Genomic DNA, 72,089 nt, shown 5'->3' with positions numbered 1-72,089 from the left:
ACGCTGAGGCTACTTGCGGAGAAGGAAAGTCTAGAATCGAAGGGAAAGGTGACATTCGGCTACAAATTGGGGGTAGAAATGGAGGATATCATCTATTGCGGAATGTATTCTACACCCCAGGATTACGGAGAAATCTCATTTCTGGACGCCTAATAGACAACGCTGGTTACAGATCGATAAGGGAAAGGTGACATTCGGCTACAAATTGGGGGTAGAAATGGAGGATATCATCTATTGCGGAATGTATTCTACACCCCAGGATTACGGAGAAATCTCATTTCTGGACGCCTAATAGACAACGCTGGTTACAGATCGATCATATTCAATTCAACTTACACTGTCACCAGTCAACAAGGCAAGTTCTTATTTCAAGGGTTTTTGACAAACGACAACTTCTACACTCTACGGAATGCTCATGCTGTGAATCAAGATGGTATTCGCATCGGAGCGTATGCAAACTCAGTCGAAGGTCTAGCTGGATCCAAAGAGCTGGAGCAATGGCATTGGAGATTGGGCCACGTAAATGAGAGGGACCTCAAGTACATGTCGAAACATAGCATGCTGAAAGGTCTGACGCCGTTAACTGGTGAATTGGCAACTTGCGTTCCTTGCCAACTTGGAAAGAGTACGAAGGCGGTGCACCGGAGCATTGACCAGATCCAGAGTAAACGTATCCTTGGTCTCATCCATTCTGATGTTTGGGGCCCAGCACCGGTAAGATCAATTGGAGGTGCACGATACTATGTTTCCTTTGTAGATGACTATAGCCGGCGTGTCTGGGTCTATCCGATGGCGAATAAAAACGACGTATTTGAGAAATTCACATTCTTCCGAAGGCTGATGGAAAATCAGACGGGACAAATGGTCCAGGCACTCCGAACTGACAATGGCCTTGAATATTGTAATTGCGAGATGACGACTTTCTGTAACGAATCGGGGATTCAACATCAACGTACCAATGCCTACTCTCCAGAGATGAGCGGTGTAGCGGAACGAGTTAACCGTACACTCCTCAATACTGTCCGAACCTTCATTGAGGATGCGAAGCTGCCACTTAGTCTATGGCCCGAACTCATTACAACAGCAGCGTATCTCAAAAACCGAGTGAAGCACTCACAGATCGAGGATAAAGTCCCGCAGAGCTTTTGGGTCGAAAACATGCCTAGCGCCAACCATCTCAAACGTATCGGCAGTCTAGCCTTTGTCCATGTATCCAAGCAACAACGTGGCCATAAATTCAATAGCAGAGCCAGACCTGGAGTTCTAATTGGTTATGCCCTGAGAACTAAGGGCTATAGAATCTATTTCCCTACTGACCGCAGCGTCACAGAATCCCAGCATGTGCGATTTGATGAATCAATCATGGGAATGGAGTATCTGACAAGATCAAAACGCGACGAAGGGTTGGTATTTTTTTGGCCACAGGAAGAGGACGAATCTCAGCAAGAATCAGAGTTGCTCATACCCGTTGTCCAACCACAGTCAGCACAACCTGCTATGCCTGCGAGCCCAGTACCTCAAGCAACTGAATGCCAACCAGCAAGGGAGATCCCGTCAGGGGCTACAGGTCCTCTACCTGTCTGTACGCAGGCACCACAGTTACCAACTGGGTGGAGAAGAGAAATTAAAATACGCCAAAGCGGCTTAACAAAAGGCATGGCTGATGTTTATTATTATAGCCCTGATGGAGACAAGCTGAGGTCCAAACCCAAGGTCCAGAGATACTTACACAATCATGGATTGGCGCATGACATCAACACTTGGAATTTTTCACGAAGTACCGAGACCGCATCCCACATAAATTCCGTAGATGAAGAAGACATCTCTGAAACCTGCGAAGTATATTGCACTGAGATCACCGCACCAAAAACATAAGAGCAAGCCGTCAACTCCCCGCAAGCAAAACAATGGCGTTTGGCTATGGATGAAGAGATGGAAACACTAACAGCAAGAGAGGTAACAGAAGTTACATCGAAACCTTATAATCGTAAAGTTATTGGCTGTAGATGGATATACACCATCAAGAGAGATCATGCAGGAAAAATCATCCGGTACAAGGCCCGTATTGTCGCAAAAGGATACAGTCAAATGGAGGGCATTGACTATGACGAAACCTTTTCACCAGTAGTAAACTTCAACCTTGTACGTTTTTTTATAGCACTGTTTGTCATGACGTTTAGATGGGCCCACTGTCATATGGACGTAAAGAACGCTTACCTCTATGGGAAATTAGACCGTGACATCTATATGGAGCAAATACCTGGCTACGAAACAAGAGACCGTAGTACTCATTGCCTCAAGCTCATTAAAGCGCTTTATGGATTGCAACAGAGTGGGCGTCATTGGTTCATGGAGCTCGACGAAGCATTCAAAAGTTTGGGTTTTAAGAAATTTCTCAGCACTAATTGTATTTATTACATACCATACCAAGCCATAGTACTTATTTACGTGGATGACTTGATCGTTTTAACGAAGACGGAAGATGTCATTATGGAGGTCTATAGACTACTCTCGCAGAGGTACGAACTTTAAATCCTGGTGCCCATCAGGTTTCTACTTGGCGTTCAGTTTGAAGAAACTAAAGGAGCTCTGAAACTTCATCAGTCCTCGTATATCAAGGAAATTGGCAAGAAGTTTAACATTTCTCTGGAAGAACCTGTCTCTCTACCTATTTGCGCCGGAGTCGTGATCTCACGAGACGATTGCCCATCAACAAAAGCGGAGATGCAGCAAATTAAGAAGAAACCATATAGATCATTGGTGGGCTGTCTGATGTCCGTCGCCCAGCGCACACGACCTGATATCTTGTTCTCGGTCACATTACTGTCTCAGTTCAACAGCAATCCTGGCATTAGCCATTGGCAACGCCTCTGTCAGCTTACGAGATATCTACTAAGCACATCATCGACCGGCCTAATCTATGAGCAACAACAAAAAACCGCAGAATTGAATGTCTACAGTGATAGTGATTGGGCATCTGATCGGGATACCAGGAAGTCTAACTTCGGCTACGTGGCTTACATCGGGACCGCACCTTTTTCCTGGAGTGCAGCCAAACAGAAATCCGTCTTGACATCCACGTTTGAAGCCTAATATATCGCCATGTCCGAAGCGGTGAGAGAACTTTTATGGCTTAAGCCATTACTTAAAGAACTAGAGAGCTTTTATGTACTTATGCCTATACCGATAATATTTTGCGATAATGAATCAGCCATTGCTTTTTCCGAAAACTCCATCCAAAATAAGAGAAACAGGCATATAGACATACGATATCATCTTATACGCGACGAACTAAAGAAAGGAGTGTTTAGGATAAGATTTGTTACATCTAAGAACAATGTAGCGGATGTGTTTACGAAAATACTAAATAAGCACAATTTTAGTAATATGGTTAGAATGTTAAAGTTATCAGATTAAATTTAAGTAAATATTTTAGCCAATATTCAAAAATAGGGGAGTGTTAAGAATAAAACATAAGTTTGCTTAATATCTTTAAATATTGTTGTTAGTCACTAAAAAACGTTTTGGTCTAATAATGTTTGTACTAATCTTATCTTATCTGTTATCTAAAGAGTAGTGACCTTTAGCATGGTGGCTTTGTTATCACATGACCTTATCTTACTATATATATGAGAGTCAACTAATGAAAAAGCAGCAGTCTCTCTCATGCCTTGATGGAGTTAACTTATATACTATTACTTGCAATTATGTAAATAATCATTAGTTTTAACCAGTTTTAATAAATAGATATTATCATAAGATGTGGTCTTCTTTGTCATGTGTCTACGCTAACAAATTTAATGAATGACGAAAAATGGTCCGCAAAAGGTAGACTGAAATCAGTCATAATAATCATTCCTAGATGTCACATTATGTACACTATCAAAAATCCATAAAAATAATAAGTTTTGTTAAACCTATTTTAACCACATATGAAATATTTTGTACAATAAATTCCAGCCAGAACACTATAAACGCCTCACAACTCTCAAATAATACAAATTTATCCTGGGATGAAGCCAGGATTTTGTTTTGGAGGAATGGCAAACAATTAATTTACGTCCGAAACAAATGCGGTGCAGAGCACAAGATTAACATAGAAAATTGTCACAGCGACAATTAACGAGAAATGTGCTTGTGTACGCAGGTATTTTAACAAACGAACCACAGATATTATTTGAGGAACAATAATTCAGCAGTTCATGAGCGTTGGTCACTACATGGCTCTACGTAAACTAGCTAATTAGGTTATAAAACCAGATTTTTTGGTTCAGTAGACACTAATTCAGAAAAACAGAGCATTACCATCAACATTTTCAACAAGGTTCACATTACTGGTTACTTCAATTGACTGGCAGATATCATTATCCGTTATTTTAAAGAGAGGTTCTTCATTTTGCTCCTTAAAATTAATTATGATATTGGAGGACATTGATACAGACTCAACCTAGAAATATATAAAATAGAAAAGATAATTAAATGGGTCATTCCACGTCAAATCAACGGATCAAGGAACCATGTAACATCCCATTGTAATGAAATTTAAATACATAAATAGGGAACAAAATAAATGTAAAATCTTAAATTTTAGTGGAAATTACAGAGCAATTGTTAAGAATGTTTGATAAGTTGGAGGGGGCAAAGTTAATCACACTGAAATTGTTGTAGTTTTGGACCCAAGCGAAGGTACCAGAGCTACAGTTGTTTGTAGAATAATTTAGAAATTTTGCACATTTGAAACACCAGAAAACTATCTGTACACCATACATTAATTTTTACACAAAATACCAAAAAGCTGTAGTCAATGGATGCAGCCTGCCAATAATTTGACTAAAACAATTTCAATTTAAATATACAAGGAAATATTTTAACACATTGCAACTTTTCCAAAATACCTTACTTTAACTGTCGGTTAACAAGTTTCTGAAACAAATTTATAGTAGAACAGGTAATTTTTTAAGTAATTAAAAGTAAATTTCTTTCCTATTTTAAATGCAAAATCCCAGAAAGTTTTCATGAGATGAGTCAATGACAAATTCTTATCTCCCACTTGGCTTAAATGATTTAGAACCAGCCGATCCTAGCCCCAGACGTTAAAATGGCTAATGTATAAAAATAGCAAATTGCTTTAGTTTGCTCACCTAAATCAACTACAACTATCATACTATAGTATGATGGGACAATTCCCATAAAGAAGGGGGGGGGAAATAACAGGGAACCATTGTCGACTAGGGATTATCACTTTTAAATCAAAATTACGGTTCTCCGGAAATGAGTAGTTTTCAGAGATATTAAAATTAGAAATTTTACCAATTATTGTTTAGATTAGGCTAGGAAAGGGGTTGGGTTATCGTACGTTAGATAACTTTATTTAATCATATTACCATGATATACTTAAATTTTTAATTTTAATTTTGAAATATCTTTAACTACCAAAGTGATAGCCTCTACTTGACAATCATATTGAAATCAGTGCATTGCCTCCACTAGACTGTTAGTACAAGAGTGGATAATGTTCTTAAAAAACTTACAGTTGTGCTACTTTCTTTAGACAACTTTCGTTTATCTCGTTTTTCCTTATGGTACTCATGAAAACGGATATGAATATCCAAGGCAGGCTTTGAAGAAAATCGTACATTGCAAAAATGACATTTAAATATGAAATCATCATTGCTGTTTTCAATATCAATGACTCTGTTGACTGAAAATAATTTATAATATTACATTCAATTTCTCTAGTCGTAAGCCAATAACCTCAACACCACACAACTGCTAAGTAAACTCTCTAAAATAATCTAGTTAGAAAAGAGCATTAGGTGGTGGGGTTCTATTGTTACTATTATACAAGGCGGTATGGCTAAAATATCTGATTTATAGCACTTTTCTACAATATAATAAATAAATTTTAGTGTGAGGCACAACTAACTTTTTGATTAGTTTAAACTTAAAATTTATTAATTAAAACCAAAAAAGTAATAAACTATGGTACTCTTTTATACATTAAAAAATACTCTTAAATGTTCCACCCATCCTTACCAAAAAATAAGTTGGCTAAAAACCACTTAAAACAACTATTATTGGTTTTAAATTTGTACTATTTAAACTAGGTTTTAAGTTTGTATTATTTAAACTGGGTTTTAAGTTTGTATTATTTAAACTGGGTTTTAAGTTTGTATTATTTAAACTGGGTTTTAAGTTTGTATTATTGAAACTGGGTTTTAATTTTGTATTATTTAAACTTGATTTTAAGTTTGTATTATATAAACTGGGTTTTAAGTTTGTATTATTTAAACTTGGTTTTCAAGTTTGTATTATTTAACCTGGGTTTTAAGTTTGTATTATTTAAACTTGGTTTTCAAGTTTATATTATTTAAATTTAATTGGTTTTCAAGTTTGTATTATTTAACCTGGGTTTTAAGTTTGTATTAGGACTGGAACAAATGCATACTTAAAAATAATTTAAATAATCTTTAATAACCAACTTATTTCCAACTAGACCAGAATCGCAACCCCTTACATTTAACTACTTAGAACCAACTGAAAAATATGTAATTTTCTGACTACTAAAAACCAACTAATTTCAAACTTAAAAAAAGAAGTATTTTCCTACCAACTGAATAACAACTTATTACCATTTTAACTAGTAACTTGAAATATGCTGACATCTTGAGCCTACTTAACACCAAGTTAATATTAACTAATAATGTGTATACAAACTAAAATCCAACTTATTTTTTGGTATGGGCCCATTCTAGTACAAAATGTAACTAAACATAAATTTCCAAAAATATAAAAGGAAAAATTTGTGATTTAACCTAGAGGTATATGGCAAGCATTCAGACTACAGATCTTTTATCTTAGGCATAAAGTTACCTCAAACAAAAATACAAAAATATATTTTTAAATATTATTTAAGCTTGGTCAAAAATAATGTACCTCGATTTTTGGATGGAATACTCAGGCCCACGTTTGTATCAGATAATACCAAAATCTCCTCATCAGGTTTAATTTTTGAAGGTGGCTCTACATTGAATTCAGATGAAATATCTTCAAATGTATGGTTAGTTTCATCCTTTGAAGAAGTTCCAGGTCTTACCTGTATTGCCAAAATAATACCATATCAAAATATATTTATTTATACTAAGAGAGAATGACCCCTTACCAAAAAATAAGTTGGATTTCAGTTTGTATACACATTATTAGTTGATATGAACTTGGTATTAAGTAGGCTCAAGTTGTCAGCATATTTCAAGTAATTAGTTGGTTTTTAGTAGTCAGGAAGTTACTCATTATTTTTAAGTTGGTTTTAAGTAGTTAAATGTAAATGTTGATTCTGGTTTAGTTGGAAATAAGTTGATTAATAAAGATGATTTAAGTTATTTTTTAGTAGGCATTTGTCCCAAATACAAACTGAAAACCAAGTTGATATACAAGTTGTCCTAAGTGGTTTTTAGCCAACTTATTTTTTGGTAAGGGTTGAAATAGAGAACTGAAAAAAAAAACGAAATTGAGATTTGAGAAAAACTACGATAGAGGTCAAAGGAAGTTACTTTTTAATAATAATAATCAGCTATCCCTTACCAAAAAATAAGTTGGTTTTTAGTTGGTATTTAGTTGGTATTCACATTTAAGTTGATATTAAGTTGGTTTTAAGTGGTCAGCATATTTCAGTAAACTAGTTAAGTTGGTAATAAGTTGGTTTTAAGTTGGTGGGAAAATGCCTTTTTCTTTAAGTTGGTATTTAGTTGGTTTTTAATGGTCAGAAAATTACATTATTTTTTAAGTTGGTTTTAAGTTGGCTTTAAGTGGTCTTTATTAAGTAACATTTTAAGTAAGTTTTAAGTTGGCTTTATGTGGTCTTTATTAAGTAACATTTTAAGTAAGTTTTTAGTTGGTTTTAAGTTGGTGTTAAATTATTTTTAAGTAGGTTTATAGTTGGTATTTGTCTCAAATACAAACTTAAAACCAACTTAAATAGTTCTTAGACCACTTATTTTTTGGTAAGGGTAGGCTAATACCCAAGGCACCACTTTAGGCCTAAGTCATAAAGCGACTTTTAAAGCCAATAATTCCGGTGGCCGGGTTACAATGCGCTCCATGTTGTAATCCATAATCAGTATGTACAGGTACAATCTGTGCCCCCTCTCCCTGAACAGTTATAAAGCCGCGTTCACCAAGACATTTTGTTGAGGAGAATTCTAAAGTAAAAAGGGGAAGAGCACCCCGCTTTCAGCGGGGTGATCCGACTTCAGCCTTTCTCTTTCTCCTTCTGCACAAGGTCAGCAGTTCACAAAGACTTCCTTTACTCGCGCTAACAGTTACACAGTTTTATTTGTGGCACTGGCAGCCATAGCGCACCGAAACCACGAGGTGAACAAAGTCTTTCGTTCCCTCGGGCCTCGGACTCCACTATCTCTCAAGAAAACCGGTGTTTGTGTATCACATGACCGACACGACGTCATAACTGCTTCTCTATTGGCCAAAACTGGCACGTGATTTTCAGCCGAAGGTCGAAATATCAAACTGGAGTAGATACGGGTTGACCGCCGAATTCCCTCTCGTTTTGAGAAGTTTTCTCTCCCCTTTCGACTTTCAGCGGCTTTGTGAACCGCCGATTTCTAACTTCGTCTTCTACCTTTCGCTTTCAACTTAAGCTATTTACCATTTTTAACGTCTTTGTGAACGCGGCTTAAGGGTTTGATTCGGGTCTAGTTGGAAATAAGTTGCTTATTAAAGATGATTTAAGCTATTTTTATGTATGCATTTGTCCCAAATACAAACTTAAAACCAAGTTGAAATAGTTGTTTTAAGTTGTTTTTAGCCGACTTATTTTTTGGTAAGGGCACCAGGCTGATTTGGTTTTTTTTTTGGGCGAGGGAGCCTACTCTTCAAGTGTGAGGGGAATTGGGTGAAACGCTAAAAATCATCACAACATCATCATTCTCTATAAGAATAATTAATACATTCTGGACCATTTTTAGAAATAACAACCAAATGGATGCAATATAGTTACCTCATGGGTGGTTTCTTTTCGTGATACAGCAATCCTACAACCTGAATGTTTGGGTTTAGTGATGGTGTTCTTACACTTTTTTACGGAAGACATTTGGGAATTATTGTGCAACTTTAAGTGTTTAACAATATTCAACCACTTGTGTGATTTAAATTCACAAATACCACATTTAAATGGCATTTCATCCTGGTGTCTGTCACGACGATGTAAAATAAATTCATTTTCCTTGAGAAACAAGTTGCAATCGGAGCATCGAAAAGATTCCATCTTTGCTGGTAAAGAAATAGTAGTTAAAAAATCAGAATGGTTTCTAACTTTTGAACACAGCGCCAGGATTTTCTTAGTTGCAGGGTAATAATTTTTCTCATTTGAAAGCCCCTTGATAGAGGTAAAGCAGAGCAATCTAGAAGTTGGAACAACAACTTTTGGTGTCACATGACCATTTTAGACATTTTACTTTTCCCATTTGTACTTCGGAGTCAAATATCTAACAACTTTAAGACGACGCCATATTCTTGTCGAGCTTACTGAATACGATGTAATATATTTGTAGCGTTTGAATAAAAATACTGATGACTACAATTTTCCATTTTGTGGGGCTAATGCAGGAACACCATTGCTAGTGGTGTCCTTAATATGGCCTACACCTGTTTATTCCCCTTCCTGTAGTTACCCCTGTAGCACAACCGGTCGTATTAGAGTCGGGTTGTAGTCGAAAAGTCGGTTTTAAGTCAAAGACCAAAAGCCGACTTAAAAAGTCATTAATGTTTTAGCGACGAAAATAGGTAGCAATGCATTTAAGATTTTTTGGAGTCTGTATGCCGATGCAAAGCTGACTGGAAATTATAGTTCAATTGCCGACTTTAAAACTACTAAATTTTGAAATCTACTATCGGAGCGCCATCTTTGGTCCCGTTTCGTAACTATTAGAGATAAATTGTTCTCCCGCTTTGGGTTGATTTACACGTGCCATAACGGTTTCTAAATATTTAACAATTTTATGTAAAACATTGAAATTATTTGCATACAGTATCAAGATAATCTTCTAATGTAAGCTTTTTCATTGACATTTCATTTTAATCTAAGATAATCTTCTTATAAGTGGAGGATTGGAATAGAATAGAAATTAGGCCTAGGTTTTCTTTTGTTTACAATGACATATTGACTAGCTTTCAAGCTTTTGTTTACAATGTATAGTGACTAGCTAAATTAAATTGATGTGTGAATTTGGATAAATGTCTAACTGAAAGATTTTTCTATTAAATGCAGAAGCTGTTCACCAATTGCCATAATATCATAAAGCTATTTGACATTGAAGAAGTTATGAAATCTTAGGTAAAACACACATTATATAGACAGGAAGGGTTTCGGGAAGTGAAGAGTTTGGACAAGTATTGTGATCAAAAACAAAACGACGAAGACGAGGGGTAATAACTCTGGTTTTAACTACATGTAAAACTTTAAGAGAATGATAGCTCTGATTTGAATAATGGAACTACATATTTTATTATCATATTGCATTTTTTAACTGTCACTTAACACTACACCTGTAAAGTTCCTTTATTAAAATTATACATATTTGGATATACATGTTCGTGCTTCATATACACATTAAATACACGAATTATTTAATAAATCTTATATTTTCTATTTGAATAAAAAATATAAGTTGAAAGATATGCATTGCGTTTTGTTTACTACTTAATTTCATTTAAACTTTAATGTGATTTTTATCAAAAAAATTTGATATAAATAGGACTGCATGGACTAGCAGGTATAACGGTGTTTTTTCTATTTTATGTTGATAGAATGCCAATTTTTTTTTAAATGGTCTATCTCAAGCAAAATATCATTGTTCAAATTGGTAGAGTTTCTGGCAAAACGGCCCCATGTGGTTTTAGAGTCGGTAACATATTAATTTATAGTCGATTTGCTTGTAATTGGATCAGCAACTCAGGCTTATATAAAAACGGGCCAAAGTCGTTTCCTAGTCGGTCATTCATCTATTTACAGTCGATGTGCTTGGTAATGGGTCGGTAATTCGGGCGTATGTTAAGTCGAGCCAAAGTTGTTTGAGAGTCAGTCATTCATCTATTTAGAGTCAGTTTGCTTGTTAAACGGTTGGCAATTTGGGCGTATGTAAAGTTGGGCGTATGTAAAGTCGGGCAAATGTTTCAGAGTCGGTTACGTATCCTGTTACAGTCGGATTACAGTTGTATACTGTAGAACGTTTAGGGTCGGCTGACAGTCAGCCGACTCGTTTACCCCTAGGATATTTGGTCCTTAAAAAGCCTATCAAGCAGACGGTCAGCCGACTTCGTTATTTACGTAAAAATCTGACGTCGGCCCGACTCTGATTTGCTACAGGGGTAAATCTTTCACACTTCAAGGAGACATCCCTAGGTGTTTCCCTCCGATTTTTTTCAAACTCGGGGGTTAATGTACCTTGAAAGCTCCTAAAGTTTCAATGGCCATTCGTCTTGTCATGGCAACAAAAAATGTTTTTCACAACTCAAGCTTACACTTTCTCTACGTAAAAAAGCATGATAAAATTACAGTTTGTAAACCCTTACGATTTTACAAAAGTTTTATTGATTTTGTCCAATTCTTTATCAATTTAACACATTTGTTTGGCTAAAACTTTAATTTTTTGAAAATGGCCGTGGGGGAACCCTTACAAACAGTGATTTTCCCATGCTATTTTACGTAGACTTTTCAAGTCTCAACGTTTGGGAAACCACATTAGCCCCCCCCCCCCCCCCACATATATACATGCTTCCATGATAAACTATATAAAATAATCTATAAATTAGTATTACAAACGTTATATATGTATTAAAAGATAATTCTCTTAACTAGTATTAAAATAATAACTTCACCCTTACCAAAAAATAAGTTGGTTTTTAGTTGGTATTCACAATTAAGTTGATATTAAGTTGGTTTTAAGTGGTCAGCATATTTCAGTAAACTAGTTAAGTTGGTAATAAGTTGGTTTTAAGTTGGTGGGAAAATGCCTTTTTCTTTAAGTTGGTATTTAGTTGGTTTTTGGTGGTCAGAAAATTACATATTTTTTATGTTGGCTTTAAGTGGTCTTTATTAAGTAACATTTTAAGTAAGTTTTAAGTTGGCTTTAAGTGGTCTTTATTAAGTAACATTTTAAGTAAGTTTTTAGTTGGTTTTAAGTTGTTTTTAAGTAGGTTTTTAGTTGGTATTTGTCTCAAATACAAACTTAAAACCAACTTAAATAGTTCTTAGACAACTTATTTTTTGGTAAGGGCAACTAAATGAACTTTCAGTGTTCAATTCATTCATTAACTCAAACAGTAAATTCAAGTTGAAGCCTAAATCAATCCAATGTGTTAGATATAAGGTAGTTAAATTACCCATTCCTTTTTCAGATAGTTTACTTTTCAAGAGTCCATTGTTTTTCACATTCCCAGAAGGCGTGATAATGAGTCTTTTTAGCTTTACACTGCATTTGGTATTAAGGTACGTTTTCTTGCCATCGACAGAAAAAAATGGCATTTCTCGTTTGCTGCATTTACCATCTCCTCCTATACATTCCAAAACAAAAAATATACATTTTTTTCTCATAAACAAAGTTTTAGCGTTGTTTTTAAAATGAATAGTAAGTACCAGTACCATTGGTTTCTTTAAGATCTTTATATTTTATCTGTATTATACTCAGCAGTAATTGCAGCTGCCTCTACCATATTGGTCACATATATCATGTGATATTATTGAACAAAATGTATGCCGCGTTTCAAGGTAAGCTTTGATACACAACAACTTATGAAAATTATGAAAAACAATATTGTAAAGTCATAAATTATTATTGTTCTAAAAAGTTACAAGGGTAGAGATTTTAATTTCTATTGCCAAAGGTCTTAAAGAACCACTTCTAATTGTTAATCACAGGTGAGAGATATGTGTTTGATACACAAAAATGTAAAATTTAATATACTTGATGTGGTGATTATTTTAACTAACTTTCCCTAATGTCTATTGTTATTATGTATTTTGTCCCCCCCCCCCCTCTTATGAAGACTTACTTCAACTAAAACATCGTTTTCACTTGCACTCTCCCACGCCTAAGATAAGGTGACGTTATGATGTAGGGGAAGTGACGTTATGATGTAGGGGAAGTGAGTCTTCACAAGATGGGAATAAAAAGTTAAAACATACCTCTAGAATTGGGTCCAGGTTCTTGCTTAATTTCAACTTCACAAATTAACTTTGCACTCTGTTCATCCTCTTGTGAAGCTAGTGAATAATTCCACGATCTAATTATGTCATTGTTGCAATTAAAAAGGTGAACAATTAAACCTACCATCAACTGAACCATTTGGTTCTCGATTAGGAAGAATGTCATAATAGCGTATAGTTTCAGATGACTCAACCTTAATACCTTTAACAAAAAATAAATTTAGTTATTAAAAGAAAAATGGTAGATGAAATCAATCAATTAAAATACTTTTGTCTGTATTGTTTCGAATATCATCACAATTCAACCTTTCAACTTGGACCACGCATTTACAATTAGAAGACAGCTTCCAATCTCTGATATTTTCAGATAATCTTTTGAAGTTGCCTTTTTTAAGACCCCTACCTATATTAATATTTAACAAGCGGGAGCATTTTTGATACTTATAACTTGGTGTTTCATTAATCATTTTGGGACAGTTTTTATCCAAAGCTATAGCTTGTTTTTCCCTTTCTCTAAATCCAGGGTCTAAGCGCTTTGCCTCCAAAACCAGATAAGACAATTCGCGCTCTCTTTCGAAAAACCTTGCACTTTTCCGTCTATTTTCTACAGCAACTCGTTCCCATGCTCTGAATTCCAGTTGTAGTCGCTTCTCAGCCTTAGCCTGTTGTTCCCTTTCTCTGAATGCAAGGTCAAGTCGCTTTTGAGTCTTAGTGTCTCTATCTTTTTCCATAAATTCAATATCTCGATTTAGACTTTTCACTTTCTGCAAAGTTCCTAGGACAGGCGTAAGGGCCAAAACTACTGTGTCATGGACTCTCATATTCTCAGAGCTAGGGCGAAATTCTTGGTGTGATGTACCATGTCTTGTACTTGGCCCGGCCAACGCCAGCTGAACAGTTTTAGAAGGAAGTCTGTGCTGTTTCTTGGAATTTCCTATTTCCCTGTATACTGGATCTCTCCTTTTCAATGCAGGCACTTAAATTGAAAAAAAAACCACCATAATAGTTAGAAACAAAAAAAAACTCAAATAAAAATTCTTTAAAAACGTAATTTATTAAACTTAAAGTGTTGGTTGCACGAAATTTTAGCTATGGCTAATTAATGATTCATTAGAAAGAGCAAACATTTTATAGCAAGTACAGAAAATTTCATTAAAATCGGTTAAGTGGTCTTTGAATTATTACAAAAAGAAGTCGAAATGGTGGAAATCGAGTTTTTCGGCGAATTTCCAGACTTTCTCGGCACCCATGACGTCAGAAAATGCGAAGCGTATCATTGGCTAATTATCTGTAATACATTTCTTTACATCTGGGATTAAAAGCAGGTTGATTTAACACCCAGGAAAAAGTCCTACGCAGTAGTAATTGAAATAGGCATACACAAGCCTACGAAGTAGAAAAACGATATAAAACCGAAGGCTCCTCGTAAAGTTTTTGTTAAACGTCGGGTCGCGCGTGCCGCTTAGCGCGCGTAAAAAAAAAATTATTTCGATAATAAGCCTAATAATATGATTAAAAACCTCTGGTTTGAAAACTTCTACAAGTAAACAGAATTCCTCCACTTCAGTTCCTTCTATTTTAGGAATAAAACTACAGCTTTGATTTGCCCCAAAATGCTCGTGCTACGGAGGAGAGAAATTTGACGAAAATTTCAGGATTTTGGGGAGCGAAAATGGTCAGTTTCGGACTCAAAATTAGTACACTTAGGCTTGGAAACTTGTTTCAACAATGACATTTTTGGAAAGAGAACGTCCTGGGCTTCAAAACAAGCCCGCATTCATTCGTTTTTATTTCTATCGATTTTTCGTGCAACCAACACTTTAAAAACCAAATTATAATCTCGGAAAGTAAAAAGCCAAGCACTAATTAATTTCAACGAGAGCAGAAAAACCCCAGCCAAATCAACTGAAACACAAGGAATTTTGAGCCACAACAGACCAAAAAAAATTTCAGCCAGTAAAGAAATTCCTCGGAGAAATCACCTAAATGGCATTGAGCAATTCTAATCCTCAAGACTAACTCCCCTCCATGGTGAAAAAAATGGACCACCAAATATGTGATAAAGAAGCAGCGTCGCGCAAATAGGAAGCAAAAGAAGAGCCAGGGAAAATCACCCAAACCTCTATATGGCGCCACTGTTTATTAAAATACTTTAAATATTAAAATTATATTCATTTAAATTTATATGTGCTTTGCAAAAATGCTTACCCTTGCCCAACTTTCGGCATTAAAACTATTTTCTACCAGTTAAAAAACTTTCTGTACTCATAAAATTTTTATTTCAGATTTGCCCCAACCAACATACCATATTAACAAGGAGAGTACCCGAGGTGTTTATTGCCGATTTTGTTCAAAGTCGAGCGTAATGTAGACCTATATGAGATATGAAGTTTCCCAAAGGAGACGTTGCACTACCCATTCGATTTGCCATGGCAACCGAAAATGTTTTTTATCACTTAACACAAAAATAATATTTTTTTCCTTATTTTACCCAAAAATGTTCCAATTAACCCAAACTTGATGAAATTTACTTAAATGCGGTCTAAATTACCCATTTCGTGAATTTTCAAATTTTCTCAAACATTTTCGTGAAACCGAGAAAATCCCATGCTTTTTTTTAAATGGAGATTTATTTGTTTTAAGTGGTCAAAAACATTTTCGGTTGCCATGGCAAATCGAATGGCTAGTGAAACGTCTCCTTTTGAAAAATTTAATACCTCATACAGGTCTTCATTACGTCGGACTTTGAACAAAATCGGCAATAAACACCTCAGGTACATCACACACGCTTTTTTCCTATTCATAAAAAAATTCGCGCCTGCAATGGCGGCCATGGCCAAAGCTACGGAGTGCTACTACTCTATAAGGAAATTATAATATAATTTTAAAAAGCTTACCTTTAAATTCATCAACTTCAATAACATTGGTAAGTTTTTTATTTCCAGAAAATTTCGGTTTCTTTTTAGCTTTGTTTATACGATGTGTTCGAGGCATCTAGAGAATATGGTACAGAAATGCTTTAAAATTGTATTATTTTCAATGTCATTATGAAGATTTAAAACCGGCAACAAACCCACTTATTTGTAATAGATACAGTTAAAACCCTATAACTCGAACCATTCATAAGCTTAGGCTAACACTTTTCCAAAATAATGCCCCCCCCCCATACCCATGCATTACTCCTCCCTGTTGTAAAAGGGATTTTTATTTAAATATTCATTCATTACCTAAAATAATAAAACAATTATACCAAAGAAATAACAAATCTTGTATCCAACATTCATTTACCAAACATGCTGATATTTAAATGTATTTAAGATATCAAATAAAGATTCATTTAAAAAACGAAATTTGCCTATTACTAGCTTTGTCAAATGAGTCAACAATATCAAATTACACTTTTATTAATAATAAAAACAGGTAGTAAATTGCTACTGCTGTTTAAATAGTTTTTGACAGATAAGTTTCAGTTATTATGATTTGTTACCTAACATTGTTGTAAAATATTGATGTACAAACCATCTTCACCCTTTCCTAGCCAATAAATTAGGGAACTGACCACCTCCAAATGAATTGTATTATCAGGAATGCAATATTGTATATGAGCCATAATGAGATCAGTGAGAGCAATGAAGGGGAGGTAAGATGTCCAAAACTTTCAAAGAACAATAGCTTGTGATAATTAACAGAATGAATTATAGTGAGTAGAGGTATTTTATTTCAATCTTATACAAAAAAAAGAGTAAAACATACAGAAAGGAGCAAGAGATGTGTCAAAATAAACTGAATTCTAGACAGAAGAAACTACTAGCAAAGGGCAAAATAATAATAATAATAACACAGATTTAATTGAAAAAGAATGGAAATCTTAAAATTTGTATCACCTGAAATATTAACACAAAAAGCTGAAAATTTCACCAATTTTAAACCTCATGTACACATTGCAAAAGTAGATCGACATAAATTTTTTCCATAATAAAATTTAATGTTTCATTTCTTTATGCAAGGGTCAGCCACTGCGGCTATTTTGAAGAATAGGTCCCTCTCCTATATATGTGTGTTTTGATTGTGCTATAATATTGTATTTTTCGCAAGGAATCTATTGCCGTTAAAATTATTTGTCGGAAATAAATACTTAAGGAGATATAGTTAATTCAAAATTATATATAATTGGCCTATTCTTCAAAAGAGCCAACCTTAGCATCTTAACCTTTTTTTTTTTTAAATAAAATAAAAAAAATGGGCTCAAGGACCTATAATTAAAAAATCCCAAAACTGCTTGACTTTTAGTAGTATTTATCTAAATGGAAAGCTTCCGTCGCGAGTTCTGAGTACTCAAGCCTTTACTTCTTAACATAATAACAAAAGCTAAGCCTTGGTAAGAGACTAAGAATCGATTGTCAACTCATAAAACTTACCTTGAATTGTTTAGGCAAAAGAAAATTGTGTGATTAAATCCTAAATAAATGTAATTTGATATCTACAAATATAGAAGGGAAATTAAAGAAACAAAACTATTTAAAACCCCTTCTGGGGACCAAAACCATTAAAACGAAGATATGAAACAGGGTTACCAGTGAATGTTGGAACGATCATAGACATAGGACCTATACTTATACCTAGACAAACTGCTGGATCTACGAAATTGAGGCCGGTTTTGAGTAATGGCGCTTTCTTATGCGTGATATGGACAAAATTACGTGGCGCCGCCTACGGCGTCTACGCACGGCTAACTATACCTAGGCTATAGCCTTGACTATACTAAAAAAAGTAAGTCAGCTGTAAGATGTAAACAAAGGAAGTATGGAGGAATGTACCAATAAATTTCCAAATTATATAATGAAATGTGAGTAAATATTAATGATATTTATCTGTTAATGTAATACTTATGAATATATTAGTTTCAATATTAATATAAATAATAGCAGAAATACATGATAATAGGAATAAAAATAAACAGTGTCTGAGTATTTGGCTATTGACATTGCAATCAAAGGATGTAAAAGGGAGGTATAATTGTGGAAGGGATTCTACACACACTAATAAAGGATTAAAGAACTCTTATTGCCCTTGAAAAAGTATTAGCTTGGTGAGTCTTTTTCGAATAGCTTCTTTCTTCATTTGATTGTTTATGTCTCTGCTTATTTTCCTCAGCCTTATGTTAACGTATATTTCGATAATCTTTTTCATCAAAACATTAACGTGGTGTTGTGATCCAAGTTCGTCATCAAACATGTGTTCAGTAAGAGTTGGAAAAATATTGTCCGTTACTAACTGGCGCAGAACCAAACATTCTATTTTTGAGTCAATGTTTTTAGCCACAGTTTGAATTGATCCAAAGTATCTCACTGCCTTCTCGGTCAAGCTACAAATCTTGAGAACACTAGCTTTAAAAGGAGAAGAAGTTTGGTTGGATCCCCCTTTACATAGCTATGACTTGATAGTGAGGAATGCCTTTCGTCTAAAGCGTGTAAACATGTTTCGGATTTTAATTCTTTTTGTAATTTCTTTACAACAAAACCAGCCATATAACGGATTATGTTTTCTCGTAAGATGTTGGATGTTGATGTTTCATCAGTAAGAAACATAATAAAGTCATCCATTTCTTCCTCTAGAGATTCTTCTTTAATAACTCGTAAGTTCGTTGGTTGGAACTGGCACCATGTACAAATTTGGAACGTGTTGTCCAAAGCAATTAAGTGGCCACTTTTTTTATTTTCAATTTTAGTAACCAACGTGTTTTTGTATGCAGCAGTGAAGTTTCTACAAGTAGGATTGTTGTTCCAACCTCCTCGCTGACGAATTGTGTTAAAAACTTAAAATATAACTCTAAATGGTCCTAAAGTTTTTAAGTTAAAAGGTACCTTAAAAAATAAACAATTGTTTGCAAAATCTGGTATTTTAAAAAATATACTTCAGTGGTCCATCAGGAGGAACAATGTACTTCTCTCCAATGTCCAAAACACTGTGAATACACCAATTCGCATATTACATACAGGGAAACAAACCTTTAGAAACCGCCATCGAGTATAAAATTTTAATTTCGTATTTCTACACTAGATGACACCAGCGTGGATATTTTGGCGCAAAATTTGGGAAAAAAAATAATTTAAGTGCTATTTCAAGCTGAAAGTTTATATAAAATATTTTAGAAAATATAGTTATACAAAATTTCAGCTTTTAAATAACCACAATTTAAATTAGACTTTCGCGGGTATTATAATTTTTGTTATTTCGATTGTAAACTGATGGCGCCTTCTAGTAACAAGTAGATTATTAAAAATGTACACACAATGTCGGTACCCCTGTAAAAGGGTCTTCTCCCTTCTTATATGCGTATAAGTGTATTGTGACACCAAAACCAATAATGGCTGTCTTTCTTTGGCTTTAAAAAATCAAGTTGCCTTCCAGGTCTGTTAAATTGAATAGAAGTTCTTTAGTCTTCATTATGTAACATTTGGTTATTTCAAGGTTGGAAAGCCGAATTGGTGCCTTGTAACCTTTAGCCCATGGATTTCGAGAGTTCAATACCTCAAACAAACTGCAAGGGACAGTGAGGTAAGATACGGTGTCAAAATTGTGGAGAAAAGTTGCTTAAAAATTGTTTTTTTGTAGATACCGATCAATTTTTGATATAAATTTAGATGTTGGCCCGCTTCCTTGAAACATGGATCACCAGCCTCTTTCAAAAATTCTATGCTTTTTGCCACAGAACTGCTAACTGTTTGTGCGGCCAAGTTGACTTTCATTTTTTGAATTTTAAGCTGTATATGAAATTTTGATAATTTGTTAGCCAACGTTAATCCTTCATATTCTTGATACCTCTGAAGGATGGCATTATATGCCCATTCGAATTTCTAAATATTTACATTAAATGTTGTTCAATTTCCTTGATAACTTTTTAAGGTGAATGTTAGATCACTTTTTCCCCTCGCAAAAACCGAAGGAATTGAGTCTTCCTTAAGAATTTTCCGCGTGAGATCTTTCGCGTTTTTGCCAATATGATAATCTGATTCTTTAAAGTGTTTTCCACAAACAAAGTGATACTTTCCGGGTATTAAGTTCAATCGATTTATTGCCTTAAGATATTTTGAGCACAAGTTTAAGTTAGATTGAGGTAATCTTTATTGTGGAAAATGGACAATACAAGGTTTTAAACAAAGACCTGAAATTGTTATGATAAAAACAAGAAATACTTGTGAAATGGTATTTTTTCCTTTGGTGACCGACTTTGACGATTGGAAGCCACACCAGTTTGTACCATTTTCAATTGTTTGAAGTTTAAATTTACGTAAAATATTTTATTTCGCGTTGTATTTTACCAAAAACTAACTTCGAAAATTAAACAATTTTTACAAGTCTCGGTAAGCAAATACGTTTTTGCGTCCAGCATTAGAATTTTCCGCTTTTTATAGTTTCTCCATTCTCCACCAAACGATTTGGTGGCGCCACGGAATTTTGTCCATATCACACATGAGACGCGCGTGGGACTGAAAACCGGGCACAAAAAGCTAGTGCCTTCAGAATCTGCAATACTCCGTCTAGGTATAAGTATAGTTCCTATGTCTATGGGAACGATTTCCGTCCTCGGAGCCGAGACTTGCTTTGATGTTCTTAGAAATCTGAATACATCGTAGTGACCCAACTTACTACACCCAAGGTCGTTTGGCGCATGTAAAGTGGCGGAAAACTAGTTTTCGGCAACCGCACGGGAGGGTGCGTTTCCCCTAGTCTGGGGACGTCGTTGGTTAGATTAAAACTGAACAAGACTCCGCGGTAAATGATATTGGTTATAGCAAAACTGGAACCACTTACAAATCTTATCGAATTATCTAAGAAGGATTTTAAACCAAATAGTACACAAAATTCTAATTTAAGATAAAAACCAATTAGGGAGCGTCCATAAATTACGTGAGGCGTTTAGGGGAGGGAGGGGGTCGAGCTAGGCCCGTAGCCACGGGGGACATTCGGGGCAATGCCCCCTCAAAAATAATTGTTGCCCCTTCAAATGAAATTTTTATTTGCCCCCACCTGCCCCCTCAATTTAATCCATACCCCCTCAAAGAATATTCTCTTCATCTTTATTAGTTTTTTTTTCGACCCCTTGTCTTTGTCTAAGGTTTAGATCGTTATTTATAGGTAACTAACTAACTATTTCTTAATAAGATAAAAGTTGTAGAACGGTCAGCTTCATAAAGCAAGGGTTTTTTTGTTGAACACCATAAACATTTCACGGCGCCACTTATGTTGATTTTCGAAATTAGGTAACGGAAAAAATGTGTCCCGTCACAAAAAGCTACTGCCCCCTTAACGAAATTTTTCTTGCTACGGGCCTGGGTCGAGCTGAATCTCATTCAAGCTCACAGCAAATATAACATAATTTTTTCCCGCCCGAAACAGTGAAAATTTACGATAAAACTGGGTTAAATTAAGTAAAACATGTTTCTCCACTAAAATACGGCAAAATCCTACAATATAAAACCTTTGCGGATCGTCTAGTCTTAGATATAAAAAAATTAAGCAAATTATGTTTTTTAAATAAATGCAACGCAATCAAACACAGATTAACGTATTTACACTAAAAATAAGTATTTAGAAAAATCTCACGTGATATTGGGGGGGGGGAGTCGAGTCAAATCTCACCAAGGGGAGGGGGGGTCGAAAAATCGCCTCACGTAATTAACGGACACTCCCTTATATGATTTTGTTTGCAACGGAAACGAGCTTAAAGCTTGGTTTTCACTGGCGAGAAACGCACAGAAAAACGGGTTTCTCCACGATTTTCCATGCGGAAAATCAGCGGATTTTCTTCGTTTTTTTCCGCATGTGCATAAAACCGCATTCCTATATTTCCGCAGATTTTCCGCACCGTTACGTTGGTCAATTTGCGTTGACCAATCGCAAGCTTCGTCTTGGTGACGTCAAAGCGATGTTGAAAATGTTTAAATGTTTTCATCAGCAGATGAAAATGTTTGAGAAAAACAAAAATGTGTTTTAAGATTTCAAATTGAGACATTCTTTTTTGAAAATGAACATAATTAATTTCAATATGAAGTTTTTAAGAACAGAAATAAATTTTTTATTTCAATGAACATTTATTTGTACTTATATACAAACCTTTCGTACGCAATATAATAAAGGCATGGTGAAAATACAAAATGCCATACTTATATTTGTAATATTACTTATGATAGCTGCCCTCAATCTGGTTTGAAGTAAAACTTGTTGACATTTATGCGAACCTACAATTTAGTCTTCTCAAATAAATTGCTGCATTTTCATCTGCTAAAACAACAGCAGTTTATGAATTTCTTAATGTAATAAATTTAATAAATCATTGTAATTTAAAAACTTTATAATTAAGCAGCGTTAGATCCAAAATGAAAAAAGAAGACGGTTCTCGAAATTGCAAGCTTTTAATATAAACCCGCTATTGAATGATGCTAAAACTAAAATTCACTGTTGATAAAATTTTAACCAACTGCTGCTTCATGGTGACCTAATTTATGTAAAATTTCTCAGTAACTTTCTGACACAATGCCATTATAATTTTTTTTAAATAAGTTGGTTAACCATTAAATAGCAGTTCTTTTAAAACCATTTTATTAATATACCTTAGCCATGGTTTCTAAACAAAAATATTTATAATTAAAATTCACTTATTAGAAATTTTACATATTTTAATGAATTAAAGCAACTATACTAAAATCGTATTAATTAAATTCAAATACGCCGAAATAATATTATATCGCACAGCCATTTCCTATTTAAAAATTCTAGACCATCTATACATGACAAGATCAGCCTAAGATCAGCAACGACTGTTTTTAGTGACGTCTACTGGTCAGCTCAGGATGCAGTGAAAACGTCACAGCGAAACCTTGCGTTATTTTTGCGGAAATTTTGCGTTCTCGAAATTCGGTTTCCGCAAAATTTCGGCTAGTGAAAACTAAGCTTACGCTACGATAGGAATTTTCCCCATGTGAGATGCTTAGCAGAATATTAGAACGAATATTAGAACGTATCATCTCCCATGAAGCTATGAGGATGGTCCTTGGGAAAGGCGCACGTGTCTAAATTTTGCATTATATGTAAAATAATTACTCATAAGTAAGTAGTGCCTTGGATTATTATTTTTACAGTCCCCAATGAATAAATCACCGTGTCTGTCTGTGGGTCTGTCTGTCAGGCCTGCGAACGCAATTTCGGGGCAGAGGTTAATCATTGCGTAAGCAGTTTCTCGAGACTTCTGCGTTCGCAGTTTCCCGAAGGGTTGGCATTACCACCGTGTGACGGTAAGCGTTAACGGATTGATTTGCGGTTGGGTTTGCGGTTGGGTTTGGTTTGGTTGGCCTTTTTTTCGTCGCGACAGTTTTAATTCAGTTTGTTTGGATATTTCGTTACTGTGATTTTCATAATAATAATAATAATAATAATAATAATAATAAAAGGCTTTATTGGATGTCTCTTTCAGAAAAAAATCTGATTTACAAAGAGGTCCCGAGTATTAATTTAAAAAATAAAATAAAAATAAAATAAGGAATTTAAACTCTGAAATATAGTCTCAATACAATTATATGTCCATGCTAATAATATATTTTGTCACATCTTCTCTGAATTGTTTAAAATGGTCTATTTGTTTTAATTCGCTTTTCATATTGTTCCACAAACTTATACCACGATGTTTAGAACTCTTATTACGTAAGGATTTTTTTAGATGTTCAGAATAAAAGTCTAGTTTAGAACCGCGGGTTTGGTGTTTATGAACTTCAGCAGGTTTTCTAAAAAAGTCAAAAAGATATTCTGGACAGCGATTTTTTGACACTTTATACATAAGTATCAAGATATTTTTAACATAAAGCTGTTTCAGTGTGAGCCAGTTTAATTGGTCTCGTGTATATTCTTTCTGGCCACAAAACGTGCACCGTTATTATGAGCAATTTGTATTTTCTTTAAATTGGATTGACTGGCCGAGTTATAAAAAATATCACCATAGGTGAAAATTGGCTGTATAAGGGCTTTGTATAATATATTTAGGGTGTCTGTGCCAAGAGATGCTTGTAGCGGTCTTAGTATACCTAACCGACTGTTAGTCTTTTTAATGACGTAATCGATGTAATGTTTCCATGTTAGTGTATCGTCTATTATGACCCCAAGATATTTGTAGGACGATACCCTCTTGATTTCAGTACCTACGATCGTGTTATGGTCATCTGGTTGTAATGATTTTCCATTGGGGCAAAAAATCATAAATTCAGTTTTCCCCTCGTTTAGTACTAAGCGCCTAGATTTCAAAGTGGATTTAAAATTTTGTGTTTCTTTCTCCAATTCCCTCATTAACTCATCAATTGTTGCTGCCGAATTTATAAGAGCATTATCATCCGCGTACTCCTTAGAGAGACTTGTAGCCAGAGATTGATTTATATCACTGGTATATACATTAAATAATGTCGGTCCGAGAATGCTTCCCTGGGGAACACCTTGCTGGACATTCTGATAATCTGAGATTTCCCCACTGACTACCACAGCCTGTTTTCTATTAGTGAAGTAGGACTTGAACCATTTCAGTGCCTCCGTAGATAAATTCTTGTTCTTAAGTATAGTTAAAAGAATGTCGTGATCCACAGTATCAAAGGCCTTACTCAGGTCATAGTGACCATTACTCAATCTGTCCACTATGGATTCCAACAAGTAGAATATACTTGTCGTCGTGGAATAGCCTGGTCGAAAGCCGGATTGTAGTCGGTATAAGTAATTATTTTGTTCAAGAAAGTCGTGTAGTTGTTTGAGAGAAAAGTACTCAATAGACTTCGAAAAGCATGGTAAGATAGAAACACGTCTATAATTTTCCATTTTAGTCCGGTCTCCTTTTTTATATATGGGTGCTACTTTGGCTATTTTCCAGTCAGTAGGAAATTCTGAAGTCTCATAAGAGATATTTATAATTTTGGTAAGAAACGGGGTTACTATTCCTGCAAGGCATCGTATAAACTTTGGTGGTATGTTATCCAAACCAGTAGCTTTCTTTATCGGCGTATTCTTTAAGTAGCGAAAAACTGTATCCTCACTTACCAAGTGAAATTTAAATTTTTCTTTACTTTCCTGCTGAACCAATGGGGGAAAGGGATCTATTATCCCTGCTATATTCTGTTCCCCTGGCGCAAAGTAGTTACTGAATTCCGTGGCAATGTCTTTAGGTGTGGTAATTATCTTACCATTACGATCAATTATATCGATATTAGACTTTTTAGCTTTCAAAAATGGTTTTAAAGTTCTCCAAACATCACATCTGTTACTGCTCTAAAGGCCCGTTTTCATGACGGCGATTTTTCTCGCGATTTTCGGAAGCGAGAGCGCGGAAAAAATTCAGCGATATCGCGGGCGATTTTTTCGTGCTTGCGAATCGCTACAAGTTAGGAAATCGCGATAGCGTTCCGTTTTCATTACGGCGATATTTTGTTGCGAGAACATACGAAAAGCGTTTTTTTGCCTTTTTTAAAATGGCGGCCTTTAACTGGAGGAGAAGTTTGCTCAAATTGCTCTTGAAGAAAAACTTTTATTTCTTCGAATAAGTTATTATCTAACTTTTATTAAGAAAATAAACTATGCACCTAAAAGCTGGTTGAAAAATCTTATTTGGGAAGGGGATTATGAAACATTGGTAAGTTAAACAAATTTAATACAAAGACAATTTGCCATGCTAAAATTTTAATGCTTTTTAAAACATGATGCTTCCATGTTCAAAACATACACCATAAACAATTCAACCATTTGTTATCAATTGTTGGTCCAAAAATAAACAAAAAGTTATTAGTGATCCAATTCCACCAGGTTTAATGTTGGCTCTGACTTTAAGGTAAATATTAATCAAGTTCATTTAAGACGAGTAAACAGTTCGTTAAAAAGCTAAAATAAGTATCTTACCACTGGGATCTGTTTGTCGACCCTAGTTCATCATCTATGCAATTATTAATTATGTTGACAATGTCATTTTGACATTTTCTTTTCTCGGCTGATGGGACATTATCCATAAGCTCAGTGACATACATTAAGAAACCAAAGGTTTGTGGCTCGTTTTTACATGCATTTATTTCTCTAAAAATATAAATTAATATTATATTATTACTTGTCAAGAAGACAGCCTGTATCTCAGCTTTGTTTTTATTATTTTTTTTGAGGTTTATATTTATACAGGTTTGTTTTTTAAATTGGAACTTGGAGAACTATTCACTTCTTTATTTTGGCTGACATCAAGTTCAGTAATCATAAATTCTTGGTTACCAATAGGAATAACCTTAAACAGAAAAATTAATTAAGAACAACCCTACAGAAAATTTAATAATTTTAAGGTTTTAACAAAAACATCCCATATCAAAATATACAAGAAAAATAAACCCCTAAAGTAAAATTAAAATAGATATAATAAATATATCCTCAAAACCAATTATGTAGCCACACTGAATGTAGGGTCGGGGTAACAAGGCCCAAGAGGCTTAAAATGTGACTACACTATGTTAAAAACCCAGGTCAGAGCTTCACTACAAGCATTAGACTATAATGTATAGGTAAAAATAAGGAACGAACTCACAGCTGGAATGATTAACATGGCATCCCTTGATACTGGGTGGAAAACTGTAAATAATACAATCTTTGATATTACATGAATAATAAATGCACAATATAAATCATTATTATTTATTACTTCTGGCTCCATTATTGTAGAAACTGATTCATCAATATTTTCATTCCCATCGCAGGTATCTTCGCGAATATAATTGGAAGATGTTATGAACATTAACAGCATATTAATTTTAAAATCAAATCTTTACGTAATAAATTTAATACTCACTCTCGTCATGACACTACAGCCTTTAAAAATAGAAGCATTTGGAAAAAATGCCACTTAACTAGAGTTGAAAGGTTCTTTATCAAACTCTTGTCTCCTTTTTGTTATTGTGACATTTTCGAAATGGCCTCTTAACTTCCATATTTTCTTTAATTCGTCCACTAATAATTTTCATAATTTTAATTATAACTTATTTATTACCCCCAACGACCAACATATTTTTAGGCTTATTTAATTACCTGTTTCTTTCATTTTCGATGATACATTATCCCATGGATGCGCATTGTTCCAAGTCTCTGTTTCTATATTCTTCAGTCCGTGTATCTCAAATTGAAGGATGATTTTTAATTAGCTCGATCAACGTTAATATTTCCACTTCAATCTGTTTCGCTTCCGCTCTCTTTTCTTTTAATACATATTTTTTTAATAAGGCTTTTGTGGGTTTTTTATTACACTTCCCATTTTGCTAAAGGCCCAAGCCCCAAACAAACAATGACCATATGATGCCAAACGATCTCAAGGCTCGCCTGTCAAGCCGGTTGTGTTGCGCAATATTTTGAAATGCAAGTACAGTCTCATTGGCTGAAACCAACCACGTTACTAGTGACGTGCCGAAGGTCCCGTAAAAATCGCCAAGCGAGACGCGAAAAAGTCTACTCTGGTTAGAAGAGGGCGATTTTCATCGCTCTCGCACGGAGGTTTCTCTCTACTCGCTTCAAAATATCGCGATCATGAAAACACCAAGGCATTTTCTCGCGCGACTTTTAAACATATCTCTCGCAAATCGCTGGACTTTTTCTCGCAAATCGCTCTCATGAAAACGGGCCTTAGAATGAATGTTTGTTTTGAAATAGTTAAGTTTCTCGCTTCGTATTTTCTCAGTTACCTGATTTCGATATTTTTTATATTGTTCTTCCAGAAATCGTGAGCCTGGTATCCTGCTCTTCTTGTAGTAAACGTCACGTAGATGCATGGTGGATCTGATACACTAGTTCTCTTAGATATGAAAGGGGCATGTATATCTAGGGCTTGTAGTATAGTGCAGTTTAGAGTTTTTACTCCAGTATCAACATCAATGATGTTTGGCATTTCTACATTAAGTTCTTGAAGAATATCTTTTATAATAACATCTGCAGTGGATTTACGATAGTTTCGGACTTTTCTGACTTTCTTTATAGTTTTAGGGCAGCTTTTTTTATTGATACACAAAATAAGGTCATGGTCCTAAATTCCCATTGGTATAACTGCTACCTGCTTAATTCTTATAGGCATGTTAGTATATATATGGTCAATAAGCGTTGTCGTTGTCAAAGTAGTTCTAGTCGGTTGCTTAATTAACTGTTGAAATCCATATGTGCTATGTTACAGATGGCGTACATTTGTTGATACAGATCCCATTAGGTCTGTATTAAAATCCCCAAGAAAGATAATTTCGTCATTCTGTGGGTTATCAGTTAATACTTGCAGTTGGGTTTTTAGGTCCAAGTTACAATTTTTATAATTGCCATTCGGGGGGAGGTAGCATATTCCGATAACAGTACGTTTACAGTTTTCCTATGGATACAGAGCCACATAGTTTCTAATTCTGAGCTAACAATGTCAACCTCAACTGATAGTAAAGATATTTGCAGTGAACTTTTGTAGAAGACGCATAAACCCCCGCCACGTTTCCTTACTCGATCTTTTCTAATAAGAGTATAGTTATTAATATCAATTGATATATCATGTATACTGTCTTACAGCCAGGTTTTGGATAGCCCCAGAAAGTCCACATTATAAATGATTGATTTCGATTGTATGTCGTAGTAAATTTCTGAGCTATTATTATCCCTTTTTGTAGTGGTATCAAGTGTGGGTCTTGATCAGTGAGTCAGACCGGGTCATCATTACGAAGCAATGTCGAGTTCGTGTTGTGACGGTTGTGGATATTAAATTTGTGTGGGCGTTTTCTCTCCAACTTCTTCTTAATGACTTTGGGGTGGACCGAGTGCTGAGTGTTATACAACCTCTCAACGTCCAATGGCAGGGTTTCCACCAATTGTACACGGTATTCGTCTTAGTAGCAAATTGCGATTTTTTTGCGCCGGCCGGGAATCGAACCCGGGTCTGCCTCGTGCAAGAGATGTACTCTAACCACTCAGCCACTAACGCTTGTTAGTTTACGGTGTTTTTCTAAAAAACAGCTTTGGCGAATGTCCTTTACAAAGTTATAACGTTAGGTACTATAATTTATTCTACATCATTTTAAATATTTATAAATTATATTAATCTTATATTTAATTAAATATTTATAAATTATATTAATCTTATATTTAATAAAATATTTATAAATTATATTAATCTTATATTTAATTAAATATTTATAAATTATATTAATCTTATATTTAATTAAATATTTATAAATTATATTAATCTTTTATTTAATAAAATATTTATAAATTATATTAATCTTATATTTAATAAAATATTTATAAATTATCTTAATCTTATATGTAATTAAATATTTATAAATTATATTAATCTTATATTTAATTAAATATTTATAAATTATATAAATCTTATATTTAATTAAATATTTATAAATTATATTAATCTTATATTTAATTAAATATTTATAAATTATATTAATCTTATATTTAATAAAATATTTATAAATTATATTAATCTTATATTTAATAAATATTTATAAATTATCTTAATCTTATATTTAATTAAATATTTATAAATTATATTAATCTTATATTTAATTAAATATTTATAAATTATATTAATCTTATATTTAATTAAATATTTATAAATTATATTAATCTTATATTTAATTAATTATTTATAAATTATATTAATCTTATATTTAATTAATTATTTATAAATTATCTTAATCTTATATTTAATTAAATATTTATAAATTATCTTAATCTTATATTTCATAAAATATTTATAAATTATATTAATCTTATATTTAATAAAATATTTATAAATTATATTAATCTTATATTTAATAAAATATTTATAAATTATATTAATCTTATATTTAATAAAATATTTATAAACTATATTAATCTTATATTTAATAAAATATTTATAAATTATATTAATCTTATATTTAATAAAATATTTATAAATTATATTAATCTTATATTTAATAAAATATTTATAAATTATATTAATCCTATATTTAATTAAATATTTATAAATTATATTAATCTTATATTTAATTAAATATTTATAAATTATATTAATCTTATATTTAATTAAATATTTATAAATTATATTAATCTTATATTTAATTAAATATTTATAAATTATATTAATCTTATATTTAATTAAATATTTATAAATTATCTTAATCTTATATTTAATGAAATATTTATAAATTATCTTAATCTTATATTTAATTAAATATTTATAAATTATATTAATCTTATAATTAATTAAATATTTATAAATTATCTTAATCTTATATTTAATTAAATATTTATAAATTATATTAATCTTATATTTAATTAAATATTTATAAATTATCTTAATCTTATATTTAATTAAATATTTATAAATTATATTAATCTTATATTTAATTAAATATTTATAAATTATCTTAATCTTATATTTAATTAAATATTTATAAATTATATTAATCTTATATTTAATTAAATATTTATAAATTATATTAATCTTATATTTAATTAATTATTTATAAATTATATTAATCTTATATTTAATTAATTATTTATAAATTATATTAATCTTATATTTAATTAATTATTTATAAATTATATTAATCTTATATTTAATTAATTATTTATAAATTATATTAATCTTATATTTAATTAATTATTTATAAATTATATTAATCTTATATTTAATTAATTATTTATAAATTATATTAATCTTATATTTAATTAATTATTTATAAATTATATTAATCTTATATTTAATTAATTATTTATAAATTATATTAATCTTATATTTAATTAATTATTTATAAATTATATTAATCTTATATTTAATTAATTATTTATAAATTATATTAATCTTATATTTAATTAATTATTTATAAATTATATTAATCTTATATTTAATTAATTATTTATAAATTATATTAATCTTATATTTAATTAATTATTTATAAATTATATTAATCTTATATTTAATTAATTGACTTCCTTATGGAAAATATTAAAGTAAAGGAACCATTATGATAAGGCGGGTTTTTTTACTAAACGGATCAATACAATATCTGTATATATTGTTTATTGAACTTTGTTTGTTTATTCTTCGGTACGGTTTTTTGTTTTGTTTTAAATGTTTGTTAAATTCTTAACCAAATTTCGTTAAAACACAAAAAGTAGTTCATTGTTACCTTTTAATAACGCTTAGAAAAAGGATAATTATTCAAAACTCCCGCGGTAACTATATCAAAGTAATAATATAGGGCCACCGTGTTGAGAACTATCAATCAAACTGGGTAAAAAATATAATCTCTCTAATTTTTCGAACTTTTGTCAAATCTCGTGGGGTCAAAAAAAACACACAATAAAGTATATAAGGCCGTTGCCGTCAATATAGAAGATATAGTCTTTCTTAGTTCTTGGCTGTCAGACGAACTACTACAGGACGGGGTCCTGGTGTCGGTCAAAGGTTATGAGGTAACTTTGCGGTTTTAATTACTATGTTCGGTCTTCAGTCAAGAAAAGAGTTAAATTGTGGTTCGCGTTTGGAACGTGAGTGAATGGACTTAAGTGTATGAACAGTGCGTGTTTAAGACTGAAAGTGTTAAAGTAATTGTGAACTAACTCAAGTCAGCTGTAAGATAAAATTGATTGTTATTATTTTTTGAATTGGAATAACCTAAAAATACCCTTGAAATTATCAACTCAACCTGTGAGGCTAATTAAGTAGATTGGAAGTAATTAGTAGCGAACAGATCTCAGCTGTTAATTAAGACAGTTTATAGTTAGGTAGTTTGAATTTAGTTAAAATTACTCAGTATAATTTATGATATTTACTTAAGTGGAAGTGTGTTTTGGTTTATTTTTCAATCACGATGAACTAAGACAAATCTTGTCTTATACACTTGAGTACCAGTTCTGTACAATTAGGTAGAAGGGATATACATTGTTGGGTTATTGATGAAAGTTAAATCTAGAACGTTCCATAGATTGTTCTGAATAAAAATAAAAATTTATAATTTTGCATAATTCTGGTTGCCATTTTATTTTCTAATCACTCGCCCACAGCATTACAGTTCTGGCAATCCCGAATCAAATAAATTTTCGATATAACGGCGACGGGAAATTATTCTCGTAAATTTATCGCGCGGCCTTAGGGAATATTCTTTTAACCAAATTTCGATAACTATCGTTTAATTAAAATCGGCCCGATTCCGTTAAAATTATAAACCAACAAGTTAGCAAGCCAAAATATACCTCTCCTCGGAAGAATGGTCCCTAGTGGTATTAATTTCTCGACACGACCCCCAAAGATATCTCCGCAATTCAGAGTTATTTACGAAAAACGTATTCTCGGTTCAAACCCTGCCCGGTATAAAATTTTAATTTTAATTTAAATAATTGAGACGAAACAATCGAGTTTAATTTATTCAGAATATTATAAATTAAGTAGTTACAACAGCGAGTTAGACTTACTAAAACAATGCACAATTGAATTTAACCCTTTTTACAGTACATGTTTATCAGTTGAATATAATACTAAGCAAATTTTAATGAAAGAAATATCTACAGATGGTATTTGTATTTTTCTCGCTTACGAAATACTTGCCGCATCTTTAACACTCATTTTATTTCAACGCTCGTAGACTTCCAGTTGACGTTGTGACACATACCGCATGAAAAAGACCAATGCCGTCCAATTTCCAATATCATATAATGACTCGCACACCCAGGAAATCATTGACTGCGTTAGAAATCGTAGATATCCAAATATCCACACCAAATATATTTACAAGAAGCAAAAACCTTACCATCAACAAAGCACAGAGAGCCACTTGACTAACCGCCAGCTCTTAAAGCAATTAACGTTAAATTATCTCCTTTGAATTAACACAACTATATATAGGTCGTTAATAATACCCGTAAATAAATAACAAAAAAACTAACAAAGTGGACCACCCACAGGGTCTACCCTTTAACCCTCTTATCTCGGCTGACTGCGCTAAAACAAGATTTAACCTTTAAAAAAACCAGATTAGGCCTTCATAAATTCATTAATAAAAAAACACTTTATTACCTATTATGCTTACGATGCGTGTCTTAATTTCAGTGAATCTAAGCAGCTATCGGTGGTTATGTGGTAGAGCGCTCGACTGGCAAGCCGAATGGTCTGGGTTCGAAACCTGGGTGGCGCATTTGTTTTTAATCAATAGAGAAACGCTAAATTAGAATTTCTTCGATGCAATAATTTCAATTTCAATTCTATTTCAATTAAACCAAAATTTCGTACTCTATTAAATACGCTTCCCATAAAGCTGAAGGTCTAATTTTTAACAAGGCGTAACAAGTGTCGGTGGTTCTGTGGTAGAACGTCCGCCTGTCAAGCAGGAGGTCTCGGGTTTAAATCCCGCCCGATGCGATCGCAAATTGATACTAAGACGAATAAAATATAAATATTTTGTTAAATATAAGATTAATATAATTTATAAATATTTTATTAAATATAAGATTAATATAATTTATAAATATTTTATTAAATATAAGATTAATATAATTTATAAATATTTTATTAAATATAAGATTAATATAATTTATAAATATTTTATTAAATATAAGATTAATATAATTTAATAATATTTTATTAAATATAAGATTAATATAATTTATAAATATTTAATTAAATATAAGATTAATATAATTTATAAATATTTTATTAAATATAAGATTAATATAATTTATAAATATTTAATTAAATATAAGATACATATAATTTATAAATATTTAATTAAATATAAGATACATATAATTTATAAATATTTAATTAAATATAAGATACATATAATTTATAAATATTTAAAATGATGTAGAATAAATCATAGTACCTAACGTTATAACTTTGTAAAGGACATTCGCCAAAGCTGTTTTTTAGAAAAACACCGTAAACTAACAAGCGTTAGTGGCTGAGTGCACGAGGCAGACCCGGGTTCGATTCCCGGCCGGCGCAAAAAAATCGCAATTTGTTACTAAGACGAATACCGTGTACAATTGGTGGAAACCCTGCCATAGGACGTTGAGAGGTAGCATTACACTCAGCACTCGGTCCGTCCCAAAGTCATTAAGAAGAAGTTGGAGAGAAAACGCCCATATAAACACAACAGACTCAACATGTACAACCATCAGAACACAAACACAACAAATTCAACGCATAAACTTTACAAAAACGTAAAACACCAAACCGTCACGACGGTGAGCGAAAAACACCATCCAAACCTAACCGCAAATGAATCCGTTAACGCTCACCGTCACACGGTGTTTTTGCCAACCCTTCGAGAAACTGCGAACGCAGAGATCTCGAGAAACTGCGTACGCAGTGATTACACTTTGCACCGAAAATGCGAACGCGTTCGCAGGCCTGACAGACAGACCCACAGACCCACAGACAGACACGGTGGTGGTATAACCCCTCCTAGGGGACTTTGTCCCTTCGGAGAGGTAAAAAGCGAACGGTCGTTATAATACCCTCTGTAGATATTTCTTTTTATTAAAATTTGCTTCGTATTATATTCAACTGATAAACTTGTTCTGTAAAAAGGGTTTAATTCATTTGTGCATTGTTATAGTACGTCTAACTCACTGTTGTAACTACTTAACTTATGATATTCTGAATAAATTAAAATTGGTCGTTTCGTCGCAATTATTTTAATTATAATTAAAATTTTATACCGGGTGGGATAGAACTGGGATAATATTTTTAACAAATAACTCTAAATTGCGGAGATATAACTTTAAGGGTTATCTCAAGAAATTAATACCACTAGAGACAATTCTTCCGAGGAGAGGTATATTTTGGCTTGACAACTTGTTTTTTATACCTTTATTCCATTCAAAAATCTTCACTAACGGATTGTTTCATTACGAACCATTAAAAATTGGACTACGTTAGATTTTAACCTTTTTAATCATCCTAATAATTTTGGGAGTCACATTAGTCTATAGGCGCTTAAATAAAAAATCTTCCCAGAAATTGCCAAGAAGTAATATTTCCGACAGCCAGGACTCATAAGTTATTATTTATATAGTGCTTGGTGAAATATTAGAAAGCTGGAAACTTTCTCGAACGTAACATCAGATTTTTGCTAAGCCTTAACATGCCAAAAAAGTTACCTGGTTAAAAGGAAACACTTGTTGCATTCCGTACTGCAAACGAAATATGTTTAGTTCTAAAGGAATGAGTTATCATCTTTTTCCAAAAGATAATTTTATACGAAATGAATTAACTCTGCCTCCATGAGAAGCTTTAAAATTGCCCGGTATTATAAAAATATTACATATAGTTTTAATTATTTTATACCATAAGAGGATGATAATAATAATAATATTATCTTCTTATACTTAGTTTTAAAAACATTATATATGTTACCTTAAAATATATTATCGAAAATTAACATTAGTATGTTCCTTATACACTCTTTTTAGAAACGTTTACTGGGCGCCGCCATTATCGTACAGGCAACCAACGAGCAAGCCCTCTACCGCAGAAATTTCATCCCCCCAAAACCGGTTTTTTCATCACCCTCCCCGTAGACTGTAAAGTAATGGAGGTCGATCGGGAAGGCGCGTTTAAGAAATTCTCATGAGGGCAAAAACGTGTCTCCTATTGGATTATAAATGACTTTGTGGCTAGCCATTCTAACCGTTTAACCGACCGACCAGATATAGCTCCTTCCCAGAAGAATTTGGAGAGGGGAGTAGAAACCGAGTATCTTTTATTGAAGCGTCCAACTAAAAAATTGGGGTAGCATTGTGAAATTTAAAAAAACGCGACTTTTTGCAAGGATTCTATTTGCGCCTGTTTATCTAGAGTTATATAGCTCAAATTGTTAAGCACTCTTCGGTTTGGTATTCACGAGGTCTTGTTCTAAAATTCCTACGAACCGAATATTGATATCGCTAACGGTTATTAAGATAATTGTACTTAAATATGGCTGAAATTCCCATACAAGCTCACACATAAAACCGTTTATCTCGCAAATGGATAAAATGTAGTTGATGCGGTTTTTTATATCTTTGTCAGCACAGTTAAAACTATAAATTGTGCGAATAAAATTGTATTTCATCGTTTAGTTAATTTTTATTTGACCTTTAAAAAGTACCTAAAATTATAAGTATTTGGGTAAACTATTTATATACTTTGCAAGTCGATACCACTCTCAAATTTATGGTACATTTTGAGAAACATGTTTTCTCTCAAATGTAAAATAATTAATCAGTTATCTTAAATATACATTAAAGTAATGAGCATTAAACTTCAATAATAATGGTGATGCGCCTGTTATTCTAGAAAACCGTTCACCCTAGGGCTTTGTGAAAGGTTTTTTATACTGCTCTGGAAGTTTCGATTTTATATTTGTGCGAGGCGAATTTTATGTGGTTTCAAAATTAAGCAATATTTAACATATCTCGACATCATTTTCAATATACTTCAGTACAACGAAAATCTTTAGATCCATACGCTTCGCAAATTTAACCCTATTTAATAGAATGCAAAAAAAATATATTATATTTTCGTCATTAAACACATTTTCAAAAAATATTATAATTTGGTAAGTTTTTCTATACTTCGATCTACACGCGGGTGCTATCTAGGATAATGTAAATTATGGAGAGGAAATTATGGGTAGGCTGGGTAGGTAGGCTTGGCAACGTTAAACCATTGAACTTAATACAATTCAGACATCTAGCGGAAATTGTTTGTTTCGTCTGCTAGTTGTTGGCACGCCACGTGTTTTTATAGTTTTCATAATGAAACAAGGAAAGCGTTCAATTTAATTTAACAATAACACAAAGATACCGTTTTTTGCAAAATTAAAATAGAGAAAAATAATGGTAAATATATATTTTTCTACTATAAAACCAAACATTCAGCTTCTTCCACTAATTAAAATCAGTTTCCACTACTAAAAGCCGATACTACTTCTTATTTTGAACGTCTCAGGCGAAATTATAAGTACACGGCACATATATTAATCTAGTAACTGCCTGCCGTAAGATGGCGCTACAGGCTTAGGTTAAAGTTTTAGCTCGAGCTACGTTACCGTAGGTGTGACGGGGAGCCCGTATTGGGGGAATACAGTTTTCCATTCCAGGATACTGGTCATTCATATTCCTAGGTGCTATATCGCGTTAGTTTTCCAAACTAAAGAGAAATAAAGAAAAAAATATATGTCTAGATGGCAGCTCGAAGGTTTTCGAAGGGAAATTTTTATTTAACGTGGTGAATGGTACTACTATAGAAGCCTCATGGAGTACGGTCTCTTGTTTTTGGTAGTAAAGTTAGTAGGAAAGAAAGACGATCTTCTTTCTTTCTTCCCAGTGAAAATCATAACCCTTTCTTCGCCGGACCCCGATTAGCCACGTCAAAATTACTCCGCTCTCCGCTTAGCTTTACCTCGCTGACTCTCATTTGCGGTATTTCATATTGGGACTGGCTACTCATTTCAGTCGCACTTTTCAGCGAGCAATAAAGAGTTCACTCTACTCTCGCAAAACGTCCCTATTTCACCCAGTGTGGAAAGTATTAGATGCTACTTTCAGAAATTAATCGATTCGAGTGTTTTTTGCTGATCTTTTGGTCACTATGAATTATAGAAAACGAGTGTATTTCGATAATATAACTATAAAACTATTGAACACAGAATTCGGAAACTTTCAGTGTTTGTTTATTAATTTTTAACCTCTTTAAGAAGTGATATCGAGGACTCGGTATGGATGAAAGTGGTGACGGGCAAGGATTACTCAGACATAGAGCCTTGACCAGTCCAGGTCGTCCTTACGGTTCAGATATTGATGGAGTATATGCAACTACGCGAAGAATGTATTTATTTCGAATTAGGGATAATTATAACGTTAAGACAATTTTTAGCGATGCTCCTTAACCACCTCACGCTAACACTAGAGTTTATTACCTAGAAGTAAATCCAGCATAAAAGCAAGCTGTTTACAAGAATAACGAGTCATACTTGATTTTAATTTTTACAAGAAAAATTGAAAATATATACGAAATTGACCATTAAAATGCTAAATGTATTTCTGACCTTTTTCTCACATTAAAATATTACTCAGATTGATCCACCTGACTCGGGAATGGCATACACTCTAAAGATTTATATACACCCGTACCGTAAGTGACCCTCTAAATTTATTCCAATGTATGAAAACATAATTAATGGGGAATTTTGAAGTAACTCAATGAGCTTGAAAATTCCTTTATCTTAGCATTAGAACCAAAGGTGATATTTTATCCATAATTTTAGAGTTCGTTACAGATTATGGCTACTCTTTCTAAAAATCAATCACTCCTTGTTGTTAATATGTCGATAAATTATCTGGTTTCGAACTGCCTTACGTACCGTTACTGAAAGTGAAAAGTTTAATTTTTAGAAAGAGTAGAATACGGATAAAAATAAAAATCACCATTTGCCAATGCTAAAGGGAATTTTCAAGCTCATTGAGCTACCTATAAACTTTGCTCAATTTATCCCTAATTTATCATGGATTATGTTTTCATACATTGCAAGAAATTTAGAGGGTAAGACGGCAACATTTAAGAAATTAACAAAATAAAGAACACCCTAATACAGCGGTTCCCAAATTCTGGTAAACCTCAACTAATTTTTTTACTTATCTTCAAAGACTCTTGACACAAACAAAGATGGCTGCGCTGCGAATTCTCGGAACTCCTGTGATCCTTCCACGGAACCCTAGGGTATTTGGACCACATTTATGTAAATTTCATCAAGTTTGGGTAAATTGCAAATTTTTGGGGTAAAATTGTAAGAATTTTTGGGTAAAATAAGGAAAAATCGTATTTTTATTTTAAGTGGTCAAAAACATTTTCGGTTGCCATGACAAATCGAATGGGTAGTGCAACGTCTCCTTTTGGGAAATTTCATATCTCATATCTCATAAAGGTCTACATTACGCCCGACTTTCATCAACAGCTCCGCCTGGCTTTACCCGTTCACCAATGTTGTAGAACGATAAGCCAATAAACCTAAGTATACGTCTTCGGACTTCTTTAGCCTTCCCTTGACCATATTGACCGTTGATTCTACGAATCCGTTGCTTTGGGAGAGCTTGGACTAGATGTATTCGAATGGAAACCGTTATCTCTTGAAAACCGCTGGAATTCGTCTGACCGGGTAGCATCCAAATAAGAACCGTTGTCCGTTCGGATAACTTCCGGAATCCCATACCTTGCACAGACGGATTTTGTGGCCCCAATGATAATAGTCGCCTTCTGATCTCGTAACCGAATCAGCTCCACAAATCTGGAATAATAGTCTGATACCAACAAGTACCACCTGGCTTTATTGTCAATCACAACAATCTGCGAGGCTCAATCAGGAAATGTCGTCGTAATGAGAGGTTGGTGCCGGTTCGATGACTCCTTGATGCACTTTTCACAACTTTTTTACCATTTCTTCAATCTCTCTTGACACACCTGGCCACCATACAGACTGCTTAGCCCGTTCTCGACACGTTGTGATGCCTAGATGACCTTCATGGAGTCGTTCCCATGGCTGGACTTCGGAATTAGGAGACGATCATTATAAAAAAGAAGCTCTTCTTGAACTATTATCTCGTTTCTCGACGGATAAAAACCCAAACATGAAAGCTGGATTTTGCCCTTCCGTGGTCAACCCTTCTGGACGTAGCTCGCCAGTTTCATACACACCTCGTCTTGAAGTTGACGTTCAAGGATACATGCCAATTTTTGATCTGAAGCTGGTAATAATGCCGTGACCAGTTGTACATGATGGGCTGCAATTTCCTCCTACAACTCATTGTCGACGACGTTTAAAGGAGACGGCGACCAGCTGTCAGAAAGAACAAGCGACTTTCCTAGAAAACACCCTACCTCGTAAAAATACCGCATCAACCGTATCATAAGCCTCGGTGAAAAATCGTAAAGTTGCTTAGTCTGTAGAATTGAAAGCAGGGGTTTGTGATCAGTCTCCAGAAGGATTTTGACCAGGTGATATACTCCCTAAAAAAATCATATGCCCATGTGAACACCAAAGCCTCCTTATCGAACTGCCCGTATCTTCTTTCCGCTTCACTGAACGTCAGGTTGTATCTGACTTAATAGTGCCCCGACGCCAAAAGGCTGAAGCCGTCGTTTCTCTAGACGGATTAAACACTCCTAAGACGGCACTACTCGTTAACGTCTTCACTATGAACCTGTAATCCTCTTGTTGCGCCGAACCCCACGACCAGCAAACCGTCTCAGCGTCTGGACTGATACCGGATGCGCTAAATACGTGCCCCAAAAACTTGACCGATTTCTTGCCAAACTGACACTTGTCTGCATCAAGGGTGCTACCATTCTTGAACAGCGCAAAAAGTTTTTGTTGTGCTCTTGCGAGTTGGTATAAACGAAGAATCTGCTCCTTTTTCTCAAAAGCACGATTAAATACTTGGAAATTATGTCTATATTATATTAGATTATTTCAGACACACTTTGTGCCGCTGTAGTAGTTTTTTTTAACCAACTCGTGTTGCGATAATTGAACGGAATTCTGGAATCCCATCTTGAGGTAGTAACTGCAGAATGTTTTAGATTTTAGGCATTTGTGGTGAGTTCGATTTAACTGCCAGGCCACTTAAGTTCCTACCCAATAGAGCGGTTCAAATGACCTTCATGCCATCTTTATGTGGGGAAGACAACTATTTGATTATTGTCTAAAATGCTTCCGATATTTTTTATTGTTTTTCATTTTCGTGCTGTCAGACTAACGGTAGTTTTTTTACTAAAAGAGGGCATGTTTATGGTGGATTAAGGAATCTCACATTTATCTCACCATGGTTTAAGAACAGCTACAACAGCTAGGGATGATTGGCAGTAGTTAAGGTAAAACAAAAGTCGTATTACATGTTAGCAGACTATTGATTTTAGTTCATACTCCCTTTAAAGCAATGTAAACTGACGAGCTGAGGTGATTCTAACAAATTTTGTTCAAACTCGCGCATCTAGTAGACATTTATGTAACTTGCATATCCGGCTAAGGATAAATATAAATGGGCTTCCGTTTTGCCATGGCAACCGAAATTTTTTTGACAACTCAGTTTGAGATTTTCAAATTCAAATAAATTTGGATAAAAGCAGGAAAATTTTCGTACGTGCAAATATATTTCGGTAAATGCAAATAAAATTGGGTGAGCTTTTGCGAATAAAAGGTTGTTTCTTTTCGCCTGTTCTCGGACTAAAAGGGTACTCTTTTTAAACTAAAACGTTTTATTTTCCTGTACCGGGGATGATAATTACTTCACCCCATAAACTATTCGCTTGTTCCGGAGTATTACGGTTACTCTTTGGCTCCTTCTGAAAAGGAGGTGTAAATAGAGTAAATCAGATTTTGTCGTCTACTAGCCGAAATTTATCTGCTAAAAAGGCCACAGACAGCCATATTGGATACACGTTTTTACTCCGACTTGAACTATTCGCCACCACCGAATCGGAGTAAAGTGACGCCATAGCGTTACTTTTCCTAGATTACTCCGAAATCCCTGAACAAGCGAAAATACACCACTTAATGTTTTGTAAAATCAGGGAAATATAGGTATATGCAAATAAATTGGGAAAAATTCGAATAAATTGGCAAAATGCGAAAGCAAGGAAATTTCTTTAAATACGAATAAAATGGTGGGAGTGTTAATAAATTTGGAAAATGCTAAAAAGTTTCGGTAAATGTAGGTAGTTTTGTGTAAATGCGTATAAATTGGGGGAAAAGCAGGTAAATTTGAGTATATGCAAATAAATATCGGTGAATGGTATAATAATATATTTCGTAAAATCATGAGCCTGAGCTGAGTCTATTGAAAATATGTGAAAACTATCATCCAGAGTTGAAACCAACGAATATTTTAATGTAATAATAATAATAATAATAATAATAATAATTAATAATAAATCTGCTATATGGTAAATAAAGTTCAAAAATTTTAATATTTTCAATTCACGACCTAAACCTATCGCTACGCCTTTTTTTTAGTTGTCGTCGAAAACTAAATAGGTAGCGTATTAGCAGGCTCTATTATCGTTTTGCAGTTAGTAGAATTACGCTACCTGAGAGCAAATGTCAAGCAAGTCGTGCTACATGTTTAAAAGAAAATCGAATAAAGAAACACTCTCCACGATTCAACACGGGTACGTTCATTAACTCTCATCGACGAGCATTCGAGAGCAGTCACATGGAAAACGCTATTGGATAAAAGCTCCATGGATGAAATAAGCTAAGATATGGGATAGATGAAGTTAGATTTGTCGTGTTTTAAACTCGGGTAACTTTAATGGATTTCGAAAGATCGGTTTCGAAGGACCGACAGGAAAAGGTGTCCGAGCACGTAAAGGTATCATTCGCATATAGTTACGGTAAGATATTGACCCCACTCAATAAGTTGGTTAAAGGGAACGTTAACACTTTTAATGATTACTGCGCAACAAGCGCCGAAATTATGAAATCAGTGACGGGCTATGTTCCTCTGGGGCCTTAGGCGCAATTTTCTTTAATGTCCACTGTGTAAAAGTGTATGTTATTTTTAAAATTGTTTATTGAAATTGGAACTTTTGAGGCCCATCGGGACACCGCCGCTCTAGACGCGGGCCTAGTGCGGCACTGTATCAAAAGCCATGGGAGGGAGGGGCCAATATTGGAGTCCTCTGGGGGTGGCAGAAAAACTATAGGTTTTATTCCCATTAAAAATACCCTAAAGGTTTTGGTCGTAGAAGTCAGGGCCTTCTTTTCCAATGAGCACAATGAGCACTGCGCCCAAGGCCTACGAAAATTTACAGTACGAAAAAATAAATTAAAACAATTTCTTAGAAATACGGCCTACAACGGTCTTAGTGCTTGTGGCCTACGAAGGGCTTAAAACGCCACAATTCAAAGTCCTAACCTTGTCTTATCAAATTCAAAATGATACACGTCTAATGAAACTTTCATCAATTTCATTTATTGAAGGACCGTAAGAAATAATAACATTAATTTGGAATGCTCTTCTTTAGAAAATGTGCTCCAATTCTCAATGATAAGCGAGGGACAGACTGTAATGGGTTTACACTCTGGATAACAATGATTACAGTAATAGCTCGGTAGTTACTCTGAAACCGTCGTAATCAGTATGGAAACAACGCGGAATCACTTTGTAATCGATCTCGTAAACGCTGCGTAGATTAAAATGTGATGTTATAAGTCAATCGTTGATTACTTCCTTTGTCGTTGCTTCTAATAGACCGACTATTTACGCGTTGTGCTTTGACCAGAGGAGTTGCTGAATTTTCAAAGACTGTTCCTTGATAAACCGATCGAGTCGATTATCCCGCGTGTTGGGCGCGTTCGAATGAACACAGGTTTTCCGGTGCAACCGCAACATGTTACTAGTTCGCGACTTGAATTGGCAGAATTTGCAACTGAACGGTTTCAAATCAAGGTGAACTTGAATACGGTGATTGGCGAAATGCTTCCTGTATTTGAAATTCTCGCCACAGTCGCCACACGTGTAGGCCTTTTTACAAGATTCCAAGACGTTCACGTGATCGACTTCGGAGTCCGAACTCAACAGTATTTCCTCGACGGCGGTGGGCGGGGCTACTGGCTTTTCGATTACCTCCACCGAGTCGTCCCCAACGTAATCTACAAATTAAACGGTAAAAGTACTTGGCCGGAATTCATATATACTTTTTGGAATGATGCAGCATATACCCTCATGTTTTCTCCAACCTTCACTTTGCGTCCCCAAACCCTTATTTCTGGCTTTTGCCCCTCAATTATCGTTAACAACCGATCACTTCCGGTCCCCGCTCCTCCATTCGCAACCCCAACCCCACACTTTCAGTCCCCACCCTTCACTTCTAGTTCCCTTTCCTCAATTCACAACCTCAACCCCTCACTTTCAGTCGCCACCCATCACTTCCGGTTCCGGCTCCTCAATTTTCAACCCCCAACCCCCCACTTTCAGTCCCCACCCATCACTTCCGGTTCCCGATCCTCAATTCTCAACTCCAACCCCACACTTTCAGTCCCCACCCCTCACTTCCGGTTCCCGCTCCTCAATTCTCAAACCCCAACATCTCAATTTCAGTCCCCACCCTTCAATTCCCGTCTTAGCCTCCAATACTAAATACTCATTCATCTATTGAACATAAATAATATTTACCTAATGTCCAATCAGGACGTCGTTGAGAGGCTAAAGTCGTACTCGCAATCGACATCGGTTCATTGCTCTCATCAACAGACGAGAAAGAGCTGGCAGTTAAAGTCTCTTCGCTTTGGTCCGTGTCGCTTCCCTTCGAACCTTCATTCCTCAATTCCAAATTTTTTGGTTGCCTACACTGTGCAGGAATTAAATTAAAGATCCCGGTTTCTTGAGGATGCTCATTTTCCACACGAACCGCCGTGTCCTCGGTCGTTCGTTTATCTTCCATTATCCTTGAACCGGATTCTTCGTGACCTTGAACAACGTTACATTCTTCTTCATGACCTTGATCGAGTTGCCCCATATCGATTTCGAATGGATGCATATTGATTATTTCCGGTTCTTCCAAGTCAGTTGGCGCATGTTTTATCGTATTACACGAAGTCGAACTGACAAGCGAAGCTTCTTCGCTATAGGGTTCGTGAGAGAGTCGATGTTCCAGAAGGGCCCGGAAAGCAGCTGTGGTGTAAGTACAGCTGTTGCATTTGAAAGGTTGGTGGTTGTTGTGGCACTTAGTGCAATGTTCCGTGAAAAGTGACTCACTTCTTACGAACCCCGAACACGCCATGCATTGAAAGGAACGAACTAAGACTTCATTGTCCTTTTCTGAAATTATACAAGTAGTAATTATAGCGCCGAAAATTTGTTTCAAACTTAACGCCTATTCACTCGAGCCAACATTTTCGCAAAATACCAATATATCAATTTATAATAATAAAAGTATTGACATTTTAAATATTTAAAGCTAAGCGTCGGTCGTAAAAACCGTTCTTAAAAATCGTTTGTGTAAAAATGGATTGATTTTTTAATTAATGATATACAAATCAATTGCTTTATAAAGCCAAATGAATGCGAACGAGCCAAAATTAAATGCTCAAAAATAATAAAATTTTAAATCAGTTATAATAAAAATCAATGAAATTAAAAAGTCAAATTGAAATAAAATGATAATTTATTTAAAATTAAATATTAAAATAAAAAAAGCTAATTTGTGAAATTATTAGTTTACTTTATTCAAAATAAAGTGTTGGATCACGAATCAACTTGTACCACGATTAGAGCTCGGCGTTTGGATAAGAAATATCCGATTTAATTGTTTTTATTCATAGCCGAAAATTATCCGAATTAAAACTATTTTTTGTACCTTAATTAGTTTTATAACTGCGAATAATATCCATAAATAATCAGTTAACCGAAATTTTCATGAATAATTTAAATTTGGTCGCAGTGGCGTAACTAGGAACTCCGGGGCCCTTTTAATTAAAACCGATTTTAATCATAAACGTTTGGGGGCCCCTAGTTCTCGGGGGCCCCCACGCGACGCGGGGTCTGCGGGGGCGCTATTTACACCACTGTCATATCGGTTCCGCCAAGGATAATTTAAAATCGTACCCTAGATTCGAATACTGAGAGCTTTCCCATTGTCGATTTTTTTACGAAGCGTTTACCCTTTTCCGGCACGTGACCTCAGAAAAATCGGGCACGGCCAACTTCGATCACGCACTGCCGCGCTATATAGCGCGGCAGCGCGTGATCAAAGTTGGTCGTGGTTGCGGTAAGGCGCAAACCATGGAGCGAATTTTTTCTGAGTTCCGGCTGGAAGTGGGTAGACGCTATCGGCAACGCGCGAGAGAGTGATTTCGAATCTAGGGTACGAGTTTAAATTATCTTTGGTTCCGCCGAGCTCTAACGACGATCACTTTCGAGCTTAAGAGCTAGTTTAAGTCAGTTTGTAAGCCAGTTTGGACCAATGAAACTGAGGAAACCTCGCCATGACAACTGGTTTCAAGCAATACTGTGAATCACACTTTGTTGAATCATTTTAAATTCCAATCGCTTTGGTCAATTAATAATAATAATAATCAGCTAAGCTAAGCTAATATCCAACCACGTCATCTAGCGAGTTTTAATGCCATTAATTCAGGTGGCCGGGTTGCAATGCTCCCTACACCTACTAATACCGTTAAAGTCAACAAGTTTCTAAGGAGGAGGAAGAAGAACTCGCGGGAAACCCCTTTAAGCAGTAGGGAGATAGCTTGCAAACTCTACGCAGGAGTAACACCCGAGTTCCAGTGGCGTAAATAGGGCCCCCGCAACCCCGCAGTGTGGGGGGGGGGGCAGAGTTCCAGGCGGCCCCTTTTTAGTTCGTTTTATAACCTTGCTTTTATTCTATCACGGCATTTCCGATAAATCGAGGATAATTATAAATGAAGAAAGTCAAGAAACTTCATTGGCAGAGTTGGGAGGCGCAAATTTTCTAGTTCTATTAGGTGTTAGGAAGAAGTCTTATTTTTAATAAAATAAAATTAAAATTTACCCTACAAAATGCATCTGATACAAGTTAAAAAAAATAAGTTATAGAGTAAATTAAAGAAGTACATTCAAATAATAAATCATAAATATAAATGCATCTGTATTAGTATGCTTCCCTGAGTCCAGCGGCTACTAACGTAGTAATAACCGTCGAAAGAAGTTGGTCCGATTCCGTCGAAGTTTTAGCCGATCGTGTTCAGTTTTTAGATTAACGGAAACGGAATATACAGATAGTTTTTACCTCTCCGAGGGGACAAAGTCCCCTAGGAGGGGTTATACAACCACCGTGTCTGTCTGTGGGTCTGTGGGTCTGTCTGTCAGGCCTGCGAACGCGTTCGCATTTGTGTAGCAAAGTGTAATCATTGCGTACGCAGTTTCTCGAAGGGTTGGCAAAACCACCGTGTGACGGTGAGCGTTAACGGATGCATTTGCGGTTTGGTTTGGTTTGTCTTTTCTCGTCAACGCTCACCGGATATTTCGTTATTATTATGTTGTAGGTCGTGAATGTTGAGTTCGTGTTGTGACTGTTGTGGGTGTTGAGTTTGTGTTACGATTGTTGTGGATGTTCAGTCTGTTGTGTTTGTATGGGCGTTTTCTCTCCAACTTCTTCTTAATGACTTTGGGACGGACCAAGTGCTGAATGTAACGCTACCTCTCAACGTCCAATGGCAGGGTTTCCACCAGTTCTACACGGTATTCGTCTTAGTATCAATTTGCGATCGCATCGGGCGGGATTTGAACCCGAGACCTCCTGCTTGACAGGCGGACGTTCTACCACAGAACCACCGACACTTGTTACGCTTCATTGAAAATTAGACCTTCAGCTTTATCGGAAGCGTATTTAATAGAGTACGAAATTTTGGTTTAATTGAAATAGAATTGAAATTATTGCATCGAAGAAATTCTAATTTAGCGTTTCTCTATTGATTAAAAACAAATGCGCCACCCAGGTTTCGAACCCAGGCCATTCGGCTTGGCAGTCGAGCGCTCTACCACAGAACCACCGATAGCTGCTTAGGTTCACTGAAATTAAGACACTCATCGTAAGCATAATAGGTAATAAAGTCTTTTTTTATGAATTAATTTATGAAGGCCTAATCTGTTTTTTTACGAATGAAATTTTAAAGGTTAAATCTTGTTTTAGCGCAGTTAGCCGAGATAAGAGGGTTAAAGGGAAGACCCTGTGGGTGGTCCACTTTGTTAGTTTTTTGTTATTTTTTTACGGGTATTCTTAACGACCTATATATAGTTGTGTTAATTCAAAGAAGATAATTTAACGTTTATTGCTTTAAGAGCTGGCGGTTAGTCAAGTGGCTCTCTGTGCTTTGTTGATGGTAAGGTTTTTGCTTCTTGTAAATATATTTGGTGTGGATATTTGGATATCTACGATTTCTAACGCAGTCAGTGATTTCCTGGGTGTGCGAGTCATTATATGATATTGGAAATTGGACGGCATTGGTCTTTTTCATGCGGTATGTGTCACAACGTCAACTGGAAGTTTACGAGTGTTGAAATAAAATGAGCGTTAAAGATGTGGCAAGTATTTCTTAAGCGAGAAAAATACAAATACCATCTGTAGATGTTTCTTTCATTAAAATTTGCTTAGTATTATATTCAACTGATAAACATGTACTGTAAAAAGGGTTAAAATCAATTGTGCATTGTTTTAGTAAATCTAACTCGCTGTTGTAACTACTTAATGTATAATATTCTGAATAAATTAAACTCGATTGTTTCGTCTCAATTATTTAAATTAAAATTAAAATTTTATACCGGGCAGGGTTTGAACCGAGAATACGTTTTTCGTAAATAACTCTGAATTGCGGAGATATCTTTGGGGGTCGTGTCGATAAATTAATACCACTAGGGACCATTCTTCCGAGGAGAAGTATATTTAGGATTTCCAACTTGTTCTCTTTACTGTGTTCACTCATTTGACACTGACTTTTAAGTTTGTAAGTTCTTTTTCTTTTCTATATTTTATATTACTTCATTATTTTACATGGCATTGATAATACATATTATAAATTGTTAACCAAGTTTATTAATCTTGAATTAAACCTTTAAAATCGAAAATCTTACATAACCTAAAGTGTAACTAAAGCTATCGTTTCCCTCAAACGTTCCATATTTTTTATGATGCAGTAGTGTGCACGACCACACAAGACGACATGATATTTGTAATACCATAAGTCTATATTATTGTTTCATAAGTTTGTCACTTTGGGGAATATTTTACTGAGAGCTAGTAACAGAGTGACGTCATCACAAGCAGCAAATCTCCCTGTAGCGAATCGCTGTGAAAGACTACGTGTGACGCGTTAGCAAGCGGACGCAAAACAGTGACGAAGTCCGTAATGCAGGCTGTCTTGTGAATAGCTCTCAGTAAATTTTAGCATGTGAAGAATAGGAAGTGTCACACTTATGTAAAATGTAATACACTTTTGGTAATACTAATACCCGTTATACAGGGTGTTTTGAATTTCTCTGACTGCAAGAGATATAGTTGCGAAATTTTCAGGGTATTATTTCTAGTGTGGGATCGCTTTAAAAACTCAATTTCAGAAAAATCGGAAATAATTTCGGGTTTTCGTAAAAATAATTTTTCACCGGTAGGTGCTAGAAAAAACGTTTCAATGAGAAAGTTGTAGAGTGCTGTCGAAAATGTTGAGAGAACTTGGTTTCATTGGAAAAGAACACTTTTTCACGAAGATATGAGCTGATGAAAAAAAGCTGTCCGTAGTAACCAATAGCCTTCGCATTTTTGTACGTAAATGAAAGAAATCACGTTAAAAGATTAAATTCCTTAAAAAAAGTAAGTGAAATTTACCAAAACGCCAATTTAGGCCTATAGTAGACCTAAAAACGTATCAGTAGGCCAACTACGCACAAAGGTCAAGTTTTCAATTAGTATTTAATGTGAAACCTTTTGTTTTCAACCATTCTCTAACGTTTATTGAGTCTAATCAACATGCTACTAAATTATTATCGTGATCTGCGTGCTTTTATGGTCGAGTTATTTTATGGTGAAGCCAATCGTAACGCGCAAAGGGTTAGTGAATTGTTCACCGTTCGATATCCAGATAGAAGACCAAGCCATAACACGGTTCTTGGAGCTGTTCGTGACTTTCAGACTTACGGAAACGTCAATCCCAGATTTCATGGACCAGGTCGTCAAGACATCAACATGGAAGACACCATTCTAGCCTATTTTGTTGCGTATCCTCGAGCAAGCGTCAGGGGTACAAGCGACGATCTTTAGTTATCGACGAATTACGTGTGGACCACTCTTCACAATCCTGACTTCCATCCTTATCGAGCGACCCTCCACCAAGCTCTTCACGAAGGAGATATGTAACGTATATTTGATTTCTGCAACTGGCTAATAACCATGTCTGATGAGAACCCAAATTTCATCAATCAAATGCTGGTGACCGACGAGTGTTCCTTTGGGAGAGATGGGCCTTTCAACCATCAAAACGCCCACATGTGGTGGGACGAAAATTCTCACTGGGGTTTTCCTCACCATCATCAACAACCACTCCTACTGAATCGAGTTATTGGCCCATTTTTCCTCCCATCTCGTCTTAATGGACAACGCTACTTGATGCTCTTGCGGAACGAAATAGCAAACGCTATAGAAGATATTCCGCTGGAAGCTTACAGACAGATGTGGTACCAACATGACGGCGCACCACGCCACGTACCTAGATGTGAAGTGGAGCATCTTAACAACGAGTCCCCTCAGCGTTGGGTTGGCAGGAACGGTCACGTTCGATGGCCTGCGAGGCCTCCGGACCTAACTCCGATGGAATTTTTCTTGTGGGGGTTCATCAAAGCACAAGTTTACGGGACGCCCGTTGAGAATATCGAAGATTTGCGTCACCGAATCATTGCAGCCTTCAAACTTGTAACTCCTGATATGATCAGACGCTCGTTTCAAAACATGCTTCATCGTGTCCAAACATGTATCACGGCAAACGGAGGTATCATAGTACCTCACTTGGAAAATTCTTATGTTTATTCGAATTAAATGTTCAATTAAATCTTTCGGACATTTCGTTTAAGTACAACAAGTTGGCAAGCCAAAATATACCTCTCCTCGGAAGAGTTTCTAATTTTCAGTGAGGTTTTCAATGTATCCGTGGTTCTGTGGTAGAATGCTCACCTGACGTGCAGGAGGGCTCGGGTTCGAATCCCGCCCGGTACTAACGCCACTTGAAAAATATTTATAATACACCCAATGACAACAAAAAACGGGCCCTTTTGGAAAAACCTTTTCCCTAATTCTAAGAAACTGCGTACGCAGCGATTACCCTTTGCCCCGAAAATGCGAACGCGTTCACAGGCCTGACAGACAGACACGGTGGTTGTATAACCCCTCCTAGGGTACAAAGTCCCCTCGGAGAGGTAAAAATGCGAATACTATTGGCCCCTATGGATAGCTTGTTTTTTTTTGTGAAAAAGTGTTCTTTTCCAATGAAACCAAGTTCTTTGAACATTTTCAAGAGCACTCTACAACTTTCTCATTGAAACGTTTTTTCTAGCACCTACCGGTGAAAAAAAACCCGAAATTATTTCCGATTTTTCTGAACTTTAGGTATTAATGCTTTCCCACACTAGAAATAATACCCTGGCAATTTCGCAACTCTTGCAGTTTCTGAAAAAATGCCCAGTCAAAGCAATTTAAAACACCCTGTATATAAGCCGTTTTAATTCTTACTTTTTCTAAGTTTCTACGTAAAACATGTTGGAAGAATATAATTTGAAACCTTTTATAGTTATTCTCTATACCGAAAATTCAAACATCCGGGGGTGCCGGTATCCAGTGTCGAGCGTAGCACTCCCTGCACGGCTGGCAGCGTCGTCGGAAAAAGGGGAAGCTCGGGGGGGGGGGCGGTAGACTTTTTCCGGGGGGGCTTCGCCCCCCCCCCGGAGAGATGCCTGAAAGAAACACTGAAGGTGGTGGAAGCATAGCTTTGATAGTGCTAAATCCCCAAAACCCTCCTTAAATACGCCATTGTTTATCAGTAGTACACTCAAGTCTCGCAAAAAGAGTTACCTAAGGGGGCCCCAAAAAGAGTTTCAGGGAGAGGGTGCCGAGGACCTTACTTACGCCACTGGTTTTCACCCAGTGCCACAAGTTGAGATCGACCCCGGCTCCTCTTGCTGCGAGGCGAAAATGCTAACCACTCCGTTGCCCCACATTAACTGAACTATGTATCGGTTTCGTAGAGCTTTATAGTTCATAACTGATTATAAAACTTAATTCTAACTAAAGGAATTCTTGGATTGATGGACTCACCTTTCTTTCCTTTGATGTAAGTGATTACAACTGAAACTTGGTCGTTGATAGGCACCAAAACTAGATCATCATTGTCAGAAAGTGAAAAAGAATCTTCAAGACTAACCCCATCGCTATCAGATCTGCGGATTTCAGTTGTTTCATTCACGATATTTCTTTCACAAGTTGATAGGAGGTCCATTTTAATAGTATCATTCAGTTGATTTGGCATTTCATCCAGCCTCCTCTTAGCTGTACCACTTGTGGTTTCAACTTGATGGCTGGTTACAACTGTATTATTTGTTCCTTGGAATCCGGTGGTTTTAAGTAGATTACTCGTATCAGTATTCGGCACATAGAGGCCTGTTGTTGTATTAAGATTACTTGGGTCGCTAACCGATATATAATGTAATGTTGTTCTACCAAGATTACTAATACCAGTATTTGACAGACGAAGTTCTGTTGTCCCAGCTAGATTATCGGTATAAATTATCGATACACTGGGCCCAGTCGTTAGATTACTAGTTCTCGATTCATTGAGCCCTCTTGTTCCAACTTGAATACTAGTATCAGTTCTCGATGCATTGAGCCCTCTTGTTTCAACTTGAATACTAGTATCAGTTCTCGATGCACTGGGCCCTATCGTTTCAGGTAGATTACTAGTTCTTAATGCGCTGAGCTCTCTTGTTCCAACTTGAATACTAGTATTAGTTCTCGATGCACTGGGCCCTGTCGTTTCAGCTAGATTACTAGTTATCGATGCGATGAGCCCTCTGGTTTCAACTTGAATACTAGTATCAGTTGTCGATTCACTGAGCCCTCTGGTTTCCACTTGAATTCTAGTCTCAGTTCTCGATGCACTCGTCCCTATCGTTTCCGCTAGATTACTAGTTCTGGATGCATTGAGCCCTCTTGATCCCACTTGAATACTAGTATCAGTTCTCGATGCACTGGGCCCTGTCGTTTCAGCTAGATTACTAGTTCTTGATGCATTGAGCCCTCTTGTTCCCACTTGAATACTAGTATCAGTTCTCGGTGCACTGGGCCCTGTTGTTTCAGCTAGATTACTAGTTCTTGATGCATTGAGACATCTTGTTCCAACTTGAATTCTAGTATCTGTTCTCGATGCACTGGGCCCTGTCGTTTCAGCTAGATTATTAGTTCTCGATGCATTGAGCCCTCTCGTTCCAACTTGAATACTAGTATCAGTTCTCGATGCACTGGGCCCTGTCGTCTCAGCTAGATTACTAGTTCTTGATGCATTGAGCCATCTTGTTCCAACTTGAATTCTAGTATCAGTTCTCGAAGCACTGGGCCCTGTCGTTTCAGCTAGATTATTAGTTCTCGATGCATTGAGCCCTCTCGTTCCAACTTGAATATTAGTATCAGTTCTCGATGCACTGGGCCCTGTCGTTTCAGCTAGATTACTAGTTCTTGATGCATTGAGCCCTCTTGTTCCAACTTGAATACTAGTATCAGTTCTCGATGCACTGGGCCCTATAGTTTCAGCTAGGTTACTAGTTCTTGATGCATTGAGCCCTCTTGTTCCAACTTGAATTATAGTATCAGTTCTCGATGCACTGGGCCCTGTCATTTCAGCTAGATTACTAGTTATTGATGCATTGCGCCCTCTTGTTCCCACTTGAATACTAGTATCAGTTCTCGGTGCACTGGGCCCTGTCGTTTCAGCTAGATTACTAGTTCTTGATGCATTGAGCCATCTTGTTCCAACTTGAATTCTAGTATCAGTTCTCGATGCACTGGGCCCTGTCGTTTCAGCTAGATTATTAGTTCTCGATGCATTGAGCCCTCTCGTTCCAACTTGAATACTAGTATCAGTTCTCGATGCACTGGGCCCTGTCGTTTCAGCTAGATTACTAGTTCTTGATGCATTGAGCCCTCTTGTTCCAACTTGAATACTAGTATCAGTTCTCGATGCACTGGGCCCTATCGTTTCAGCTAGGTTACTAGTTCTTGATGCATTGAGCAGTCTTGTTCCAACTTGAATTATAGTATCAGTTGTCGATGCACTGGGCCCTGTCGTTTCAGCTAGGTTACTAGTTCTTGATGCATTGAGCCCTCTTGTTCCAACTTGAATACTAGTATCAGTTCTCGATGCACTGGGCCCTATCGTTTCAGCTAGGTTACTAGTTCTTGATGCATTGAGCCCTCTTGTTCCAACTTGAATACTAGTATCAGTTCTCGGTGCACTGGGCCCTGTCGTTTCAGCTAGATTACTAGTTCTTGATGCATTGAGCCATCTTGTTCCAACTTGAATTCCAGTATCAGTTCTCGATGCACTGGGCCCTGTCGTTTCAGCTAGATTATTAGTTCTCGATGCATTGAGCCCTCTCGTTCCAACTTGAATACTAGTATCAGTTCTCGATGCACTGGGCCCTGTCGTTTCATCTAGATTACTAGTTCTCGATGCATTGAGCCCTCTCGTTCCAACTTGAATACTAGTATCAGTTCTCGATGCACTGGGCCCTATCGTTTCAGCTAGGTTACTAATTCTTGATGCATTGAGCCGTCTTGTTCCAACTTGAATTATAGTATCAGTTGTCGATGCACTGGGCCCTGTCGTTTCAGCTAGATTACTAGTTCTTGATGCATTGAGCCCTCTTGTTCCCACTTGAATACTAGTATTAGTTCTCGAGGCACTGGGACCTCTTGTTCCAACTTGAATACTAGTATCAGTTCTCGATGCACCGAGCACTCTTGTTCCAACTTGAATAGTATCAGTTATCGATGCGCTGAGCCCTGTCGTTTCAGCTAGATTACTAGAATCAGTTCTCGATGCACTTCGCAATCTTGTATTAATACCTGTTCCATTAATCGCCAATTCTCTATTTAATGTTTCACCTTGAAGCAACGATTGGGATGAAGTTCGCCCATGCAAAGAAGACGTTGACGGTTCAACGACAATTGGTGAAAATTGTTCGGATTTTATTTCAATTACTTCTCCGCTACCCTCTTCACATGGGGACTTGCTACCACTGGCCCCAGTATCAATATTGTCCTCCTCATTTTGGAATGTGACGCTTACACCACTGGCACTGGCATCGGCATCAATATTGTCCTCCACATTATGGAGTGTGACGCTTACACCACTAGCACTGGCATCCATATTGTCCTCTTCATTATGGAGTGTTACGATATGGTGTCTTAATTTCTTCTTGGACGCTGTGCGGTACTCGCAAAACAAGCAATTCAGTTTCACCTTATTCCTGTGAATCTTCTTCAAGTGAACGATGTACATTTTATGCTTGTAGAATTTAATTTTGCATTTATCGCAAGAGTACGGTGGAGACGGCTGATCGTGCATCGTTCTTCGATAAGCCATCCGTGACGTCTGGCAACTGATCGGATGAACTCTTCTGCGGTGCATCACCAGCGAGTGATGGTAAGAGTACGACTTGTTACAGATATCACAGACGAAAGAAAGGCGTTGTTTGGCGTGAAACCGATGGTTGCAGCCGTGTTGGGACTGAAAGACGTGCGAGCGGGCGTGGGCGTCCCTGATGAACTGACTAAAGAAAGAGCGCGGACAACTGTCGCATTTGTACTTGTTCATATTGGCAATCCGGTGTTGCACTATCGTGTGCGTTTTCAAACTTGAAAAACTATCATATTTCTGCCCGCAAACTTCGCAACCGAAGGGCAGATTTTCTTTATGGACGATGACCCGGTGCTTTTTCCAACTCAAAGAGGATTTAAATATTTGGTTGCAGTCTTCGCACGTCAGTTGAAATTGACCCCTTTTCAACCTCAGATTCGAAGCCGGTTTTTTCTGGACAGTATCTTCCGCTGGACCTTTCGTGTTCGCGTGTTCTATCGGTTGAGGCATTTCTACGGAAATATAATCCTGTTGGCCAGTGGTTTCCGGGTCGATGGTCACTACTAAAGACAGAAAGCAAGCTTTAAGTAAGCTAGATTTTTACCAAGGAACTTCTTAGCCCTAAGTGTCATAAAGGAAAACCTGATTTCTGGAAACATTCTTCATTTAAAGCAAGGACGTATTTATATTTAAGGATAAGGACTTTTTTGAGGCAATCCGCGGGCACCACGGTCTAGTGCCACCCCTGGCACGGGATGTGGGACAAGATAAACTTAATACGCCTGTGTTTTAAGTCGTTGGACGAAATACGTTTTACGGAACCAATGAGATACCGGGCCGATTTGATTGTCTCTTAAGGAGAGGAACATACTAATAGACCATGAGGTGGATTCGGAGAAACGCCAAAAATCACGCCTGTGACGCCTACATAGCCATTCTTACTAAGTATAAATAAATACTTTGTGAATTTATTATAGTGATTTTCTAAATTCACTTCATCGAAAAAAAAGACTTCATACATAAGCCAATATACTTTAAATTTTACATATTTAAGCGGAGTAATACACGCCCTAAATTTAAAGCCGTGGTGCGGTGTACACATCCGCGGTTTGGTTGTAAAATCCAGTGGCGTATGAACGGGGGGTACAGGGGTAGAAAGAACCCCCCTGGAAACCAAATTGTTTTAGAAGGGGCGGAAAAACCTGCCGATGAGGGGGGGCGCCAAATTTAGCATCCAAGCTGTACCCCTCTTAATCTAAAACGTTCCTACGCGCCTGGTATAATCTAACCCATGGTGAACTGCCTGGGGCCTGCGACGGTACGTGTTTCATTTTTACGTCGTTTATACATAGTTTGCACCTAAGGGAAGGGCCTTTGGACTCCATGCAAACCGGGGGAGGAGATTAAAAATTCAAACAACTAAATAGTTAGCTATTTTGTTGGTTATCTCATCGAAGCAACAAAACGTAAGAAAATAAGATTTAGGCTTTAACATTTTTAAATATATATCGTCGAAGTTGGTATATTTGATCAAATTAGGTATTGAATAAAATGACTATTTTCGGTCTTCCTTTCTAATTGAACTACTCGAACAATTTTTAACAAAGGCAGTTAACCATTTTTAACGTGAAAAACTAAATTCTTAATCATTTGAAAATAATTAAAATCCACAAACAGACGATTGAAACTGTTAACTCTCGCGTTTTACTAAGAAATCTACACCAGCAAAATGGCGTCATGGTACGGCTCATTCTTGCTCAAATTACATATTTATTCATGGTGGATATATCTATACTTGGAACTACAAACTATGTATAGGTTCGTCTCTCGTAAGACGTTATGGAGTCTGGTAACCGAAATCCAATTGACAAAATTGGTAATTTAGGGAAAAAATTACCTAAGACTTCAGCGGGCTCGTCTTGTGTGGAATGACTTTTCATGTGTCGCTTTAGGTTGTAGTAAATGGCGAACTGTTTGTGGCAAATGTCGCATTCGTGTTTAACGTCGATATTGTGCATGCGCCGAACGTGTTTTTTCAGTTTCCGTCGACTCGTCGTAACGTAAAAACAAAGATCACACTTTACCGTTAGGCTGATCGAGCTGCCGACTTCCAACTCTAAAGAAAAATATAGACAGTTTAAGTGCAGAAAAAGCACAATCGATTTTGCAATCGATGTGGCAATGATACTTTTGTTTGCTTAGCGATAGAAAGTAAGTTTATAACTGAGGTTCACTGAACTGCGGAAGTTATCTTTTTTTTTGACAGCCACACATCGGTGCCGACCCAAGGCCTAAGACACCAGCACACAATAACTGATTAATCAGGGCGAGATATGTGTAACGGCCACGCCAACGGGGGGATACGTGGGGACACTCGTGGCGAAGTATTCTGACCACCCGTTCCCGTTGGGGGATTGGTGGTCGTCCTCACACGGCCATCCACAACCTCTGCCTCCCGGACGCCTGGGATTACAGGAGTGAGCCACTACTCCCGGCTGAAGTTATTTATCTTACGCGTACTATTTTTTAACCAAAATTTTTCGAATGATCACACATTTTTTGTGAATATTTATCCAAATATGTGCCTTGGCTCGTCGTCATAGTAAGCACGTGCAAAAAGCTATGCCGAGGGGTAAGACCGGCGCCTGTTAATTTGATTACAAGATGGGCATTTTTATCATTTTACTTTGTTTACTTTTTTAAGACATAACGCGATTATATGTAACTCCGCACATACCTAGCATTGTATTAATATCGGACATACTTAAGTAAAATAATTATGGACTTATGGTGTGAATGATGTGGGCCGTATAGCCACCGTGTCTACTTGTCCTAATGGATTGCACAGAATGGCGTTAGACCGTTGCTTATGTTATTATAATAATGCAGGAAACGGTAAAAAATATTTGAAGTGGTGAAACTTAGTTATTTAGCTACAGCTCGTTAGGTGTATCTTAAATGTATTCATTTCGACCATAAATATCGAACTGGTCACACCGACTAGGATGGGAGGGTCTTCGTTATTTTATTGGTCACGCACCGAGGTTCAAAATTGTTTTGAGGGGAAACGTTTTGAAACTTGGCTATTTTTCGTTGCGAAGGCTTATAACGACATTTAATCTGAAAAATGTAATAGGAATCATTTCAAATGAACGGAAAAAGGTTAAAATATTAACAGCAAATGCCATTATTAATGATTATCAACTGGTATTGTACTAGTACAGTGGTACAAGACACAATTTTTTTGGTCTTAAAGCCTAGAACACACATACGTAAAAATCGAACGGAAAACCAAACTGAAACGTAAACGCAACAAAAACACGCAAAATTGGTACGGAATTGGGACGGAAAAGAGAGTTGAACGATGTTCAACTTTTTGCGCCGCAAAATATTGTACGTTATCAGCCAGCCAATAGGGAGTCGGTCTCCGTGATAAAATATGGCCGAATCAAAGAAAGCTCTGAATAGAAAAGAATTGGAACACTTTATAGAAAAAGTAAGGAACAACTCTTGCCTTTTTGACAAAAAAATCCTAATTTTAAGGATACAATATTCAAAAAAACCTTTAGCAAGCCATTGGATCCACTTTTATCATAGGAAGTAAGAACCTTTCTACACGTAGAATTTAAGCCTTGGCTTAAAGTCTGCTAAATGTTTTTTGTACGCCATTTTCAAATAAATAATTTATTCTGGTTTGAAGTTTAGCGTTTGAGATGGCGCTACGGTGGCCGAAAAAACAAAATACGTTTTCAAGTGTGTCTCAGAACTAGAAACGTAAGCAGAAACGCAACATAACTAAACTTGGCGTTTACGTTTCAGTTTGATTTTCCGTTCGATTTTTACGTATGTGTGTTCTAGGCTTAAGTTAAGACGCGCAATTGTGGACCAAGTGAAAGACAAGTGTCTTTCTTCTGATTGGCCGAAGTGATTACGTAAAACAGGCACCACCTATCCTGGCCCTAGAACATATAGTTCGATATTCATTGGGGAAATAAATTCATTGATTGTGGTATTTAGTACATACTGGTGTTGGAACTTGTTACGTCTTGTTGAACCTTCGACTTTTTGCGTTGTTTTGGACAATGCGTACTTCTGTGTTGCCGAAAGTTGTAATGTAGGGCGAAGCGCTGCTGGCAAACCTGACATTGATAATTCTGCTTTACAGGGGCGTGTTCCTTCGCAAAGTGATTCTTAAATTTCCGACGACTGTTGCTAGCGTACGGACATTGGTCACATTTCTGATTTTTGCGACCTAGCAAGAAAAATACAACGCAGATCATACATCTACTGCCCATGTTATTTGCTTAAAACATAATTTTTTTATATTTTAATGCACATTTAAAATTGAATAGAAAAAATGATTATGATAAGGAACAGCTGGGCTAATACCCAAGGCACCACCTTAGGCCTAATTCATCAAGCGACTTTTCAAGCCTTTAATTCAGGTGGCCGGGTTACACTGCGTAGGAGGGTGGTGGCAAGCCCTGCATGCCACGCGAGCCAACAGCTCCCTACACTTACTATTACCGTTAACCTCAACAAGTTTTTATGGAAGGGGAAACCGAAGAGCTCGGGGGAAAGCCCCTTAAACTAGTGGGGAGAGAACTTGCAAACACAACGCAGAAGGAGTTGAGTTATTAGCTTTTTGTTTTGAATGAGGCGAAAATTGTTCGCTTCTAAGATTTACACTAACTATACTAAACTATAAAATTTTCGTAGATGTTCGGTGTATTTTGGTCCTTTGTTACACTTTTTTACTCCTGTTCGGTAGTAAGGGTAAAAATCTTTGGACTGTACCCTGCTAGATTCAACGAAATAACGCTTTTACGATTTTTTGTTAGGGGTGAGATATTGGTTAAGACCACGCCAACGGGGGGATACTTGGGGTTAGGGACGGTACAACCGTGGCAGAAGTGTGACAACCACCCGTTGGGGAATTGGTGGTCGTCCGCATAAGGCTGTCCAAGTTCTTTGCTTGCCAGACGCTTGGGATTACAGGACCACGTCAATAGTCCCGGCTTACGAATTATTCGTCAAAGCATTTACCCTACACTCTGACCCCATCTCGGAAAATATCTTTATTCACTTTGCACTAAAATAAATGCCGAGGAATTATAAATTAAGACTGCGGAAAAGAACGACAGCTCATTAAAAGGGGCTAGAAATGAATATCAGTTAGTTGGAAGGATGACTACCAGGCTACGTTGAAGTGTGATAAATACCAGTGAAAACTTGTTTTTGGTCTCTTTCAAATAAATTACCTTCTGAAACGAAAAGTAAAAATTGCAAAGGAAGGCGATTCATATTCCAAATTTCAAGTTATGATAACTCTAATAAATTTCAGTAAAGGTTTAAGGAATTTAAACCCACAAAGGTTTTCAGTAATTTTAAATTTTACAGGCCCCTTGGTAGAATTTAAGGGCCCAGATGCGCCAATTCGAATCATATATTCTTCTTAAATTAGTCGAATAGTTTAATTTGATACCCAATCGTGATGTCCCAACACACATAGAAGGTAACAATGCTGTCACTAGGATTTTCATTTGGGAAAACATTTTCATAATAGGGGGCGAAATCCTCGGACACCATCACCTATCGAAGTGAGTGTTGTACCAAAATTCATTTACTTCTACTTAAAGGGGAACGGCCAAGCTTTTCCAAATATGGCCTTATTTCAGTATCAAAAGATTAACAATATACTTACACGTACCTTTTTTGTCTTGAAAAAATAGCTTTTGTCCCAAAAAGTTGAAACGAAAAATAACGCCAGGTATTTGAGTTTGAATTTTCGCCGCCATCTTAGGGGCTGCCGCCAGCGCCCCTAACCCCGTATGAGCGATTTGCGAACTATCCTAACTTTTAAAATCCCGAAATTTAGGCTTAGGTCTCTTATAACTGGAACGCGCCGCGCGTGCAAAACAATTTTTTTGCATCTTCAGCAGCAAGCGCTTTTACGTTGATTTTCTGTCTCACCGACATCTCACCAGGTCTCGCAGCGGACGCGCGCTTTTCGATTTCCCGAAATTTCTTTATTTTATTAAAAATTAACCACTCAATATTTTTGATGCGGTTTTCGCCATAAATTTTAGTTTTTAATGGGCTATAGGGCTATCTAACTGGTTAAAGCTTGACCGTTCCCCTTTAAGGAGAATGACAATATTGAGACGATATTTAGAGTTGCTCCCTTGTGCTTTACGAGAAAGATCCTTCCCTCTAAAAAATCAAATCAGCAGAATTTCCCTACAAAAACCAAATCAGCAGTTTCTCTACAAAAAATTAAATCAGCAGAGCTTCAACCCAAAAAATCAAATCACCAGAGTTTCCCCACAAAAATCAAATCAGCAGAGTATCTCACTGTCTCCCTAAAACTGACGACTTCCGACGCCATTGAAGTCCATGCCAGTGGCGTTTTCACTTATCCCTACTAGTACCGGTAGTAAATTAGACATCGATACCCGGGCATCGTTCAATATAGAGTAATTGCAGTGCTATGTCACACGACGTCACCCATGCTTTTTCGTTATCATAAAAAATTCGCGCCCACAATGGCGGCCATCGCCAAAGCTACGGAGTGCTCCTACTCTATAGTCATTCCCCCTAAATAGAAATAAATACATTTTGGTTGAAACCAGAACGAATTCTGGTAACAAGAATATGTTACTGCCGAGATTCTAAGCACCACCTTCGCGAAAGTTCGTCTGCTTTCGATTTTTCGTGACAATCTTCAACAAAGACGATCACCACCATGATTAAAAGCGGACATGAGCTAATTCTTCACTTGCATAATTCATTCTTGGTTGACAATTTGCTTATTACTACGCCAAATTACAAAACACTCTTACGCTTTGTGCGAGTTTTTTTGGTACTTCCGGAAGACGACAACGAATCTTTGATCACACCAGAATCCGCTAAGGCGTCATTGTTAATACACAAACCGAACGAGTTGTAGTTAACGAAGTAGTTGATGACGTTGGGACTCACTGGGTTCAGCTTCACCAAACATTTGCAGTTAGGCTTTAATTTCCAGTCGCCCGCGTAACGCGACAGTATCAAATTGTCGTCATTAATCCTTCTAAATTTCGCGTTGTAAGAATTGCAAAACGACAAAGTCAGTTTTTTCACTTGCACGAGGCAGTTGGGAAGAAGAAGACCAAGCGTTTTGGGGTGTAGCTTTTCTAGCCGCACTTTCAGCGAGCGCCGTGAAGGCAGGACAGCATGGGCGACTCGGACTGTTGACTTCGAACGACCGTAAGCAAAGGACGCAGTAATGTCCAATTTATCCATGATTCACAAAAATGTTTGGATACCTATTCAGTGTTCAAGTTCTCCTTTTATCATTTCCAGGTGTCTAGAATTGAAGTAAATATTATAAATGTTATACATAGACGAAACTCTATACTTCCAACTACTGAGGACAAGCTACTAGTTTATCTATTTTAGTTGGCAGAATGAAAACCAGGTTACGTGATAAATACCAGTCAATTTAATGGTCTAACTCAATAATTTGGATTTATTTCGCCGAAGTAAACGTTTTTACTTTTGGAAGAATTTTCGTAATAAATAGAATATTTAACCTAGGTGCAACAAACACAAGGGGAACGCAGCTAGCCTTTAAACACGCTAACGCCGTATTGGGTGCAAATTTCATTGGACGAACCTTTAAGCTGAACGTTTTACGGGCGGGGTGAAGACAATTACCCAATTTTCCCCTTCCGAGCGCAGCAGGCACTAAAGCATCTAAGCAATGAAAATTGTACACAGGAAAATGCACGACTTTTAACGAGTTGCGTTCTCCTTGTGTGGGGTGCTGTGTTTGTTGCTCCTAGATTAAACTGCGTGACAAAGTAGCAATTTACTAAACTGCATTAGCGTTTGATCTAATTAAGTTCAGATTCCCCTCCAACGTTGTCGGTCTATTTTTGTCACGCACTTTAATGCTCTCCCACTTCAGCCTAACTCTGGCGGAACTACGTTTTCGGTTGCATTATGAAATTTTAAACTTTAAAAGAGGGTTCTGGCCAATTTGCGGGACCCCACAATTCGCGTACGCAGTATTGTGATATTTGAATTTCGTAACAATTGATCGCCATCTAACTCCATACGTTTCACTACCTTATTTCCAAAACCAGATAACTCGAAAAATTCGGTGTCTAAAAATTAATGGAAATTAAAGTGTTCGCGTTTCGTTACTTTATTTACAAAACTAGGCAACTCGAAAAATTATTTTCGATAAAATTCCTCTTGGGTTTATGAAGTTAATGCACAAGATGATTGAAAATTTTTTTAAATTTAAAATTAATATTTAAAATATAGTTAATACATCGGGGAATTGTGTGTACTTAAATGCCCTTGACATCTTGTTATAATCGCAGGGCTGCCACCGAAATCTGGAAAAGGATGATTATCACGTTAAATGTAGGGTAAAATGGCAAGCAAATTTTTGAAAATAGGAACCAAATAGGGACCGATATTAAACAAAATTAAAAATTTATATGAACTAAAACATTTCAAAAACTGCATTGTTTTGGTTCTGAAAATTCAAAATCAATATCTCTGTAAATCTGATCTTAAATATCAATAGTTTATGTACAGTGCCTACCAGATAATATAGCAGACGACTATGACACTCTAGAAACCCAAGAGAGTACCACCACCCTGCAAGGAGAGCGAGGGCATCACAATGTAATAGTTCCCCGTAATAAATAGTTATATTAGTTAATCAAATGTCTTATAAATCAAACCAATCAATTTTACAGTTTTTAGTTCCTCATAGAAATATATTTCGTGTGGGACTTGTTTTACCCGAAATGTAGTTACGTGTGTTTGTTGTCACATTTCAATATTTTTTTTTATCTCAATAGCTTTGGATCGGTTCGAGGGGTCACAATTAAAAGAAATCCCGTACACTTTCCAGGAAATCCGAAATCCAGCCTTGATTTCTTCAAAATCCGGAAATTATTGAAAATCTCGAAATCCGGCTAGAAATCGAGAAACCCGACGCGAAATCTCGAAATACGATGAGAAATCGCGAAATCCGGGTCCAAAGTTAAGAAATCCGAAATCCAACAAGAAATCTTGAAATCCATCGTGATATCCCGAATTTCAAATCCCGTACACTTTGAAATAAGGTATCTCAAATAATTAAAGAGTAAAAAATCATACTGTTCACGTTCCCCCTTATTTCCAAAACCAGGTATCTAAAAAAATTTAAGTTGAGAGTCATAATCATTTTAATTTAAAAACGGTTCGCGAACGCGTTTCCTGGCCTTATTTACAGAACTAGGTATCTCAAAAAATTAAGTTAGGGTAAACATCATTAAAATTTTAAAACGGTTCGCATTCTACCTTATTTCCTAACACAGGTATCTCCTAAATTTCGGTTTGAGTAAAAGATATCTTAAATTTACGCTTTCGCGTTTCGCTACCTTATTGGTAAAACCAGGTATAGTATCTTGAAAAATAAAGTTTGAGTAATAATCATTAGGTTTGAAAACGGTTCGTGTTTCTCTACCTTATTTCCAAAACTAGTTATCTAAAAAAAAATCAGTTTGATAAAAACATTTACGGGTGTTTGGACGAGAGGCATCAAATGGTATATAGGGATGAGTAGCTCATGGCTCTGTTCGCACTGGCGACATTTGGCCAATTTTCGCGTCTAAGTTAAAGCGGTTCTAGCTCTCAGTGCAACCGGGGCTTAGTGTTTTTAACGTGTCATTTCGTTCCCCTTTGAGATATGGAATTTTAACTTAATATTCAAGCAGCCGCTGAAGCCACAACAAATTGGGCATTACAGCTACCGATAAATTTACCGGCCTTTACAAGATTTAGAGGGGCTAATTACAGATTCAGTTAAACAGCCAAAAGATCAATAACTAGAGAATCCTTATTTTTCTACTTTAGATTTCCACTACCCAATTTCGCTAATTAAACATACATAAAAACTTGCTTATTGGTACTCGAACACTATATATATGGTCCGATATATATATATAAAACTTGCTTATTGGTACTCGAACACCAAATATATGGCCCGATAAATATAAAAACTTGCTTATTGGTACTCGAACACTAAATATATGGTGGGCGAAATAATATTATGTATGTATATATATATATATATATATATCATACTTAAATATTTAACATGTTAAATATGCCGTAGAAAACGCGTAGGGCGATATAGGTGTTTACGCTTACTACGTTTGGCACACTCCTACACTTTTCTACCTACGCAATATCTACACTGAGCTTAAATTCCCATTTCCATTTTCTATTTGTCACAATAAACCGTTTTTTTAAATTCTTTATATTTTTATGCGCACATATTAAAAATTATAAAATACACATTCTATGTAAGGACATGGTAAAATTTGTCATTTGATATAACTTGTGGCATTAGCGGTGGCGTGGCTAGGGACAGTAAAGACTTCCTTCCCGAAAAGTATAGTTTTTATGTGCATTTCTATTCCAATTTAATTGCTTACCCCCTTTAAACCAAATTCCTGTTGGGGCTGGGGAGCCGTAATCATCACACATTTGTTAATAATCACAAAAACTGACTTGTGTACTAAATTGATATAAGCTGATGACGCTTTTTCAATCATTTATAAAAAAAAAACAGGGTACTTCAGGGACCAAATTAATTTTTTAGGTATTTTATTGAGCCTTGGAATCATTGACTGAAGTATAACATACCCCAGCAAACAACTCATGGAAGATGCTTTAATTTAAGGAGAGGAGGACCACATAATTTCAAATTTCTGACACAAGGTTTAACTGAAGGTTGGGGTATCTGATGTTAGTTATGTTAAAATTAGTTGTAGCAGACGATTGTTCGATTTAGAAAATGTCGGCTTGATTTCATTATCAAGAGAATTGTTAATGTAAAGGTCACTTAAGCACTACTTTAACGAAATCAAAAATATTTAAAAAATAAATAATCTTCAAACACATCATTTAAAAAACCTACTGGGCCCCTGAACCTTACCTGTAATCGGTACAGCATTTTGAATTTAGTTTTGTCTAAACATTTACTTACTTTTACAGCGTAAAACACCGGCAGCATCCAGCCATTTCCCAATGTAAGTGACTAACTAACCTTCTAGAATAGTATTACGATTTACAATTCTTATAAAACGTATTACCGTGAGAGTTCCATTACTTAACATTTGATACGAATTTGTTTAAAAGAAATAAAATGAGATTAATTATACAATACAACTGTTTGTTAATTCTGTATATATAATCTAGTAGTTAAAATATAAAAATAAAGGCCAGTTAATACCGAATGACTTTCGAATCCTAAACTTCCTGTTGGGCAAATAACGTTTCGTATACTGCAGAAACAACGACGGGCAAAAATTGTGTTCAAGATATAAATAGACAAAAGTACTTTCAACTAGAGATCGGCGGAGCAGATAAATTAACTGGCAAAATTTCGATTAATCATAAAAATTGCGGTTAACCGTTTATCCATGGATAGAAACGATTTAATATGGGAAAAAGCCAAAAATAACTGATTATTTGTTGGATAATTTTTGTTTATGGGTATTATCCAAATAAACGGTTAATTTTTATCAAAACGCCGACCTCTAGTTTTAACGCACGCATGAAGAGTGTAAGGTACTAATCTAAAACTAAGATGGAAATTATTATTTATAAAAAAACGCATCGATCATTAGTATTTAGAGACGGAGTTCAAATATTATAAAATTGAGGAGCCTTGTTATATCATGGACCCACGGCCGTATTTAGCTTTTTTTGGCCCTGTGCAAAGTTCATTTTTGGGGTAAATTACTAAAACAAACACTGAACGAATTGATCAGGGAAAATAATTAAGAGCAGAAATTTTATGGTAGAAGTTTGTCGGCGTGTTGTTCGACGGTGAGAATAACGGTTGTTCTAAGCATATACATTTTATATTGAAATGTCATTTTTAACCGAGCTCCAGGTCATTTGACGTCTATAAATTCTAATTATAGAGGGTTACAGTTCTATTTACTAATTTAATTTTTTTTTATATTATCTGAATTTAGTAAATATTTGAAGTTTATTGGCTGAGCGAGTGAAGCGAGCGAGGTGTTAGGCTTAAATAATATTCATAATTCAAGGGCAACACCGACGTTTAGAGAAATCGGAGTACAAATTCAGTAACTCCTCTTGAGTATTTTCGCCCTTTTTCAGAACTTTTTAAAAAGGTAAAACCAAGAAGCAGATCACTTCCATGATGATTAAATATAGTTCAAATCAAATCTTTAGCTTTGGCTAAAGATTTGATTTTAATAGCCGCCGTCAGTTCCGTTAATTTAGTTTGCTGAAAATCCATTTATATTTTTAGCATAGGAAAAATCTAAGATAACCATCTGCAGCCGCGTAGAAATTGAATTTCACAGGTTTAGTTATGAATGTGGTGAGGGTTCTAGGTGAAATTATTATTTCACTAGATCAAAGATAATTTTATGCTCGGAAATCGGATCCTAGGCATAGTAGCGTACCTAAGTTTTTGGGCACTCTCTCCTCACCCTTAATACATATATTTTATTATATTCCCTTTAACCTCGTTTATGAGCCACCCTTGGTTTCTGGGCCCTGTGCGGCCGCACCTGTCGCACCTGCCAAGTTACGGCACTGCATGGACAAACACTCACTGTTACCGATATGTTGACACGGTAGGTGTGACCAAAATTGGAAGGCTTACTTAGGTACACCAGCCGCTTTGAAGCGCTTGAAGAATTCTGTTCAACTATTACTACAAGAGGCTTTGTCGGGGCATAGGCGACCGTACGTGCGAGAAAGTTAGGTACTTAGGTTAGGCTTTGTTTATTAAATATTTTAAGTTAAGAAATGAAATGGATTCCAGTGGTTATTTTTACTTAACACAATGGTTAATTACCATTAATTTAATTTTTAAAGAATCAATTTGAAAAATAAAGGGTCTAAAACTCACTAAGCCTAATAATTTAACCGACAACAACGGCGCCATTTTGTCGAAATTGAACTTGGATGCTCCAGCTTCTTTACGAAACTACGACGGAAATCGACTTCAGCGACGCCAAGTTTTTCCACATGGAACTAAAATTAACCGTGATTTTCCTATTCCCAGTATTAACGCGTGCTTTTTAAAGGCTGAATAGTGAGTTCCCTTAGATTCTTGGTCCATGGTCACACTGCCTATAGCTCCCTACACTCAATAGTGTATTTTTCTCGACGGACCTTGCCCTACACTCACGGATACCGTTAACCTCTACAAGTGTTTATGGAAAGAGAAGCCGAAGGACTCGAAGGAAAACTCCATTATATATATATATATGACGTTTATTCGGTGCTTATATGGGTGGTGGAGTGGTTAGCACTTTCGCCACACAGCAAGAGAAGCCGGGTTCGATCCTAGCTTGTGGCACTAGGTGAAAACTCCAAAAAAAGTTCTGCGTTGAGTTGCAAGTTATCTCCCCACTGGTTTAAGGGGTTTCCCCCGAGCTCTACCGTTTCCCCTTCCATAAAAAGGGAGCTGTTGGCTCTTGTGGCATGCAGGGCTTGCCACCACCCTCCTACGCATTGTAACCCGGCCACCTGAATTAATAACTTCAAAAGTCGCTTGATGACTTAGGCCTAAGGTGGTGCCTTGGGTATTAGCCTAGCTGGAAAAAAAATTTAGCGTCATAGGAAAAAGTCGTAGCTAAAGCCATCCTTAAAACAGACGTCATTGAATTATTCTACGTCACAGATCACGAGGCCAAACACCTCACAATACAGGACCTGTTTGGCAAATACTTACATGACTTTCCTAATGACCGCCTTAATCTCGTTACCATGTCCAGAAATTTAATTCCATCCCACGGGCAACTTCGAATTGGGTCTTTAACATAATCCTTTCCACCTAGGAGCAACAAACACAAGGAGCTAGCCTTTAAACACGCTAAGGCAGTGTTGTGTACAAATTTCAGTGAACGAGTCTTTATGCTGAATGTTTTACGGAACGGGGGAAGACAATTTCTACATCTTCTCCTTCCGACGGCAGCAGCAGGTGCTAAAGCTTCTAACCAATGAAAAATGTACACAAGAAAATGCACGACTTTTGACGGCCGGGTTGCGTTATCCTTGTGTGGGGTGCTGTGTTTGTTGCTCCTAGTTGCCACAAGGTCTCTATTGCTGCGAAAAGAAAGTAATCTTTTAAAGCACAGATTTTGTATATTTTTCGATTTAAATAAAATAAAAATAATGAATTATAGGTCCGAGTATTTGACTTATAGTCTGATAAATTTGAAAACTATTGCGGTATTGGAACACACAAAAATTACATAACACAGTGAAGGAGGCGTTGAACCAGGTTATTCATTTCTAACCTAAATATCGAATTATATCATCACTTTCATAGCCCTTTCTACTGTCTGGGTTTTACGTAATCACTTAAGCAAATAAAAGGACAGGCGTATGTCGTTGATGCCATGTTTCCAGGATTGCTCAATTTAACCGGCGAAGAAAGTTACTTGTAATTCTTAGAAAAATACTTGTACTTCTGAAAAATCAGTTGTTACTCATAAACAAACGTGCTTACCGTTAAGAATTTTTCCTATTTTCATTCAATCGAAAAGATGAATATTAAAACTATTATTTTCGATAAAAAAACATTTAAAGTTTATTGTTTAAACTTTACGAAAATAATTCAAAGATATCGCCGTCCGCTGCGATACACATTGGGGTACGGTGAAGCATATTTCGAAACGAGCGTCGTCTCATTTCTGGCGTTACAAGACGAAAAGCTTCGAGGGTTCTCTCCCGTAGCTCTTCGATGGTCGAAACGGGTGTACAGTCGAATTAATCTTTTATAAAACCGCACAAGAAGAAGTGACAGTCCAGCGGTGTAAAGTCCAGAGATCTAGCAGACCAACGGGAACCATTATTGTAAAGTTTAAACAATAAACTTTGAATGTTTTTTTATCGAAAATCTGAAGTTTTAATTCCAACAAACGTACATTTTTGTTATTTGTTTGTTTTTATTAATTTTTTTTTATCCTAAGGCCAACGTGCCTTCTTTCAAGCCCTCAAAACTCGAGGAAAAATAACCGTATTTTGACCAAACCAATTGTATTCTTACTCTTTTCAATATGCTCTTCAACTTTCACATTGACACTTTTTGTCTGCGACCTACCGGTGAAAAAAATCAATTTTCTAAAACGCATAAAAATGCTTCGATTTTTTTTAAATTTACAAATTCAAATGATTACTACCCTGAAAATTTCACAATTTTTCGTCACGTCGTATTTGAGCGAACGGCGATATCTTTGAACCATTTTTGTAAATTTTAAATTTATAACGTATTTGATATTTGCTCGTTTTGGTTTCATAAAAAACTATTATCTCTATCATTGTTAATAAAGTCAAATTTACGAATAACGAAGAGGAAAGACTGATAGCGTCTGATTTTGCCGCTACCTATCCAGCTTTCAATTGCGAACCAAAGGGGGCGTAGCGATAGTTTTCAGTCGCGAAAAGCTTGGGCACTTTTCGCATTGCTTACTGATTTCTGGCGGTAGGTTATTCCTCAATTCCTAAATAGGAATGCTGCTATCTACATTATAAAACTCTAAGCCCCTTTCGTCGCGTTTTTTTCTGACTCTCATTCGCGACTCTAACGTGGCATCGGCGCAGGTACACGGAGGTACACACCGAAGGTATGCCTAGCGCTTCGCCTTAAAGGGGCTGGAAAGTGGGGTTTTGAAATCGTCTAGTGACGTGGTATCTCCACAAAAATTCGGACCCTGCTTTATTTCCTTTTTTCCCCGCTTGAGGAATTTGGCTCTGACGGAGATGTTTTGAAAATAGTGAGGAGTGACCCGAGAGAGACTATTGACAGGTATTCATACGCGAACTAAGATATTCGGGCCTTCGTGGACGTGGTTTTTTGGTAGTAGTATTTTAATATTTATTTAATTATAATGATGTTAATGAACGAGTGTAATTCAAATAAAAAAACGGAAACGTGATGATACGAAAATATATCTTGTTGGTGAATTAGATAAGTGGGAAAAGGCAAAAAACTGTGGTATAGTACTAAGGTTTATCAAAATGCTCCAGTGAAACCAAGGCCCTAAGAAATTGGCTTCGATTCATCTAGCGTTTTTTTACAAAATTCGATGAAACTCGTAAATAATAAGTTAAAAAATTACGAACACACTACTACCAAAAGACCTTATCACTCAAATGAATTTTTCGTTAAACATTTGTTGTTCACTAAACTAAATCTCAATAAAGATTAATGAAATTTGAAAACTTCCTACGAGCTCAGCTATAACACTAACCAAGACCACGCTGGATTTCGTCATACAAAAATCTCAACACAGCGGTGCCTGTTTACGTTTTCGCAAACTTGAGAAAAAGAAGTTCTACGTGCCAAATTTCGTTAATGACGTCACGGATGACGTTTTTCAAAACCCCACTTTCCAGCCCCTTTAATACTAGGTCATTGGGCATATTTCAGAAATCGGGTCTAACGTGACATCGCCGAAGGTAATTTCTCTGTGTAAAACCCGCGGTCGTTGTGCTTCGCCTTAATACTCAGTCAAGTATACATTTGGTCATTAAGTTTGTTTTTGGAATTTCGGATCGGATTTCACACTGGCTCGAATTTCGCACTATAAATCGGGACTCAAGGACGAGCGTTTTTT

General features: G+C 36.0%; 2 protein-coding genes and 3 long non-coding RNA genes across 6 annotated transcripts in view; 2 read left to right on the top strand and 3 right to left on the bottom strand.

Moving 5' to 3' along the window:
• LOC149963233 (uncharacterized) overlaps window positions 1–17,765 on the bottom strand; it is a 32,399-nt gene extending 14,634 nt beyond the window's left edge. Inside the window, exons 1-10 of the mRNA XM_090165357.1 lie at window positions 17,638–17,765; window positions 16,117–16,213; window positions 13,488–14,195; window positions 13,344–13,421; window positions 13,199–13,276; window positions 12,397–12,567; window positions 9,014–9,285; window positions 6,937–7,096; window positions 5,532–5,701; window positions 4,306–4,447 (exon numbers count right to left, since the gene is read on the bottom strand). Of these exons, the coding sequence (XP_090021483.1) occupies window positions 4,306–4,447; window positions 5,532–5,701; window positions 6,937–7,096; window positions 9,014–9,285; window positions 12,397–12,567; window positions 13,199–13,276; window positions 13,344–13,421; window positions 13,488–14,195; window positions 16,117–16,213 (1,876 nt within the window). The 5' untranslated portion in view covers window positions 17,638–17,765. The remainder of the gene's footprint in view (window positions 1–4,305; window positions 4,448–5,531; window positions 5,702–6,936; window positions 7,097–9,013; window positions 9,286–12,396; window positions 12,568–13,198; window positions 13,277–13,343; window positions 13,422–13,487; window positions 14,196–16,116; window positions 16,214–17,637) is intronic.
• A 494-nt stretch (window positions 17,766–18,259) lies between these two features.
• On the top strand, window positions 18,260–18,750 carry LOC149963232 (uncharacterized). Its single transcript, XR_016480199.1, has 3 exons — window positions 18,260–18,308; window positions 18,374–18,461; window positions 18,538–18,750. It is a non-coding gene; the product is annotated as an uncharacterized LOC149963232 (long non-coding RNA).
• An 816-nt stretch (window positions 18,751–19,566) lies between these two features.
• On the top strand, window positions 19,567–19,887 carry LOC149963231 (uncharacterized). Its single transcript, XR_016480198.1, has 3 exons — window positions 19,567–19,630; window positions 19,691–19,777; window positions 19,835–19,887. It is a non-coding gene; the product is annotated as an uncharacterized LOC149963231 (long non-coding RNA).
• A 6,547-nt stretch (window positions 19,888–26,434) lies between these two features.
• LOC149963230 (uncharacterized) lies at window positions 26,435–27,465 on the bottom strand. Its single transcript, XR_016480197.1, has 5 exons — window positions 27,305–27,465; window positions 27,069–27,226; window positions 26,922–26,980; window positions 26,808–26,851; window positions 26,435–26,513 (listed from the first exon to the last, which is right to left on the bottom strand). It is a non-coding gene; the product is annotated as an uncharacterized LOC149963230 (long non-coding RNA).
• A 15,779-nt stretch (window positions 27,466–43,244) lies between these two features.
• On the bottom strand, window positions 43,245–66,715 carry LOC149963229 (uncharacterized). 2 transcript variants are annotated; one of them, XM_090180440.1, is made up of 10 exons: window positions 66,464–66,715; window positions 62,268–62,773; window positions 59,450–59,677; window positions 57,323–57,541; window positions 55,135–55,988; window positions 54,502–55,074; window positions 54,127–54,141; window positions 52,110–52,596; window positions 44,453–45,097; window positions 43,245–43,929 (listed from the first exon to the last, which is right to left on the bottom strand). In XM_090180440.1, exons 2-10 carry the CDS (start codon window positions 62,707–62,709, stop codon window positions 43,538–43,540), a joined length of 3,855 nt encoding a protein of 1,284 aa, XP_090036566.1. In that variant the 5' UTR covers window positions 62,710–62,773; window positions 66,464–66,715; the 3' UTR covers window positions 43,245–43,537. The 2 variants fall into 2 exon arrangements, with proteins under 2 accessions (XP_090036566.1, XP_090036565.1); XM_090180439.1 differs by having other exon boundaries at window positions 54,502–55,988.
• Between the last annotated feature and the right edge of the window lie 5,374 nt (window positions 66,716–72,089).

This window comes from Leiobunum rupestre, chromosome 1 (genome assembly GCF_980474605.1).
Source record: "Leiobunum rupestre chromosome 1, qqLeiRupe1.1.hap1, whole genome shotgun sequence".
Classification (NCBI taxonomy): Eukaryota; Metazoa; Arthropoda; class Arachnida; order Opiliones; family Sclerosomatidae; genus Leiobunum; species Leiobunum rupestre.
Note: the sequence above shows the minus strand (reverse complement) of the source record. Positions and strands in the feature narration are given on the sequence as shown.

What these genes read in the sequence shown, in the direction of transcription:
- LOC149963229 (XM_090180439.1), bottom strand. Translation starts at nt 62,709, where the DNA reads ATGGATAAATTGGACATTACTGCGTCCTTTGCTTACGGTCGTTCGAAG. An exon ending in CGTAACAAGTTCCAACACCA is followed by an intron (nt 57,542 to 59,449) that starts GTATGTACTAAA and finishes ATTTTTCTTTAG; the next exon opens with AGTTGGAAGTCGGCAGCTCG. An exon ending in TTACATCAAAGGAAAGAAAG is followed by an intron (nt 45,098 to 52,109) that starts GTGAGTCCATCA and finishes GTATAATTTCAG; the next exon opens with AAAAGGACAATGAAGTCTTA.